Below are 72,089 nucleotides of genomic sequence, written 5' to 3' on the forward strand. Positions count from 1 at the left end.
GCTGTCTTTCTCATTTCTCTAACTCTTCCTCTCTGATATAACCGCCATCAACTTTTTGGTATGAATCTTTCCAGATGTTTTTCTATGCATTTTATAAACATATTTCTGTATTTAAAAATTTCATATAATTGGAAATTACATATAGTTCTGCAGTATTTTCTCTTTGGATATTTCATATAATTCCATGCCAATACATATAGAGGCATCCTATGCTCTTTTAACAGCTACATATTACTTCATAAAATGGCAGTACCATAATTTGAACATTCTATTAACAATAAGCATTGCAATTGATTCTAATTTTCCCTTTCCCAAATAATGATTCTATGAAGTTTTTTTCATATATCATTTTGCACATATGGGTATTTCTATAGAAAAAAATTCTAGAGCTTAATGCCATTTTCAGCCAATTATACCTTAATATTTAATATGCCATATGCAAAGAATTGTACACTAGTACTTGTGCACCATAAGCAAGTGCTCATCCGATACTGAGCTCTTTCAGGACCCTCCTTCCCCTGTTGGGGGCATTTTGCAGATCATTCATGACAGCCTGTAAACTGCCTTAGTTGTATTTGTTTGTCCTCAGGTGACGTGCATTGTGTTGTTATCGGCTGTTGGATTTGTTGATCTTCCACTTCATATAACATGGATGATTCTCTAGAAGCTATACCCACCGTCCTGAAAGACCCCATTAACTGCAGGTGCTTGCTGCTTAAGCAACAAATCAGGGAATTTCTTCAATGGAAACTTTTGTCTAATTAGAGAGTAAATCATGATATGTACTTTGGGTACACTTTGAAGTGGACTTGGTCGCTGTTTCAGTTTAGACTGTTAATAATGGTTCTTATCAAAAGAGACTCGAAAGCTGCTGTCTAATAGAGGTTCCCCTGGCTGGAAGGAAAAACTGGAGGAAGAGATAAAGAAAAAAAATATGAGGAGAGAGAGAGATGGGTAGGGAGGGGATTAGCATGTATTACATGCTTCTAACAGGTTAGGGATTTATTCTTTGATTCAGAGTTATTGAAAACCATTCACTTGTCATATACAATGCTAATCATGGGGAAGTTAGAAATAAAAGAAGCAGTCTCTGCCCTCAAGTGGCCTATGGTGCATTGAGGGAGACACCTATGGAAGCTGACAATCACTATGAAAGAATATATGTAACAACAGAAGCACATAGAAAGGGTGCAAATCCTTCTTCTGTAGATTCTGGGTGGACATCCAAGGGCAATTGGTTCACATGCTGAGTTGAAGTGGGAGTCCCTGAGCTCCCTTCCCATTGAATATATTCTTCCTGGAATATATGGTTACTCTGTCTCATGACACCAAGCATAAATTATAAATGTACATTTCAATGAGTTTTTATGAATTGAATATGCTTGTGTAACTGTACCCTACATCAAGACATAGAGCACTGTCAGCACCCTAGAGGCACCCCCTACCACCCTAAGGTTAATCATTATTCTAACTCCTGTCAACATAGATAGTTTTGCCTGTTTTTAAACTTTATATAAATGTAATCACATGGGATGTTTTCATTTATATCTGACTTCTTAGGCTCAATATTCTATTTGTGAGCCTTATCTACATTGTTGTGTGTAGCAGTTCAGTCGTTTTCATTGCTGTTAGTATTCCATTGTATAATTATACTGCAATTTATTTGTGCACTTCAATGTTGAAGAAAATTTGGGTTGTTTCTAGTTTTGGGCTATAATAAATTGTGGTACTACTCTCTTTAACAATATATGTGTGTGTGTATTACACATGAATAAAACAAATGTATTTATTTATTTATTTATTTAGTTAGTTAGTTAGTTTTTTGAGATGGAGCCTTGCTCTGTTCCCCAGATCTTGGCATGATCTTGGCTCACTGCAACTTCTGCCTTCCGGATTCCAGTTTCTCCTGCCTCAGCCTCCCGAGTAGCTGGGATTACAGGCACCTGCCACCATGCCCAGCTAATTTTTGTATTTTTAGTAGAGACAAAGTTTTATCATGTTGGCCAGGCTGGTCTTGAACTCCTGACCGCAAGTGATCTGCCTGCCTTTGCTTCCCAAAGTGCGATATTTACTTTTATTGGTTATGTATCTAGTGAGATTGCTGGGTTATGTGGTATATTTATGTTCAGCTTTAGTAGATCCTATCAAACCATTGTTCATGGTGATTGTGCTAGTTATCCTCAGTGGCAGCATAGCATGGGGACAGCCATCCCTTCTACCCCAGTGCAAGGCTTGCTTTTCTTCTTTTCCACTCTTTTTTATGTCTTACATTGCAACCAGCCTAATATGCATATGAAAGCTCTGTCCATGCCACCCTTCTTTGGCCACCCCATGGACTAAGATTTACACATTCCAGCAACGTGGTCTGCCTTTAAAAAATAGGCCTAGGGAAGAGGCCCAATTAGACAGGACATTCTGGAGTCCTGGTTTTAGACTATAGCCCAGGGAAGGAGGAGCATGGGTTCTTAGTTGCCATGTTCGTTTGGCTCCATGGGCTCCTTACTTTATGAGGTGAGGTAGGACCAGGTCTAGAATGAACCCTCTTCTCAGGTCTCAGGATGGTATTGTACTCATTTGCAGTGTAGAGGAATCTCAATTGTTCCCCTTTTCCACCAAGACTTAGTCATATTCATTTAGCTATTCTGCTGAGTATGTAGTGGCATTTCATTGTGTTTTGAACTGATGATCGATTATGTGAGTATTTTTCTTTACTTTTTGTGCCATTTGAATATATTCTCTTTTGAAGTGTCTGTTCAACTGCTTCCCACAATTTTCAATTATGTTGCTGGTCACTATTATTATCTCCATTTTACAATGGGATATCTGAAGCACAGAGAAGATAAATAATGTGTCCAAGGTGCCATAACTAGAAAGTAGAAATAGAACTAGGATTTGAATCCAGAATGTCTGACTTCACGTTCTGTTCTCTTAGAAACCCAGATGGTCAGACAAGAAACCCAAATTGGATTTTTACTTCTATTATGATTCACTGATACAGAGCTTGGGCTTCTCCTAGCAGACGGAAAAAAAAAAAAAGAGTTGTACTCAAGTTGCCTAAGAGGAGACTACCACTTAGGGGAGGTAGATTCAGGGGAGGGGCTGTGTTGCAGAGACCACAGTCACAGCAAAGACACTCTCAACTGAAAGTATAATAGTAACCATTCACTTGATTTATGATTATAATAACAGGTTTTTATTGAGCATTTAATTTGTGTTGAGAAGGATACTCAGTTTCTATACATTATCTCTAATCTTCACGGCAACCCAATGAAGAAAGTATTATCTCCAGTTTACAGGTTAGAAAAATAACCTTTGAAGAAGCTAAGGATCCATATCAGCAAGAGGTGGAGCCAGGTTCCAAAATCTTGTCTCTCCCTGGCTCCAGAGCCAGTGCTTTTTTCTGTTCCACTACACCTTCTTCACAGAAAACTAAGGTGAGCTGGGCTGATAATTCCAGATGGGTTTCCATGAACCATAGTTGAATGTGGAAGAAGAGCTGCTCAGGCCAATGGGATATGAGACATGGAACCAGTAGAACCCTAAAGACAATATGCCAAAGTCAAGCCAGGGAAGGAAACCTTCAAACTAAGTGAATTGTCGATTAGAAGGAGCCAAGCATAGAGATGAAAGGAAGGGGCGAGTCAATGGGACAGATACCAAGGTCACCAGAAAAAAATTTAGGAGAGTAGATGGTTGTGGATCCAGGAAATCCATCAAGCATTTTTCTTATGCTTGATGTAGAGAAGAGAGGTTTCTTTTGGGGCAGTGATGGGGTGCTGCAGATTATTCTGTATCTCAGAAGAGTACCCTTTGGGGTGGGGAGCCAGTTTGGACTCTTCTCTGTAAGTCTTTGGTCTTTGCAGCATCCTGCCTACCAGTAGGCCCATGTTCAGCACTGTTTCCTCTTTTCTACATCCAGCAAGCTGTGGCTCCGGGGCCTGGTCCCTAATATGAGGTTCCTATGGTTGCTGTAGCCAATCATCACAAACATGATGACTTAAAACATCACACTTTGTTCTCTTACAGTTCTTGGGGGTGGGGGGGTATAAATACAACATAGGTTTTAAGAGGGTAAAACAAAGGTGTTGGCAGGACCATGCACCCCCATCCACCCCATCACCAGCAGAGGCTCTAGGAAGAATCCCTTTTCTTACATTTTTTCTACCTTCTAGAATAGCATTTCTTGGCTCATGGCCCCTTACTTCATTGTCAAGGCCAGAATCTTCAAATCTCTCTTGACTTCTTCTTCACATCACCATCTCCTCCATGGTCAAATCTACCTCTTTTTCCTTCTTACAAGTACACTTGTGGTTGCATTTAGGGTCCACTTGGATGATCCAGGACACTCTTCCCATCTCAACAGCTTTAATTTAATCACATCTTCAAATGTGCTTTCTCTATATAAGGTAATATTCACAAGTTCCAGGTTTAGATCTTGGATATCTTTGGGGGTCATGATTAGCCTGCCCTCTGCCATTTTGATTCAATATTCAAGGTGTTTGTCACATCTTTTTCTCTGCAAAGGCTTCTTCTTGGAAATAAATTGGCTCATTGCCGGATTCACTTATGCTGAATATCAGTCAAACCATTTGAAAGGTTTCTGTTGAGAAATTTTTGTCTTTGTGGTTCCTATGAACCACTTACTTCCTTAGCCTCTCTTAAAATGTTCTAGACAAGCACAAAGAATGATTCACATTTATGTTTTATCTCAGATATAAATCCTTTTAATGATTCATGGGGTTTCTTACTGTGAAATCACCTTCTCAGAAGCTTCCTTTTCTAGGAACCTGATATGCTTTCAAATTTTCTATTGAAAAAATGCCTTCCTGCGCCACTTCTGTTATGTACATCTAGTGAATCCCTGTCGGCAGTGACAGGAAGTTCGCTTCCGGGCGAGGGCTGGCTGGCCCCGGGACACCTGTTGTGCTCGTGGTGAATATGAGATGTCAGGCCTGTGCTGCCCCTTCCTCCAGGCGGCCAGGTGGGAGGCCCAGCTGCTCCTCAGACCCAGGATCTTCGTGGCTTTCTGCAGAGGCATGGGGTTCCTCTCATCTCACTTTTCATCTTCCACATGATTCACATTGTACGAGGCTTCAACTCTGGGTCCCTTAGAGAACATTTTTATTCTGTGGCCTTTTGTTAGTTCATTCAACATGTGTCTGTCGAGTACCTACTATGTATCTGACATTTTGCTGCATGTTGGGGATTTAAGGAGAAGTGAAGTACAGATCTTGCCCTCAGGATATCAAGTTGCTTAGTCAAGATAGGGTAATCCTGCATATTAATCATTCTTTAGTGGCAAGTGACAGAAACCAAATTCCATCTGGCTTAAATTTAAACTTAAACCATACTGACTTAAACATTAGCTATGTAATGAAAAAGACCCTTGATAATATTGTGCATCAGCTGGGGTCCAATCAGAGAAAGGCTCAATCCATCAAAGGTGGATTGAACACACCACACACCACACACACACACCACACACACACAAAGAGATTTATTACAAGAATTAGATCTATGCAATCACACACACACACACACACACACACACACACTAAGAGATTTATTACAAGAATTAGATCTATGCAATTTTGAAAGCTGGTTAGTTAATGAGTTTTCATATAGCTGTTGTCTTCATTTCTGATGCTGGAGCATGAAGACTTCAGAGCTAGCTGTCTAGTAGGAAAGTGGGATATATATATATATATATATATATAAAACCTCTGAGGATGGACTGGAACCTGTTCTGTCTCTTACCATCTGCAGACCACGTCAACTCCTTCCTGCAGAAGGAAAGATGGCACCCTTTGTCATGAAGCTAAACATGCACTTGGCCCAGGAACCGGTGAAAGTGTAAGAGAATCTGAAGGAGGGTGGAGTAGATGTAAATCTGGCTGTTGCCTCACAACAACAAAGGAAAGTGAGTAGAAAACTGACAAAGCACATGCACTGCAGCAGAAGCTGGTTCCCCTGCCCAGCCCTTTCAGACATAAAAACAATGTGGTTGCCTTCACCTCCACCTTCTGAATCCCATGCAAAATGTCTTTTGTGTTCCACTCTAATCAGACACTTATAGCAAAGGGGATTCTGAGTGATATAGTGTAGCTTAGCCAAGTCAACACATGACAAAGCTTCCCCATACTGGCATATGAAATGACTGGCTGGAAGTGTTCAAACCTCAGATTTCCTCAGAAATCTCTGAACTCTGTGTTTCTCTCTTTTGACTTCTTTCTGAGTCTCTTTTCTCGGTTCAGCTTCATAGCCCAGTGGAAACAAAGCTTTTCTTTCTCCGGTCCTGGGCTGACGCTCATTGTCTCTGATTCACTCAGGGGACATAGCACTCCCATTGGGCAGCCCTGTGTCACTTACCTTTTTCTGAAGTCAGGGTATGGAGCTGGCCCTGTTTTAATTACAGCACTGAGAATATGTAAGAGGTAGTTTCCCAAGAGAAAATCAAGGCATTGGTGAAAAAAAAAGTTGATTCAACAGTGATAGTTCACTAATAAACATAGAAAACTCAGGGAAAGATGTTGCTGTAAGACATGATTGTGCTAAATATGAAAGCATCTGGATGCAGACAGTAATTACTAGGCTGGCATCTGGAGGCCTGTGGTGTCTGCCTGGAAAGCTTGTCTGTTATTCAGTTATGTGGCCTTGGGCAAGTTGCTCAACCTCTCTGGAGCTAAATTACCTCCTTTGACAAGGGAAAATGTTAGCCTAGAACCATTCATTTGTCAGAAAGCAATTATGAACAAGAAGCCCGTAAAGAGCTTATCATTTAACGAGGGAGACAAACAAGTAAAGTCAGCATAATGGATGCTGTACAGGAAGAGAAAGGAGTGCCTCTTGGAGCAAAGCAGGGTTATTAGGAAAGGGCGGCTGAAGAGAGCCTTTTAAAGAACAAGCAGGAGTTTATTGGCAGATAAGTTGCGGGGAGCTAATTTAGTTGGTAAGGATAGTAGATGAGCAGGTGCAGAGCTGTAAAGGGGCATGTCATATTTGAAGCAAACTTCCAAGAGTTCAGAATGGCCAAGTTCAGGGTACTTATGCACAACCAGCAAAATATAAGTTTTTTTTTGAGGATCTAAGCAATGAAAGTTTTATTGAAAGTAATGGCAAAAACTGCAATTACTTTTACACCAACCTAATATTTTACTCCATGCTAAGGTGTATGGTCTTCGTCCTATAGGGAGTGAGATGCAAAAGAACAATTTCGAGCACAGGAGTCTCATAAGTGACATTTAAGAAACTAGGTGTCAACGGGGAGGAGAGAAATGAGAGCAGAGCAGGAGATTAGCTAAGAAATCATTTCCGGTATCCACGTGACAGAGGTTGCATGTATAGACTTAGGTGGTGGTATTCTGACTGAAGTCAAGGGATATTTAAGGAGTGACTGTCAAGATGTAGAAATTTGCTGATTGTGAGGAGGGAGGGGGAAAAGTAACCAGGCTCACAACCAGGGTGAAGAGGTGGGAGGCAGGGCTGCTGCCATTCAGAATGGAAAACCTAGAGGAAGAGTAGGTTGGAGAAGGGTAGAAGGGGATGTTGAGTTCAGTTTGGGGAATGTTGAATTAAGATCACTTTTAGGATGCCCAAGTGAAGACCCGTGAGAGCTGACACTTCTATCTAATTCTGAGAGTCCTTGATTTTATGTTGAGTGCATTTCAGTTATGCAGGTTTACTTATGACATTTTCTGGTTACTCAATAGTATATAAGAATACATATTTAATATATATCATGAGGATAGAAGGACTTTAGAAGTGGTTGGTAGATATCATCAGTGTGTCTATTTTAATAACCTATTTTCAATGTTTAATGGGAAGAAAAAGCATTAGCTGGATTTCATGATCTATATACTCAAAGAACTAAAATATTCCATATATTCCTAATCTCCCTTTAATTTATATCACAAAGGAAAATCATAGAGTAATAAATAATAAATGTTTAGTTCTTTGTAAAATGTTTTATCTGCTTTTTATTATCCAAAATGACAGTGTCTATGAATAATTATTTTGGGCAAAGAAATATGTATTTCTTCAAAATTGCTTTTGATAAGATAGTATTAGCAGTCTTCATTATGAGAATACAAAAATACCCCAAATAATCAGAACTTACATCATAGTAAAACACAGTCTACAGTCCCATTGCTAATTAGTCATTTTCTTTTTTAAAAAGAGGCTTTTACTTATAGAATGTTGTATTTATCTCAAGAGAGTAGGTTTGTGCTGAGCCACAGAAGTTCCTTCTAGAGTTATGTCAAGTAGTACTGTATTTTTAAATGATTGTGGAAAATGTATTTTCCTAGCATTTCAGGAGCTCCCCGTTCAAGTTGGGGGCTCTCTGTTCCCGTTAACTTTGAATTGATAGAGACCATACAAATGGAACAGACTTGAACATGATTGCAACTTCTCTTGGAAAGGTTCACTGAAGTTAAAACTCACTTTTTCTTGTGTCTGTAATTATCAGAAGCCCAGAAGACTAAATCCTTCACATTCATGTAAGTTTTCCTTTTGGACTCAAGAAGGCAAAGGGACCACTACAGATTCATCCATGATAATGAAGGGAACATCTTGTTTTCCCCGTATCTCTTTCTTTGGTTGGATTTATTAGCTTGATTGGAGCCAGTATGTAGTGACTTTTGACAGATTGAAAATGTGGATTCTGTTTGTCTATGAGGAGGAACATAAAGCTGTCATGAAATTGACATGATGCCCTGAAACAATGTGCTTACATATTCATATATGCCAGGAGCTGTGTTTAAATGCAACTTTCTCATTATTGTTGAAAACTGAACAAATTCTTTCAACAATTATGTCAAGCTGGTATACTATTTGTATTTTACAAACGAGAAAACTAAGATTCAAGGACATTAACTAACTTGTTATAAGTCACTACTAAGTCAAGTTTGTTTTTATTTAAACAATATGTTCTTTCCTTTAAATATCCTGCATGTGTTAAATCTAGGCATACACACCATATTTTATAGGTGGCTGTGCAGATCAGAAAGAGCCCTAGATTGCAAGTTAAATGTAAGGAATTCTTGTCCTGGTTTCAGTACTGATCACTTAATTCCTCTACAATTTTGCATCCATAAAATAAAAACAATGGCATCTGTATCTGTTTCTTCTGCCTAAACTGTTGGTATGAGGATCACATGAAATAATGCTACAGACAGAGTTGGTGCTATGGAAAAAAGATTGAAAGAGTCAAAAGACAAGAATCGACATTCTATCCCAACCACTCTCTTATCAATTCTGCAACTTTGAGCAAGACACTTTACAGTCTAAAGCTCAGTTTCCTCATCTATTAAATGGGAATATTCACCCATACCCTGCCTATCTTACATGATAAACACTATGTAAATGAAACATGTAATTGTTAGTAAAATTTTAAAAGGTATTTATACACAGAGTTTGCAAGGTATTAGTCCTCTGGGCAGAATTTGTATTGGAGAGCAGACCATAAGTAAAAATATATATATATTCAATATATGTGTTAGTTTTCTATTGTGTATACAACTCATTACCACAAATTAGTGATTAAGCAATATAAATTTATCATCTTACAGTGTCAGTAGGTCAGGAGTCCAACACAGGTCTCACTGGGCTAAAATCAAGGCAGCAGTGAGCATCAGTGGGACCGTGTTGCTCAATGATGTCTAGTGGGAAAGCTGCTTCTTTGTCTTTTCCAACTTCTAGAAAACACCCATATTTCTTGACTCATGTCCCTTTCCTTCATCTTCAAAGCTAGCACTGTTGCATCTCTCTGACCTTTCTTCAGTTATTCAATCTCTGTCTGAACACAGCTGGGAAAGACTCTTCCACTTAAATGATTTTTATGATTAGATTGGGCCTGTGTGCATAATCTGGGGTACTTTCCCCATATCAAGGTCTATAAACTTAATCACATATGCAAGTCCCCTTTGCCATCTGAGATAGCATATTCACAACTTCTGGGAATTAGGTGTGGACATTTGGGGTGGGTGGGATCATTATTGTGCCTACCACAATGTGTAACATAATGAAAGTGCTAGTTACAGAGTTACTAAAAAGGGTGATTTTTTTCTTTTATGTTAAATTACCCCTCATTTGGTTCCTGATTGAAATTTGATCCAACATTGAGCCCTCATCACATTTAACCTGCCACAGAAATTGTATGAGACTATTAGCTTATTAACCCATCATCTCACTAATTTACTGTCTTTCAAAAGATATTCTCTGATGCAGGAAAGAGATTCTCGTAAGTGCTGCCAGAGGCATCAACTATTGGAAAGAAGAAACAATACACGAAAATTTGAACTGGAAACTTCTGAATAATATTAGAATAATCTTATTTTTTCAGGGTCTCGGGCTATAAGACCTGAAAGGAATGTTAGAGATCAGCAGATCCTAAGAAACTGTATTTCTGATTGCTTTTGAAGTATATCTGCCACACTCCTTGTCAACCAGACTCCACAGTTAAAAAAAAAAAAAAAAGTCTAGTTTTAAAATAGATGTACATCGTATTTATTTATTTTTTTAAACTTTCTATTTTATTTTAAGTTCTGGGATACATCTGGAGGACATGCAGGTTTGTTACATAGGTAAACGTGTGCCATGGTGGTTTGCTGCACCTATCAACCCATCACCTAGGTATTAAGCCCCACATGCGTTAGCGATTTATCCTAATGCTCTCTCTCCTCCCACCCCACTACAGGTCCCTGTGTATGTTGTTCCCCTCCTTGTGTCCATGTGTTCTCATTGTTCAGATCACACTTACAGTTGAGAACATGCAGTGTTTAGTTTTCTGTTCCTGTGTTAGTTTGCTGAGGATAATGGCTTCCAGCTCCATCCATGTTCCTGAAAAGGACATGATCTAGTTCTTTTTTATGGCTTCATCATAGTCTATAGTGTATATGTACCACATTTTCTTTATTCAGTCTACCGTTGATGGGCCTTTTGGTTGATTCCATGTCTTTGCTACTGTGAATAGTGCTGCAATGAACATATACATGCATGTATCTTTATAATAGAATTATTTATATGTATATAATAATATATATAATGGGATATATGTAATGGGATTGCTGGGTCAAGTGGTATTTCTTTTTCTAGATCTTTGAGGAATCACTACACTGTCTCCCACAATGGTTGAACTAATTTATATTCCCACCAACAATGTAAAAGCATTCCTTTTTCTTCACAGCCTCACCAGCATCTGTTGTTTCTTGACTTTTTAACAATTGCCATTCTGACTGGCATATGATGTTATCTCACTGTGGTTTTGATTTGCATTTCTCTAATGATCAGTGATACTGAGCTTTTCTCTTATGTTTGTTGGCTTTATTTCTAATTAAGACATTAGGTTTGTCAGACTTCTTATTTGTCATTGCTAGAACTTTGTAAGAATTGACACCAAAGTTAAAATGAACTTATCCAAATTTAATTCAGTGCTTGGTTGTGTCTTTTCCCAGTACCAATTACAGTAAGATTCTTGCTTCCCTTTATCTAGACAGTAGGTTCCTGTTGATATAAACTAATGCTATATCTGATTCTGTCTACTCAGCCTGGGGGATTAGGGAGACTATAGTTGGGGTTTCACCTAGATGGTGGAGTTTTAGGGGATCCATGACTCTACCAAGCTAAGGGACTGATAGGAATGAAAGAATCATCTAAAATCAAAGGTTGTATGTGTGTGTACATGTCTTTACCTTTGAGCGTGCATGTTTTTATGTGTTTTGGAAGTAGGGTGGGGTTTAAGGCCAGAGAGTAGTGTTCAAACTATCTCCATAAAGGGAAAAGCTTGGGAGGGACATTTCATAAGCTAGAACACAAGCCAAGGAACTGAAGGCCATCCACAGTGGTATAGCTACAGGTGATAGATCATGATAGTCAGGAGAAGGCAGAGGATTCTTTTACATTAACACACTGTATGCAACAGAAATGATAGCTAATCTCCATTTAAGACCAATCCTGTGGTTTGGGCAGGTGGCAAAAAATTCTAGGAAATGGTGATAAAAGCTGAAGTCATGTGGGTCACAGTATCTTCCTTCTGTGCAGTTAGTCCTTTAGGACCATGACTCCCTGCTAGGGCTTATAAACAGAATTCAGACCCTTAGAGAGGGTTATGCAAAGGCTAGTCAGCGAGCCAGTTTCCAAGACAGGAGGTTATAGGATTCAGGGCATGTTCTTCTACCCGTGAGTAAATATCAATGCCAATCCAAAAGTCAAAGCTGAACCCTAGTAACAGTGTGGGAGCTAAAAGGATGGGAGGTGGAGAGAAGGCCACAACTCAGTGCAAACGTGCTGCTGGAATACTGGATACTTGGACGAATCCCACAACCAATGCCAAAATCCTTTCCAGAAAGTCTCAATGTGCTTGTTTCCTGGGTGAGATGGCTCACCAGAGGAGCTGGACTGAATGAGTCTGGGTGAAGGACCACAGTACTTGCAGCCCCATGAATGAGGAAGGCAGGATGAGAGCATGCAGTGTTTAGTTTTCTGTTCCTGTGTTAGTTTGCTGAGGATAATGGCTTCCAGCTCCATCCATGTTCCTGAAAAGGACATGATCTAGTTCTTTTTTATGGCTTCATCATAGTCTATAGTGTATATGTACCACATTTTCTTTATTCAGTCTACCGTTGATGGGCCTTTTGGCAGAGCCCATAGATCTATGTCCACAGCTGTCTTTTTATTCCATGGAACCAGAATAGTCTCACCCTCTTCAGCTTCTTGTAAGGGAGTATCTCCTTCCAGCACTTCACTGAAATTGCTTCTTTGAGGATCACAAGAGCTTCCCAATAGGTAAATCCAGGAGATTTTTCTCAACTCCCATTTTCTTTTTGCCTCAATCAACTTGATTGGCCAAGCCTTCATTACTTGACATTTTTCTTCCAATTCTTTTTTTTTTCTTTGAGATGAGGTCTCACTCTGTTGCCCAGGCTGGAGTGCAGTGGCACAATCTTGGCTCACTGCAACCCCATCCCCCCAAGCTCAAGTTATCCTCCCTCCTCTGTCTCCTAAGTAGCTGGGATCACAGATGCATGCTACCATGCCCAGCTAATTTTTTTTTTTTTGTATTTCTGGCAGAGATGAGGTTTCACCATGTTGCCCAGACTAGCCTTGAACCCCTGAGTTCAAGTGATCCACTCACCTCAGCCTCCCAAAGGGATGGAATTACAGGCGTGAGCCACTGTGCCCAGCTCCAATTCTTTCTTGTTCTCTACATCTTTGGTTAATTACTCTCTCATCTAGGAGAGCACCTCTTTCTCCTTCTCCTGCAAGAACATTTGGGGGTTCTTACGACTTTGCCCTTGAAGACTTGCTCTTCTCCGCTTTTACTCTCTTTTCCAAGATTTCCGTTATTATCATGGCTTCAATTATTTATTCTGCATGGATGATTGCAAAGTGTGTACCATCAGGCTTGACTTTTCTCTGTTCTTTTCAGTCCCATGTAGGAACTTTGTTTGGGAGCAAAATAATGATATATACAATATATAATGAAATTAGTATGTTTGAATTTAAATTAAGAAGATCCAATATCTGAGAGAAGCTGTGCTGCTATACCCCCAAATAGACAAAAACAGTGAAATTTACAAAGAAATTAATTCAACACAAATGGGTTTCTTTAAGGTAGAGTGGATGGTTTTTTTTTTTTTCATTTTTCAATAAATTTGACCACAGAAACTGAATATGTATCTCTTTCACACAAGGAAGTTCCCAAGTTCAGTTTAGTATCACCTTTATCAGGATGCAAGATTTTCCCATTAGGCTTCCCCTGCTTTGATCTTGTCTATTAAGGGGTGAGGGCCCTTCTACATATCCAGGATTGTTATGTGGCAGGAGGTCCACAAGAAATGAGTGTGAGTCATGCTCCAAGACAGTCATTCTCTTCATTCTTTGTATAATACAGCATCAGGTTCTTGTTTCTCACCCATCTAAGCCCTCCTCTCTGTATAGTTCTTTTAAAATTGCTCCTCCGCTTTCTCTCTCTTCCCTCTCTTGGATCATCCTAGAGGTAAAAGCCCTGGAAAAATGCCTCTTAGAAGAGAAACTGCAGCTGGCACTGAGGTTGGCAGCTCACATTAATAAACTTTTGGCAGTTTCAGTGTTGGCTAGGGGGTATTGGTGCATGAGAAAATACACAGAACAAGGTTAATATTTTTAGCTGTAAACCTTCTAGATATGTTTTATGCATGCTTGGTAGAAAATCAATTACTATTAGAGTTATCACCAGGGAAGGACAGCAAGGGCACCAAATAAGGTAGTTTAGACCATCAGACCACCCCAGCAACAAATGACAAGGTCTTGGAAATGTGGGGAGGTGGAGGTATATGCCTAATTTGGGCAGGAATGTAGGTAAATTGATAAGCTTGCCAAGGGGATGAGACTGGGTAGGAATTTACGAGGATACAAAACAAGAAATGCAGACTAGAATGGTTCTTGGGTTTTATACAAATATATAACAAAACCAGCACTGAGCACATAATGTCAAGCACTCTTCTGAATATACTCTATGTATTATCCAATTCTCACAGCAGTTCTCTAAGTGACAAAGTATATCCATTTTACAAAAGAGATATTGAGGCACAGAGTAAGTAGCAGAACTGGATCTTTGAACTAGATCTCATAATCTTAATTCTTACACTACAATCCCTGTAAATCAAAGACTGAGAGTTGGATAACTTCTGGGGTTCTTTCATCATTAATAAATGATGTGACTGTCTTAGCTTGGGCTGCTATAGCAAAATACCCTAGACTGGATGGCTTAAACAACAGACATTGATTTCTCACAGTCCGGAGGCTGGAAGGCCCAAATCAAGATACTGGCTGATTCAATTTCTGAGGAAGCCTCTTCCTGGCTTACAGACAGCTGTCCTCCTGATGTGTCCTCACATGGTGAGAGAGAAAGCTCTGATGTCTCTTCTCCCTATGGGGCATTAATTCCTTATGACCTCAACTAAACCTAATTACCTCCCAAAGATCCTATTTTTTGCTACCGTCGCACTGGAGGTGAGGACTTCAACATATGAACTAGGGAAGAGGAGGTGGAGACACAAACACTCCGTCCATAACAGTGACTGTGTTTTCTCGTGGTATTACCTGCTTTGCATGGTTAACAGCAGGGCCTGGAGGACACTGTAGAAGAGCAGAGACTCAGGCTTGATTGCCTGGTGCCATGCGTAAGCCAGCCCAGGAATGGAGCAATCTGAGCAGCCCACTGCCTGGATTTCCCTCCTTGCCCTTCATGTCATCCTGGAGACTTGAGCCCTCCTCCGGGAGGGAGAAAAACAAAGGTTAGGGTTAGCACTGCTCACCTGAAACTTCATGCAAGTAACTGCTAAATTGAACACATATGAGTCATGACAAAATCAAAATGCAACATTTTTATCTTCTGCCATTCTTTTATATATTACTCAGTGGGGGCTTGCCTCCAGAGAAAGACTCCAGAATGTTGCATGGTTTCTGCCCATTCTTATTTAATGGGCTAATGGGATAACACTCAATTTAAGTTGCAAACAGTATAATTTTAGTATTTAGAATGCCAAGCTCCATATAACAGATACTACTTCAGTGAGTCCTTATGACCCAAAAGAGAACATCTCATATTTTCTTCACAGAAGTCTGTCTAACAGCAAAAGAGAGAAATAGGTGTATTCCTATGGAGAGGGTCTAGTGTGGGTTCTGGGAATGTAGTCCTTGTGTAGATGCAGCATGTAAAAGTTTTCTTTGATAGTTTATATTTTAACTTAAAAGTTTGTATCAGTCTTTTACTTATCTCCATTATGTATCAGTATTTAAGAATGATACAATGTTAAAAACGATTAACTGGGGAAATTATTATACATTTCTCTTCCCTCCCTCCCAATCTCTGAGTGTAGTTCAGAGTCTAAGAAAACACTTCATGCTGGCCTCGTGGTGTTGTGTTATCCCTTCAAACTACTGCCTGCTTCCAGCCTAAAATGTGCAGCCCGGGCACAGATGACAAATTTTAACATTTATTTAAAGTCTGTGATAGACACATAGCTTTCTGTTGTGTAACTTTATTCTAAATAATAAAAAAAAATTATGGGTACATAGTAGGTGTATGTATTTATGGGGTACATGAGATGTTTTGATACAGTCATGCAATGCGTAACAATCGCATCATGGAAACGGGGTGTTCATCCGCTCAAGCATTTATCCTCTGAGTTACAAACAATCCAATTATACCCTTGTAACTTAAAATGTACTATTAAGTTATTATTGGCTATACTCATCCTGTCATATTATCAATACTATACTTTCTGGATTTCTTTATAAGCTTAAAATATTTCATATTCATAAAACATGAATAAAATAAAAATTAAAGCAAAATTCTCCCAAAGTACTATCTATGAATCCAAATTTATCTCCTTATACTTCTCTTATAGTTTCTTGAATAGAGTGTGCAAATTTATGATATCAAAGTTTTACTTATTGTATTCCCTGGCATGGAATTTTATCTTTCTTTTTTTCTGCTTGTCTGAGTCTCACCCTTTTTGTGAGACTTAATTTAAATTTCAGCTTCAACAGAAAACCATGCTAGATGTCCTTAATCCTCATTAGTCACTTTCTATTCTTCTTTTTTATATTTTTTGTGACTTAGAATGCCAAGTATTTTATTTTTAAGCTTATAAAATTTGAAAACAAGATTTCCTAGGTTAAATAATATAGTATCCAAAGCTGAATGTGCTCATTTAGAGCTTTTTCTCTGTTTGAAAATACAGAAACAACTTCCTAAAACTCCCAGGTGAGAATACCTCTGTTTGGATGATCTGTGATTAGATGAACTGTTGATAACATTCCTTTTTTCCTTAGTAAGAGTTTCAGAAATTCTAGAATAGATGCATTTTTCTAACGTTACACAGACTATTTTATTCCAAATGTCTCCTGAGAGGCATACATCACATACAGGAATCCATCTCCATCCTTCTTAGATTCATATGCTTCAAAAATCAGTGAGAAAATGCCCACCATACTTTCTCTGTTCACCAACAGGAAGAAGATTGGATTAGCATTGAGTTGTAAGTGCCTTCTAATTGTCTTAATGAGTTATGTTAAAGAAAAAAAATCAACGATACTTGTTAAAGTATGGGAAGGAAACCTCTATCAGGACCATTGAAATAGGTACAGGGACCACTGCAAAGATGTCTTGCACACGAAGAGAAAGATCGGGTTCTATTCTGAACACAGCATGGGCAAGTGGGAACTTACAGCCATAGAGCAGGGTATGGGGTAATGGATGGACAGTTACTAGGGGAAACATCAGGGTGCGGGGGACTCTGACTAAACCGACCTAACAGGATTCTTCCTGAAGACAGGCCAGGGTGATCAAACATCACCTGAGGGATGGTGGAGGATGGGGAACCTGATCAGCTATCAAAGGTGATCAGATATTGAGGGTGGGGAGAGTCTTGCTAAGCTGACTTAAGAGGGCTCTTTGCTAACACTGTATTTTACAAGGAAGTGCACAGATGGGCCTAGGAGAAGGTTCAAAGTTCTGATTAAAGTTTGGTCAAGCAAAGAACCTTTGTCAGTTTACTCATGCAGATGTGATCAGGTATCAAGAACTTGGTTTTATCTAGCACAGGAAGCTGCTTCTCACTCTTGTGCAGTCTATTATTACGGGAATTGTGGTAGGATGTTGCCCTCAGATAAACCAAACACTGACTCTTTGTTATGAAGCTGCTTGAAGGGCTTCTCCCCTGCCATGGGACGGGAGGCTGAGCTGAGGAACAGAGGAGTGAATGGTCCCAGCTGCTCAAGGGGTCAACAGTGGTGAGTCTTACTTGGGCCAATCAATTCCTTTGCTAATACTTGGGTCAGTTAATTCCTTTGCTAAACAGCTGAACTATGTACTACCTGATCTATTCTTGCATCCCAGTCTGCCTATCATGGTTATCTTTTTCTTGTTCTCCCTTTCCCTCCCCAGTTAGCTGATAAGTGCCAGAGTAGATACTTTAAAAGTGTTAGAACAAGTACATGAATTATATGAGAAAGAGCGTTAGTCAAACATTATATCAATTGCTTTCATGAAGATGGGTGGGAGATGGTTCATATTAATGTATATTACTTGCCAGGTGAGTCTTTGCAGGAAATCATTGAGTGTCTCTTCTTTGCACTTGAGATTTAGCAATGTGCAAAACAGGTGGTGGTGGTGGTGGTGGTGATGATGATGACGAAACCATATCTCGTCCATTTGGATGTGGTAATAAGTACTTCTCATCAGCCATGTCTTACCTGAGGTACTCAGTGAATCTCCGCATATTGAAGTGTTTCCAGTAGTAGAATTCAAAGCAATTAGCTCATTGAGCACTATGATTAGATATATTAAGGCTGTTGCTTGGCTATCAGAAATAAGTGCTATCTCTAGGGCCGGGCATGGTGGCTTATGCCTGTAATCCCAGCACTTTGGGAGGCTGAGGTGGGCAGATCACCTGAAGTCAGGAGTTCAAGGCCAGCCTGGCCAAAATAGTGAAACCCTGTCTCTACTAAAAATACAAAAATTAGCTGGGCATGGTGGCACGTGCCTATAATCCCAGCTACTCGAGAGGCTGAGGCAGGAAAATCGCTTGAACCCGGGAGACGGAGGTTGCAGTGAGCGGAGATCGGGCTACTGCACTCCAGCCTGGGCGACAGAGCAAGACTCGAGACTCCGTCCCCCCACCCCCAACCCCCCCCAAAAAAAAGAAAGAAAGAAAGAAAAAGAAAAAGAAGTAAGTGCTATCTCTTAATCTCCTCCTCTTATGAGATTGTCTGGTTAGGCTTTTGCTGAGAATGGGTACTATTGAATGTAGGGCACAGATTTGTATTCTGGAGCAGACCACAGTAAAACTGTGCCAAAATTCTAAAAAGAGGAACTCCATAATAACGAAAAAGCAAAATATAAGAACCATACCAAGAGATACAATAACAGAGTAAGAGCAAGAGGTAACGGTGTTGCATCTCCAGTAACAGAATAATCCAGTGTGAAACCGTTCCTTTTAATGCAGAAGTTGTGATTTCAAGTTTTTAAAAATCGTGTTTTTCTTGTTTATAAAGTAATACATCCTATTAGAAATATTAGAAAGTTACTAAAAGAGAATTAATGTAGGGGCTGCTTCTGGATATAAATGGATTCTGGATATAAAAGTGAAAATAGCTTGCTTGTTTCTCTCCCTTAATGAAGGGGCTGATTCTGGACATAAATTCCAATTAGAAACAGATAGTAAGTGGTCCTTCCTAATTTCTCCTGGAAACTTTCCCTATTAGGTAAAGATTCATATTATTTTTCTATGTATAAGGTACTTTATGCTTTGTTTTACCAGCCTTGAGAAAAAAATGCAAAATCTGTTATTCTTTATTTTAAAATGCTATAAAGCATGTATTTTTCTTTAATTCTTTAATATATTTTTGTAGAAAGGTTGAAAAACACAAAAATGAATAAAGTTAACATTATTGTTAATCCCACTATTGCTAACATGCTAGTATTTTGATGCATTTATATATAGATTATGTATATGCATATGCATATATGTCATGTACATTCCAACATACACACGAAGAATTATAACTGCATGGAAAATGTTTATAATGAAATGCAAACGGAAAGAAAGCAGGATAAAAAACCTTTTACATGGCTTGATCTCTTTAAAATTCTTCAGCATCATGTACTTAATAACTTCATGATAGTTTCCCATTTGGATGTGAACTGATAACCTTTTCAGAAAGGATGGAACCACTCTTAATAAATTCAGGAAACTCTATTATGAAATGAGGGGAACTTGTCTACTCATTGTTTCTCCTCCTCTTGGTAATTCCATCTCTTTTTGTAGCACTTTCAAACATCCAGAGCATGTAATAGAAAATTTATTGCCTGTAGAGGTTTTAGAATTGGATACCAATATCAATATTTTAATAGTCAATATTCATAATATTAACATCAATATTCTGAAGGTAAAATTAGAAAATGGGGAGAGTCACAGACTTCCTTCATATAGTTAGAACTTCAAAAATTAAAACATAGCTAGGAGTGGTGGTTCATGCCTGTAATCCTAGCACTTTGGGAGCCTGAGGCAGGAGGATTTCTTGAAGTCAGGAGTTTGAGACCAGCCTAGGCAATATAGTGAGACTTCGTTTTTCTGAAGAAATTAAAAAAAAATAGCTGGGTGTGGTGGCACATGACTTTAGTCCCAGCTACTTATGAGGCTGAGGTGGGAGGATCACTTGAGCTTGGGAGATCGAGGCCGCAGTGAGCTGTGATCACACCACTGCACTCCAATCTGGATGACACAGTGAGATCCTGTCTCAGAAGAAAAAATAAGAAAAGTAAAAACAGCTTGCTTGTTTCTCTCCCGGTACCTGATAAAATAGGAGATACATTTCTCTTGACAATGACATCTTAGAGTCATGATCAAATACCTTCTTAGTCCTACAACACAAAGAAATGGAAAATATTCCATGCTCATGAATTGGAAGAATCAATATCCTTAAAATGGCCATAGTGCTCAAAGCAATTACTGGGAATAAATCCAAAGGAAAATAAATTATTCTATCAAAAAGACACCTGCATTTGTATGTTTATCACAGTGCTATTCACAATAGCAAAGACATGGAATCCACATACGTGCCTATCAAAGGTGGACTGGATAAAGAAAATGTGGATGTGTACACCATGGAATACTATGTGGCCATAAAAAAGACTGAAGTCAGGTCATTGGCAGCAACCCGGATGCAGCTGGAGGCCATTATCCTAAGCGAACTAATGCAGGAACATAAAACCAAATACCACATGTTCTCGTTGATAAGTGAAGTTAAACACTGAATACACGTAGATATAAAGATAAGAAAAATACACACTAGGGACTACTAGAAGGGGGAGGGGTAGAGCAGGGCATGGACTGAAAAACTACTTATTGGGTACTAAGCTCATTACCAAGATGATGGGACAATTCATGTTGCAAACCTCAGCATCATGCAGTATACCCATGTAACAAACCTGCATATGTATCCCTTGAATAATATGTGTGTGTGTATATATATATATAAATAAAATTATTATTTAGAGTCCTAAACTCTGTGATTACCCAAAGCCAGTGCATAGATCAAAGTAGCTCTAGACTGACACTTGAGGGAGGCTTTTAAAAAGGACCAATTTCTGGACCCTGGTTCCGTATGTCTAGAGTAGGACTGGAAGTCTATATTTTATGAAGTTTCCCAAGTGATTCTGATGAATAATCCAGTTTGAGAACCACTGCCCTGGGAGCTGTAGTGTAATCCAATTATTTCCTGGCAACTGGAAGGGAAGAGGTGAAGATGGAGCTTGATTTATTGTATGAAACATAGGTTCCCCAGAGAGGGTCTCCCTGGAAGACATTTAAAAAAATCTATTTCAAGATAGTTATTAATATTTCCTTGATTGTCATTCTAAAGCCATAGCAAAGCTTGATGAACTTTGCAGGTTACTTCCAACCATTCAATTTTATAAAATTGTGCATAGTTCTATAAATGTTGCAATGATCTTTAGAAAAAATTTTCCCTCTAGTTAAGAGTGCATTTACTTCCCACCCATTAAGCTAAGCAATCATGACATGTTCACACCCCTGAGCACATTTAGTTCTCGATAGAAAATGAGACATTTAGTTTATTGTGGGAACTTAAAGTCACTGGAGATTTTATGATGACTTTCATTTCTCAAAAAAATCTATATTAAACATAAAACTAATATTTATTTCCTTCATTTTTATATAATTTGCTTTGTAAATATATAACCTTTTGTCTAATTTTACACAATAAATGACTTGTTTTGAACAGATGCCTCACTTTAATAGGATCTTATGTTCTCTCTTTGAATATTTTCATACTTTTTTTAAATTAAAAAATCACCTTAACCAAAGATGTAATGTATTCTACAATATACAAAGTGCTGTGTCCCAAATTTTCAGTCATTGTAACATTCTAGCTAGAGAAATTACTAGTGAAGTGGAAAATTGAGTTTCAGCTCTGCACCACTTCTGCCTGCTGTGGGGATCTGTTCTTGTCCAAAACAAGTGGCCCTGGTGAGTCTGTCAATTAGTGTATCTACTGCTTTGTTCTCAGGGGTGAGCATGTGAGCTCAGGTGGACCAATTATAACAGCCTATCGTTCTTGGAGCAGTAATTGGCTGAGAAATGAGCATTAAAAAGATCAATCTGAATTGGCTGAGCTGGAAGAACGTGACTCTAGGTCAATTAGAAGTAGTTTTTTCCCACCAAATGATGAGAGTTTTTTTGAATAAAAATGTAAGTATTTGGAGAGAGGCAGAAAATAGAGATGGGGAAAGAGACTTATGACGTTCTAGATCTAATTGCATTGACTACTGAACTTCCAGCAATGTGAAGTTCCTGAATTTGTTTTTTAAGTGATCTTGAATTGAATTGACAAACAAATTGAATTGAATTACACACAAAAAAAATCTTGACTAATGCAATTATTTTTTTCATTTTCCAGATGAGTAAATTGAAGCCCAGAAAGGCCAAGAAACTTGAACCATTTAGTAAGTCAGACTTAAACTCATGTCCTAACACTCTAAATCCTGTGTTCTTTATATCATGCTTTCATTCCTCAGCGTCTACTAAAGAAGTCTGGTATTCAGGAAAAACGTGACTTAAGAAATAAATATAGCTGAGAATGATATTATACAAAAAACAAAGTTAGCTGAATTGCTTTTGATCCAAATGTATGCGGGTCTTTGCAAAATTACAAGGGTCTAAGGTGTCAAACATTAAAGAACAATAGGCTAAGTACTTAAAATGAGAATTTAAATTTTATGTTATCCAAAGACAAGCACATTTTGTTCAGTAGTCCTTCAGAATTTTGGGTAAGTTTTGTTAAATTACGGGCAGCAGACACAAACCAATAATGCACAAATCCACCCACGCTCTACTCTGTAGGCTAGCAGAGATATCCTGTTGCAAGTTAAAATTTTACAAATAGCAGGATCTCATAACCTACCCTTAAATTGGTGGGCTAGTTTGAATGACTAAAACATATGTATGTGTAATTTTTCAATCAAAGTTATGTAAAAAGAAAATGAAGTTCCCTTTACTATCTGAAGTTCACCTTTACCATAGTGACAGATTAAAGCTTGTTTCTTCAGGGCCCTATTGTACCTGGAAGTGTTCTTTGATTTTCCTTTTTTTTTCTCCGAATCTATCCCTGTTCTTCTTTGACAGAATACCTGTGAGAAAGAATCTGAAGAGCATGATGTTTAACCCTTGTACATTTAAGGAAGTATTAAAGGAAATAAATACAGGAGAAAAGTGAACTGCTAAACATGCCTGAATACATCCTGTCATTAATGTCTGGATTTTATTTTTTACTTTTAATACATATGTTAACATTTTTAATGTAATAACTAATGTATAAAAATCACAATAACATTTATATAAGTTATATAAGGCATATATGTGACTCCATCACTGATCTTAACTCAGTCAGCCCTTGTAGGAATGTGATTGTCCCCAAGCCCAGCCTGTGCCTCCGTTTTAAGAGGTAACTAACTCCTCTCCTAAATTTTATGCTTGTCATTCTCTTACATTTTTAGAAGTAGTTTAGTTCTTTTTTTAGTTAATGTTTCCCCAACAATAACATTGTATACTTTTGCTTGATTTTGAACATTCTATTTGTATCATGCTATATGTCATCTTCTGTGACTTATTTCATTTCACATTATGTTTCTGAAATGTCTTTCTATGCTTGTGAGTAGCTTTAGTTCATTCATTTTTAGGCTGTGTAATATTCCACTGTATAATTATTCTATAATATAATTCATTTAGTCACTCTCCTGTTGTTGGAAATTGGAAGGTTTTTTCTTTTTTTCTTTTCAATTTTTACCGATACAAAGGATACTGTGATACATGTTTTATTCCTTTCTCTTGGTATACATGCCCAACAATTCTTCTAGTTTCTAGGGTACCTAAGAGTGGAATTGCTTGGTCTTTGCATGTAAACTATTTAACTTGATATGAAGGTGTCAAACTGTTTTCCAAAGCGATTAAATTGATTTGTGTTCCCCCATCAGAAGTATATGAATATCCACTGATTCAAATCTTTACCAATGTCTGGCAATGTCAGACTTCTGTATTTTTGTACATTTAGTCTTTCACAGGTGCACTCTCTTCCTGATGTCTATTCTGTTCTGGTCAATAAATTTGACTCTATGTCTATACCACACAGTATTAATTATTCTACTTTTGACTTTTTTTTTTTTTTTTTTTTTGACAGAGTCTTGCTCTGTGGCCCAGGCTAGAGTGCAGTGGTGTAATCTCGGCTCACTGCAACCTCCGCCTCCCGGATTCAAGTGATTCTCATGCCTCAGCCTCCCAAGTAGCTGGGACTACAGGCCCGCACCACCATGCCAGGCTAATTTTTTTGCATTTTAGTAGAGATAGGGTTACACCATGTTGTCTACACTGGTCTTGAACTCCTGAGCTCAGGCAATCCATCCACTCAGCCTCCCAAAGTGCTAGGATTACAGGCATGAGCCACCGTGCCTGGCCGACTTTTTGTGCAAGTTATCTTGACAACAAATTATCAATTTTCTCAAAATATGCTGTTGGGATTTTGCTTTTCAAAAGAGGCCAATGCTGCCTCAGTCATAGCTTTCAAACCTCCTAGCTCAAGGTTCAATGTCCTTTTCCTAGAGTCAAACAGTTGGCCCTGCCAGATTGCTGTGCACTGTCTCAGAGTATGATAGGACAATATTGGAGGTCCCAGATGTCTGCTCCTTCTGTCTCCAAGAGGCATCCTGGTTAACACCGTGTTGGCAGGTCAAAATATGTGGTGCTTGGCCATTTGCCCTTTTATGCATGATCCTGTAAATATCTGTAAGCCACCACTTACTTATCTACTCTCCCAATTATGAGCACCCAGGTTACCTCCAGTTACTGGACACTACAAACCACACTGTCATCTTTGTGCATATATGCTTACAAACCTGTGTGAGGATTTATTTGAGATATATGCCCAGGAATGAAATGGCTGGGTCATAGGTTATGTAGATACTTTATCTGCTGAAATAAGAACAGCAGCACCAATGTACACTTTCACATTACTCAACATCTTTACCTATGTTTCTCTGCATGCACAGGTATAAAGTCTGGAAAATTACAGTTTTGGCCTTACTCACACAACCTCCTGAAAATAATTTCTCAACCCTAGTCCCCATACACCATGAAAAGGGCCTTTCCTTATGGCAATGTGGACTTGGGCTTCTTTGTCCCACCAGGTCCCTATCTATCTTTCTGCCTTCTCCCTATGCATGAAGTACCTCATCCTCAAATCTGGGGAGATCTTGTCCAATTTAGAAATTCTACTACTCAATCATACTAAAATAGAAAGTATGATTGATTTTGATGAGTATGACCGTCTATCTGGGGTGGGAAGAAGAGATGAACATGGTTTTTTTTTAGATGGTAAAAACAACTAAATAGAACACTAAGAGATGTGAGCAAGCACTAGAGTGGTGCTAAAATTGTTCTTCGCTCTGATCCCTCCATTTAACAGAACTATAAAGCCGTTCCCAGTCTCTCTTCAGATGCCAGGGCTACGGGGTTCCATTGGCTGTAGCACCTCATCGCCTGCTGTAGGCTCCGTGACTCGTCTCCAGTCTGCCATCTTGTGGTCCTTCCTGTTGCTGCATTCATAATGGTTTACCGAGAGGGCAATAGTGGGTTTAGTAGACTTCACGTAGCTTGCGTCACTGCTCCTGTCTCTGTGTAACTCAAAATGAAGAGATTTTGGCATCAACTGTGAGCTTAGGGGTAGAAGAAGGGTATATGTTAGGAGGTGGGAGCGGAATCAGTTCTTCAAATCTTAATGATGTAAGTCATAAAGATGTTTCCTCGAGCCACTGTTGATTCATTGTTAATGATTCATTACTGCGTTTTCTGCAACACTAAGAAACCATTGTTTCTACTAAGTTTATAAAAAACATATAAGATAAAGAACAAGTGAAAATCCAGATTTTTTTAATGAGGTATGTGTACCTTCTTGGAAAATGTGAAGACAGAGACAGTGTTTTACTATTTTCATTTTTGCACCTACAGTTTCTAGCATAGGCTTGGCATCTTGTAAATATTTAATAAATGTTTGTTGAATGAGTGAGTTAATTGATTCTCCTACCAGTCTGAGCTATCAGTTATGTCTCTGTGGCTAGATGGACACCATGTCTTCCATCTCTGCCAAGAGTTCAACTGAATTCAAGTTTATAAATGGAAATGTGTGTGTACGAAAGAATTAAAACAATTCAGAAAACATAAAGTTTTAAAAACTACCTTTCCTAGACATAATCATTGTTAATAATTGGGTATTTATCTTTCTAGATCTTTTCAATATTTCTATGTATTTACATATATAAATATACAAATATATGCACACATATAGATTTATTAAAACATAAAAGGGGTTTATTTGGGAAGTAGTTCTGGAATTTGCTTATTTTTCTTACAGTTAATATGTGTAGGAGATCATTCCATGTCCATATGTAGAAGTCTATAGCATTCTGTTTAGCAGACGCATAGCATTACATAGTATAAATGTCTCATAATGTTAAAATCATTTCCCCTTTAGTGGAAATCTTTGTTCTTACAATGTTTTCCTGTACAATTCTTGGCCATGAAACTTGGTACACAAATGTGTCTTTCTATAGGTCAGTGTCCAGGAAGTGGGGTTGTTGGTCAAAATATATATTGTGTTTAAAATTTTTCACGAATACTCCTAAATTTATTATGAATTGATACAAAGGCCTTGTCTCATGAATTAAGATTAATAAGAAATACTGAAATCAGTGTTACTTTTTAATTTTTAGGGATGTGTTTGACATGATCCTAAATAATGTGGCTGACTGAACTTCCTGCTTCCTAATCATTTGTATATCTTCTAGATACTTCTATATATGCTGGCTTGAAAAACTGGCACAGAGAAGCATAACTGGGCTTGGTTTTTCTTTTTCTCTTTTCTCCTATGGAGAATTCTAAGCAGCAGGTAGCGCCCTGGAGCACTGTGTTTGAGCTCTGAGAGCGGTCCTTCTATGGATTCAATTGGTTCACAAAAGAAAACTTCTGCAGTATCAATATTTGACATATGTTTGACTTCATATTATTACATGACATTTCTTTTTGTCATGAAAAATGAATACTTATTTATTATAGAAAATATTAAAAATGCAGAAAAGTATTAAAAATATAGAAATAAACTATAGTCTCATAAACCAGTGATAACTAACCTTAACATTTTGGTTTATATCCTACCAGATGTATACTGTTTTTAAACAAAATTGGGATGACACTGTATTACCATTTTACAATCTGTTTTTTTCTCTCTACCTAAAAATATATTACAAGCTTTCTGCCATATTAATATGGCATCACTTCAATGATTGGTTTAGAGGAAGCATAACCATATAACACTTTCAGCTTACTCAGAATTTACAACTAGAACTCTGATGCTTCAAACTCATTCAAACACAGATGATCTAAGGCAGAGTAATCCTACCTGTATGTTTGTATGTTCTCTGTCACTAATTAGAATAACTATATCTTTCTGAGTAGTTACTACATACTAAATGTTTTGCAAAGCATGTGACATTATTTCTAATTGTCAAAACTACCTTCAGAAGTAGGTATTATTGTCAAAATTTTGCAGAAGAGGAAACTGAGATTCAAAGAGATTCAGCAAATTACTCAAGGACGCACAGTGAGCAAATGGTAGGGTTTAAATTAGAATCCAGGTCTATCTGCTTGTAAAACTGTTGCTTTTTAAAACTCTATCTGCTGTTTTGATCCGCATAATATTTTCAAGTGTGACTTCTGTTCTAAAAGTCGCTGTCTAATATTAACTTCATAATTGAGTTGAAAGTAATTTCTGAAAGGAATTAAGACGCATTATTTATTTTTTCTAGCTACGTAAAAAAGTTAAAGCACAGTGTTTATTCTCTTTTCATTGGTGAAAACCACCCTTTGCTTTTGGATGGGCAGAGAACTTCTGTAACAATTGGAACTAGAGCGCCATCTGTTGACTGTAGAGTTCTAGGCATTTAATACAAGAAAATTACAAATCTGATCATCACTATTACTTTCCTTAACAAAGAAAATGCCCTCAGCTGCTGGGCGTGGTGGTTCACTCCTGTAATCTCAGCACCTTGGGAGGCTGAGCGGATGGATCACTTGTGGTCAGGAGTTCAATACCAGGCTGGCCAACATGGCGAAATTCCATCTCTACTAAAAATACAAAAATTAGCCGGGCACTGTGCCGCACACCTGGAATCCCAGCTGCTAGGGAGCCTGAGGCAGGAGAATCGCCTGAACCCCGGAGGCGGAGGTTGCAGTGAGCCGAGATCGCTCCCGCACTCCAGCGTGGGCGACAGAGCAAGACTCCCTCTCGAAAAGAAAAAACAGAAGAGCCCTCAGCAGCAATCTTGGATGAAAGGTCATTAGTTCTGACTTTAAAAGATCAATTTATAATTGATTTAAATTTCATTGAGATGAAATTTATAAAACATAAAATCAATCATTTTAAGGTGGACAACTCAGTGTAACCATCACCTACTTCTATCTAGTTCCAAAACATTTCCATCACCCCAAAGTAAAGTCCATTACCCATCAAACATTTTTTCTTGTTACCCCCTCCTCCACAGCCCTGACCACTGTCAATCTGCATTCTGTTTCTATAGATTTATCAATTCTGGATACAGCATTTCACATACATGGAATCATACAATACGTGATGTTTTGTGTTTCGCTTCTTTCATTCAACATGTTTTGTAGATATAGCCATATCATAGCATGTTATCAGTACTTCATTTCTTCTTATGGCTGAATATTATTCTGTTTTGTAGATATATACACAATAGATTATATATATGTCCCACAGTCGGTTTATCTATTCATCTGTTGATGAACATTAAGGCTGTTTCTGCCTTTTGGCAATTGTGAATTGTGCTGCTGTGAGCATGAGTTACATGTATTTATTTGAGTATCTGTTTTCAATTCTTCGAGTAAATATCTAGGAATGGAATGCATTGGCCCTGATTTTAAAATAAAAATGTGGATGAGAAATACCTGACAATAGACTCAAAGATGTTTGATGCAAAGTAAAATAATTATTTCAACAGCAGGAAAAAAAATCAGTAATGAATCTAAGGACGAACATTTTCTTATGCTTATCCACCACAGTGAGTAAGAAATATTGAAAAGTCAGCCTGGTTTGAAAAAGTCACTTAACCTCAGCAGCCCTCAAATAACTTATCTTTACAATGAGGCCAATGCAACTTACCTCATAGATTTGTCCTGAGGATTAAATTAGAAAACACAGTGCTTTGCACAGTGCCAACAAATGTCAATTTCGTTGTCCTTTGTTTCTGCCATGACAGCTGATTCCATTTACCTGGAATTTCAGAATCGTGTGCACTTTCACAGCCAAAACAGTCTCTCAGTAATGAGAGGAGAGTTGCAGGGAGTGTTGATCCACTCAGTTGCTTAGCATGATAGCGATATTATTTATCTTCCCCTCTGTGGCTGTCTGCGTCAATGTACATGAAATTTAGTTATTCTCTTCTAGAGACAACTTACTATATTTCTGTCTTAAGAGGAGTTCATCACTCTGAAAATGATCTCAGAAGGACTTGTGAGATGTTTAACAGAAACTATATTTTAAAAACATTTTGTATTTTACCTAGCAAACATGCTGATTCTTGTTTTTCAAAATGTAATGCTCATGCAAAGGAAATGCAAAAGTATATCCAAGTTGTGATTAACTTTCAGGTATTCCTCTGAAGCTTGCTGAGTTGCAAAATCTGTGTGCCCAAGAGAAACCGTATCTTTACAACCTTGCAAATATAGTCTGAATCTTAGTTTTGAGGAAATTTTAATTGTAAATGATCGAGGGAAATGCTTATCTGTGACTGGCTTGACTTGGTGAACACATTTATTTCCAAAATAAAATTAACTTCAGGGTTTCAAAAAATCTCTCTCTCTCTCTACCTGTCTCTTTCTCTCTGTCTCTTTGTGGGTGTTTATGTTTTAAAGATCAAGGCCTTTATACGAGGCAAATGAGAAAAGCTAAGCCAATCTTAGAAAGAAAGAAATATCTATAATAGGATGTACAACATACAAAATAAATGCAATTTGATGCATTTTTTTTCAGAAGGGCAGGACAAGAGACAAGTAACTGCCCCCAGGGACTCACTCAGCCATGACCTATGCTTGAACACATAGATTTCACCTTGAACACTAGCTGTTGCACATTTAGTTAATGCTAGATGCTATATTCTTTATCTTCTTCTGCCAGGACACCATCTTGTCTAGTGAATAATATTATTCCCAATCTATGGACAAGAAGACCTGGACTTAAGAGAGATAACTAACATGTTCAAAGTTTACAATTCTATGGCGGAAGAGCTAGGATTTTATCTAGGTCATTGTAACTTAACCCCTATGGTTTTTTTTTTCCTCTCTCCCTCTCTTTTTGTCCTAGGGTGAAGAAGAGTGCTCACCAGATTCCCTTCTGGTCTGGGAAAAGAAATCCCTTCTTTTGTGGATGTCATCTCTACCATCTCTCGGTGAAAAATATTTCAAGAGAATCCTAAGATGGAGAGAGCATTGGAAGTCATCCGGCCCAATTCCCTTGTGCAATTCAAAGCTTCTTTGTAAGGTAGGGCACCATTTACTTTTATAAGGCCAACTTTGCGGAATTTACTACTTTATAAAGCAACCTATCGAATATTTACAGCTACAATTGTGAAGAAATACTTGATACAACTCTTTGAATGACCAGTTTTGCCTAGTAAAACCTTAAAATTACTTTTTAGTTATCTCATTTATTAAATTGTTCCTTTGTTCATTCACTCAAAAATATTAATTAAGCCAGGCTTGGTCTTATTTAGCTTTGAAATTACAGTGCTAGATGGTTGTGAATGCATACTTTATTCTACAAACCCTGTTGCTTCTAGTTCATATGGAATTTGCAGGTAACTAAAACTCTTTGTCTTTTTTCCCCAAGAACTGTTGCTTAGATCTGTTCTATTTAACCTGCAGTTAAACGTTTCCTTTAAACTGAAGCATTGAATTGTTCAGTTTTGACCCTTCTGCCAGTTTTTTGAATGCTGGTTAATACCTGAGAAGGTACTCTAGTTTTCTGGTGTCTGCAAGATTGGTACACATGCTGTCTGTGTCTTCATTTATATGTTCATTAAACATACTGGATAGAAGGGAGTCAAGTTCAGAAAGCTGAGGTTCTGTAGTACAGATCTCTCCAACGTTTTGATACCTAATATATTACTTAATATTTTGCTGAGCGGATGTATTCAAAGAAATTAATCCAACAGCCTACATGCCTTAATTTTGCCTAAAACTATTCATGAGAAGTGGTTAAAAGCCTTGCTAAATTCCCATGAAAGAAGCTTGACCTCCTGGTGTAATTGTCTCAAGCCTGCCTTGTTTGGCTAAGGACCCAATCTTTAGGCATAATCCCAGAAGATAGGGTCAAGTTCAGAGGCTTAAAGGCACAATATCAGGAGAGATACAAGCAACTGTCATAAAAGTAGAAATGAAGTCCATCTTGTATGACTTTATTTTTGGTTAATCTTTACTGCCTGTAATTATCTACCATCTCATGTTTGGGATAGCCACAGCATATTTTAAGTATAATCTTCTAGAATTGTTCTTGGAATAAATTACTTTCCTTAGGGCAAGTTGTGCCATTACCCTCTGTGCAGCTCCATGATCTTCAATTGTCACTTAGGTTAATGCAGTCACTCATAAAATGTCAGGCTCCTAGAGGCTAATTCCTCTATGTCAGAAACTTGGGCTATGTTTTGAAATACTCACTGCTTCCTATTATCTTAGTTAAATAATCAATTTAGAACTTACTCTTTTTAAGTTTCAGTAAGTATGATTTGCACTTATTTATGGGAGTCAAGCAATACTGTTTAATCTCTATCATTTTTTTTGCAAGTAAGATGAACTCTTTTATTTTTTAGAAAAATGCCCCTAGAAGTTTGTTTGCATCATGAAGATCAGGTCTTGAGAGATCCAATCTGGCTCTTCCCTGTACAAAACATTCCTCACAAACAGAATATGGACAATTGCTAAATGTCAAAGGTAAAGTTATTGTGGGAACTCCTTCAAAAAGTTCAAGGGAGAGCTCATTCCATGAGTGACCATTTACACCTAATTTTTTTCTGTGCTATGTTACTTATTCTGAAGTGGTTGATCCAACTCCTAAAAGGGAATATTTCATTACCTTTTATTTCCTATAGCATCCATTCTGACCCCTTTATCGGTTTAATTATTCCCTGATTCCAGTCTTCATTCACTCATTTATTTGAGAAATATTTATTGACCAACAACTATGCCAGGTCCTATTCCATGTGTAGGGACTATAAAGTTGAACAAGACAGAGGAGGTACTGGCCTTAGAATTTACATTCTAGTAGAAGATGAGAAAGTAAAAATAAACACATGGAAACATGACTGAACCAGATATTATAGACTGTGATAGGTGTAGTTTGGGTAAAGCACAGAGTGCAGTAGTAAAGATAAACTGGAGTCAAAGTGGGGCTATTTTAGATGTAATGGAGATCTCTGAGGAAATGAAATTTGAGCTGAGACCTAAAAGGTCACCCAAGAACTCATGGGAAAACTCGGTTGTTTCTATCAAAATTTAGCTTCATGAACTCGAGGCCCTTGCAAATGATGGTTACCAGGTGAGAAATGTCTCACTGGCAACAGAGGTTGGCAGATCCAGCTCCAGTTCCATCCCAGCCAACATACCAATGTCATTAAAATAAGGTCATTCATCAAGGTGGAGACTATTACTAGAAACAAGCATTCTAAAGTGCCATTTGAGTGCCAGGCTCTCAACACTGGGCATAACACTGCTCCATGAGGCTTTTGAGAGCATGTACTGAGGCATGACCAAAAAAATTAAGTTCCATGTAAGTGATGCAACTGCTCCCCAATTACTGTGGAAGTATCTGCAGACTAACTATTGTGCGTGTGTGTTTGTTTGCTTTAATGAATAAATTCAGTCAACCAACCATCTAGCTATTGACTAAATCCATTGTTTTTCTTCCAAAATAACTGTCTATTGGCTGAAGTTTACTGGTTTTTATTTCTATTTGCATACATAATTTTCTAAACCCCATTCTTATGGAACCTTCTCTAAGTTCCTCTCTATGGCCCTGTTCCATATTCATATGGATATACACAAAGACACAAATACACCAGACTAAGTTTAAAGCAGTCTGGTGCCTGCCTAAGACTTCGGCCTCATCTCCTGCTTCTACCCTCTTTAGTTTAGGAAAAACAGGTAACGTTACTGAGTGCCAAGTATTGTGCTAGTAGCTCTGCATGCATTTTTTCATTTTATCTTCACAAGTTTCTTCTATCACCATGATCTGTATGTTTGATCATGGTGTTTCCTCCACCTGAAATTCCCTTGGTGCTCTGCCTGGGGAACTGTTACTCATTCTTCAAATCTCAACGGAATGATCTCCTCCTCTGGAAAGCTCTCCCTACTTCCCTAGGAAGAAGTAATCCCTTCCTCAGTTCTGCTTTGATTATAACTTTATAAGCACCTATCACTCTGCATGGTATTAGTCCACTGTCATGTCCATTTCCTCCACTGGGATGTAAATTGCTTACAGGTAATAATTAGGCTTTGAATCATTTTATGATCTGGCCTAAGACAGTGCTTGGTACATACTATAGGCTCATCAGATGATGGCTGAGTAGAATTAAATTGAATCAAGTTGAAGTTATCATTTTGATGCTTATCCATTAACATGTGTAATGTGTTAAATGGTGGTCACTAAAAACATATGTCTGCACCCTAATTCCTGGAACCTGTGAATATAACCTTACGTGTTAAGAAGAAATATGACCTTAAATGGATATGGAGACAAGGAGCTTATCCTGGATTGTCTGAGAGGGGCCTAGATGCAATTGCATGTATTCTGATAAGTGGAGAGAAACAGAAGGGGAGGATGCAATGTGACCATGTAGGCAGAAGTTTGAATGGTGCAGCCACAAGCCAAGGAGCCCCTGGGGCCATCAGAAGCTGGAAGAAACAAGGAATGGATTCCTTCCTAGTGTTTGGAAGGAGTATGCACTTGCCAACACCTTAGTTTGAGACTTCTGGCCTCCGGAACTGTGACAGAATAAATATGTGTTGTTTTGAGCCACCCAATTGTTGCTAATTTGTTAAAGCAACCCTAGAAAATTAATATAGCATCCACAATAAAATTTCTCAAAATATATGTTCCTGTGAAATGGAAGAGTTCTAGGGATCTAATAGCATATAAGGAACCCAGATAAGTTGTACAAGTTTTTCCCTGAAAGTCTTTTCAGATTCTTTAGTGGGCTAAGGTGCATTGTGAATCCCAAAAACTTTAGTGTTTTCCAGCATCTATTATCACAGCATCCTTTCCCCACCCATGGAATTATATACTAACCTATTTTTGTAGATGTTGATGTTCTGTAGAACAGAGTTTTGGGGTCTATATGACTTAAGATCCTTCTACAATGGAACACAGTGAGGAGGGTATTCAGAGGAGGTATAGAGGGCGTTGATCTTGCAATATATACTCAGGAAATTACCATGGGCAGAATAAAATGCTTTTGAAACTATTTAGTGTTTGCTTGGCACTGTTTCTCTTGGGTTTAGCTTTGCAAAATTTTCCTCAGGTATAATTTTTCTTGTTGCCATGGAGCCAATTCACTTCCCAAGGCAAGTTGGTGATTGGCCTAAGGGAAACTATTGAGAAAAAATGGACAGCTCAAGATGTGGTTTGAAACATTGATGTTCTTTTTTGGTGCACTTAACTCCTCTCTCTGCTGTTATTTTTCTTCTTCACTCTCCTGGAATCTCCCTCTTTCCCAGTGTAAGTGAGAGTCTAATAGCTCATGATGCAGCTTGGTTTGTTGTGTATTGAAGTAACAGTAGGTGCATTTGTTTTGGCAAACTCATCATCATTTGTCTGAGGCATAACAGTGGCCTCTTTATTGATTGTTTAATCCAGTTCCTGAGGCTGGATTAAATAAATGAGACAATTGAACCTCAGATAGGTAAGTGACTTGGCCTTAGTCACCTAGCAAGGCACTGCTAGCCAGACAAACAATCTCACTTAGTAATTTCTGTCCAGTGCCTCCTACTAGACAGGCCAAGGCCCAGGGCACTGCACTCTGTATGGGGTGGAAGTAGGGTGTAGCATTGGAATGGAGGTAGTGGTAGAATGCAGTACTTAAAGCCAAGGAGAGAACACTCAAGAATCCATAGCCCCAGGAGAAGTAAAGTCAAAGGGAACCAAAATCCAAAGGCAGTAATCACCGAGAGGGACTCAGGAGTGAGAGAGAGTTCATGGACAAGTGGCAGGTCAGAAGCCAGGGAATTCAGGGCTGCCAGAAATTTGCAAGCAGCAGGCAAGACCCCTAGTCTTTATACAACCCTTGTCTTTCTGTAAAAGGCTGGAAAAAACCAGCTTTTTCAAACATGCTATATTCAAATGTGCCATAATTGTTCTGTTTTGAGAAACCAGAATGATCTGGCTTTTGTACAGAAATAGGGAGAATATCATCCTTTGCTGCTCAATGATAAATGTATTGCCTGAACCTGAGCCTGGAAGACACTGCCCTACATGTGCCCAATGTCTCACAATGCTTCCTTTGGGCAGTTTTGTTTGGTATGTGACCTCTGACCTCAAAGTACCTGAATAGAAAACATAACCACACTAGTTCATGCTACCTATTCCTCTTTCCTCCAAGCAAGTACACTGAAAATGCTAAGTCCAAACTGAGAAAGATCTGAGATATTACCCTATTTGCAAGCTAAAAAGTTAGCCTGCCACAATATGTATATATGTTTGTGTATATATATATATATATTTATGTGTGTGTGTGCATGCACACATGTGTGAGGTGTGTAATATATATATAACTTTATATCTGACCAGGTTTTGCATGCCACGTTCTCACAAAGCAACACAATGAGGGCTTGATGTCACTGCATGTGCAGTGGCATTGGCTCCACAGGAGAAGAGGAACCCTGAAGTTATAAAGTTTGGAAGTTTATGGGACATCCATCCATGTTTTCTTCTGGAAAGAGGAAGAAGAAATACTTTACTCTCGAATGGAAAAAAAAAATTATTTTGTGGAGAAGATGGGAGGGTTTTTATTTTACCACCCTAGACTGTAAACAAATGGTTTCAGGGACAGAAAAATCCTGAGTTCTCTATCTTTAGGTTTCATACTATGGTCCAAAAATGTGTGTAACCTCAAAATTCATGTGCTGAAATCCTAATCCTAAAGTGACAGTATTAGAAAGTGGGGCCTTTGGGAGGTGATTAGAGGATGAAGGTGGAGGCCTCGTGAATGGGATTAGAGTCTTTATAAAAGGACCTGAAGGAGCTTTTTTACCCTGCCACCATGTGAGGACACAGGGAGAAGGCACCATCTATGAACCAGAAAGCAGATGCCCTAACCAGACACTGAATATGCTGGCACCTTGATCTTGGACTTCTCAGCCCACAGAACTGTGAGAAATAAATTTCTATTGTTTATAAGCTACCCAGTCTATGGTACTTTCTTATAGCAGCCCAAATGGACTAACACATTTGATATTCAGTCAAATGTTCTTTGTTCAGTGTTGTTTGTTCATAAAGCTCTGACCATGAGGAAACATGAAAATATTTGTGGAGCACTGTCTCCCAACACCAAAACTCATCTTTTCTCTCTTAAAAATAAAGGTATTTTCCAGAACATCAATAGATGCTGGGGTAAGTAAAGGAAGGAGAGAAAAAGAATGAAAAAGGAATGAAGCTATTGCACATAAGAGCAGTGCCTGGGTTCTAGTTCAATGAGCCTAAAATGCCTGTTGCTATCATGATAAGTTACACACATGTTAATGTGAACTCTCACTAACCAAAGAGAAAACTGAGATAACTCTTATTCTCCTCTCTCCCCTCCACTCCCCTCCCCTCTCTCCCTCCCTCCCTCCCTTTTCTCTTTGTTCCTTCTTTCTTTTGTCTTTCTTTCTTTCTTTTTCTTTCTTTCTTTCTCTTCTTTCTTTTCTTTTTCTTTCTCTCTTTCTTCCTTTCTTTCTTATTTATGCATCAGATGGTTAACAAAATAGACACAGTCTTGGAGCAAGTCTAGAGTGGCACAGAGGCCATCTGTAAGCAAAGCATCATAAAAAATTATTACTTATAATTTTATTAACAATTATGAAAGAGGAGCCCATGGTACTCTTAAGAGTGTATAACAAGAAGAAAAGATCTCATTTGAAAGTGTTTTAGAGTTGCCAGACTTAGCAAATAAAAACACAGGACACCAATTTATTAGAATCTCAGATAAACGATGAACCATTTAGTGTAATTATGCTTCATGCAGTATTTGGGACACACATAAAAAAGCTTATTCATTGTTTATCCAAAATTCAAATTCAACTGGGCTCCTATATCTTATCTGGCAACGCTATGTGTGGGGTAGAGGAGAGGGTAGCTAAAAAAACTTACTCCTAGGAAGTGATATCTGAAATGAGACCTAAAGAATAAGTTGGTGTTATCCCAATTCAAAGGTTTGGGGGTGGAAACAGAGGGTAAGGATAGGTAGACCAGGCAATCATTATGGTCAGACTGTAAAAAATAAACGGGAAAATGGCATTCAGAAAAGCCAGAAAGATTAGGGCCTGATAGGCCAGGTTAAGGATGTCAGATGTTAAAGAGACTGGGGATGGATGTTAGAACATAGGCTCTGGGCCAGGGGCTACAATGAGGGAGGTGCTCACTGAATTTAGGCAAGTCAATTCACTTCTCTGGGTCTCAATTTTGTCAGGGGTCAAGTGGATGCTCAAGTGCTGGAAAATGAGATAATGAAACATAAATTCTGAAGGGTTCACTGGGAAGAACACTCAAAGTTATGTAATATGAAATCCTCAAGATACAAATGAAACTGAGACTTAGGCAAGGCATTGGCCCCAAATGACGAAAAGTGGAGAAGACTTTGGAGTCAGACAGTCTTGAGTTTAAAGCCTGGCTCCGTCACTTGCCTGCTGGGTGGCCTTAGGTAAGCGAGTCAACCTCTCTTTGAGCCTTTATGCTTCTCCAGTGTAGAATGAGATAATATCTTCCTTCCTGAGTTGTTGTTAGGGTTTGTGACAAAATGAAGAGAATTATGACAATAAGCCTTGGTGCTTATCCAACGACTTGCTCATGCAGATTGGTTCTCTGTTCATTATTTTAAAGAATTCTGGAAACCTTTCTGAGAGACTAGAAGGTGAAGAGGAAGAGAAGCAAACTGTAGCTCTGGACACACGTTATGTCTGTCAAACTGACCACCAATGGCTGTCCCTCCTCCCTGCCTTTAGAAATAGTTGATCTGTCAGTTCTGGGGACTCAGGGAAGAAATGAATTCAAACAACAGCTGCCATGAGACTCTCAGGCTCTGAGGAGTCAAGAGCTCAAAAGCTGCAGTGGGAGAAAGAAACACTGTGAGCCTTCAGGAGTCTCTCGCTCCGCAGATAACACTTTAACAAGGTCTTCTAGAAATAATCGGATACAAATACATTCTATTAATTAATTAGGCAAACACTCATGAATACCTTTCATGCAGCTATCAAGCAGCTTCTAATCTACTTAGGGAAATACAGAAACGCAAACAAATTCAACAAATACATCTTTATTGACGGTCTCAGGAGAGTCAACTTTATTGGTGGGACTTTCACACCGGGTAAGTGAGAAGATGGCTCTGGTGGGACCTTGGAGCATTCCTCAAAATACTCCATGAGGTTGTTTTGGATCTCAAACAATGGCACTGGCTAGCCCCATTTCCTTAATCCCGCCCAGCATGTACAGCTGGTTGGGCAGTAGAGCTGTTTGTGATATTACTTGTCAATTCTCTCAAATTCACTGAGAATCGATGGTAGATATTTGCTGTGGCAGGTTAGTTTTTGATAAATGTTGGTTTATTTGAATTGTTTACCTAATGGCTTCATGCCAGGTAGATGGCAAAATATTTAATAGAATCTGTCATATGTTAAAAGAGCACAAGAAGTATGTGCTCATTGAGCTGTTAGTTTTTTCAGCAAAGATGGATGTGTATGAATCCATCCATAGCTGAGTCTACTCTTGCTTTTGCAAAGCAACTGGCCATATTAGGAGATAAGTTGATGGCTGAGAACAGACAGCCTAATCCTTTATGCCTAACGTCTGTGACTCTAATTTCTGTATAGGGTCTAAATATAGGATCTAAATAGGGTCTGAATAGGGTCTAAAAATAGGAGCCAAGAATGAGTATATTATAAACATTTACAATTTGGGGTCCTATGAAATGTTTAGTTAGAATTGTTTATGGCTTACTGCCCCTAGACCGTTTGTTTTTTTATACTCCTCTTTTGGAAGAAAGGGCAAATTTAAGAAAAACCTATTACTAAAGGATTAAGTTTAAGAAGGCCAACCTCCCACACTTTCCACAGTTACGGTTTGGGGCAAAGAAAACTTGTTTCTGAGGGTGTCCCTGAGGCACCAAACTTCACAATCATTAAAGAAGGATTCATTTGTTTACAGAAAGGTGGCTTTTCCTCACAGGAAGGGAGCAGTATGTTTTAGAATTATTACCAACTACACGGGTTGAAATGGAAGTATCAGCAACTCCTAGTTAGAATATTCAATTGACTCTTAACCCTCTAGTGGTCACGAATTTCACAGCTAGATGCTCTAGGGAAGTTGAGGAAACCCTGCTTTCCAGGAGTTTCCACTTTTAGGAAAAAGAAAAGACAAGCAGTGATGAATATGTCTAAAACTCAAATAGTGTGAAGCTCAAGTAGTGTGAAGTTCAAATAGTGTGAAGTTGTGCATTCCTCCCACGTGCTGATTTTATTTTTTCTGATTTAACCACTCCACTGGTTCTTGTGGGGTATCTTTTTTTTCCAATCTGTGTTGGCAACTTCTGTATGAATATGTTAGACCTACAGAGATGCTCATCACAAAGCCTGTTTTCTGGCCAGTTTCAAAAGTGAATTGAACTCTGACCTGCTTCCTCTGGTTTATAACAAGCCTTCAAGCCTTCGTAACTATAAAAGCCACTTACTTGATAAAAAGCCCATGACCCACTATTAGAAACATTATCAGCAACACCATAGAGATGATTTTTGAAACAATAGATGTTGAAGTTTTGAATCATTTCTTTTTAAAATTTAAGTTCATTGTAAAATGGATTCATAATGGATATAATTGCCGGTAGTGCAAAAACCACATCTAGGAAATTAACAAATTTGAGAGTTGGAATTGGAAGAGAAATACCCTAATACTCTATTTTACTATTGAGGAAAAAATATCTATTATTCTTTTTTTCTCCAGTGTACTAAGACTATATAATGGTTTGGGAAAGGTTAAAGTTAAGGCTATAGATATTTTAAGTATTGTTTATATGTTTGTCTCCTCCAAATAAGTAAATTTTAAAGGCAGTAATTTTTTAAAATTTATTTCAGATCTACAGTGTCTAATACGGCGTTTGGTACAGAAAAACTGGTAAGTAAATGTATTTACATTGTTGGAGGTGGTGCTGTATACATTGTGCTTTTTATGGAAAGGTATTGTTTTTAACCCCTAGAAATGTTTGTGAGATGGTCAAAGTGAGAGGCACGTGTGAGTAGGGAGTGAAGGGAGAGGGTTCCGCCTATGGGCCAGAGATGCTAAACGTCCTACAAATATGGAAGACAGTCCTTAGTGTCCTCATCTGTTAATGTAAAGTCTCCAATATACTCTGGCTTTCTGATGTTGCTGACAGTTCTATTCTGGCTCATTTAAAATGTCTGGAAACTATTGTCAATGCCTATGGGATTAAAAATAGATTCAGTTATATTAGAAAGCTACTTTTTTCAATACCTGCTAAAATCCGTAAGCAATAAAATCACTTTGATCTAGTCATTCCATATCTAAAAATTTATCCTAAAAAAACAGTTAGAGTAATTTTGGTGAAATACATATATTAGTGGTGAAAGAATAGGGTAGTCAACTCGTCCTGACTACTGTGGACTTTCTCCTTTGAGCACTGTAATTCCTGCAGTGCTGGGCAAGTCCAGACCAATGTGCTGTTGACCATACAGCAAAATCCTCCCTTTTGATGAGTGAATATTTTGAGATGCTGCTTGGAAACGTGAAAATAGTCCTCAAATCAGCTTCTAAGTGTTTACGTAACTTCAAGACTTTGCTTTTCAGAATAGATAATATAAGTTAGGGACAGAGACAAATTCTTTGGGGAATTAGCGGTTAGGGGAAGCTAAATGAGGGAAGAATTTAAAGAAAGAAGTAGATCCAGAGGTTATGGGTTACAGTCAAGGAAGAAACTTGATTGATATGAAGTTTCTTTCTCTTTCTTTCTTTCTTTCTTTCTTTCTTTCTTTCTTTCTTTCTTTCTTTTCTCTTTCTTTCTTCTTTCTTTTTCTTTCTCTTTCTTTCTTTTCTTTCTCTTTCTTTCTTTCTTTCTTTCTTTCTTTCTTTCTTTCTTTCTTTCTTTCTTTCTTTCTTTCCCTCCCTCCCTCCCTCCCTCCCTCCCTTTCTTCCTTCCTTCCTTCCTTCCTACCTACCTTCCTTCCCTCTCCTCTCCTCTCCTCTCCTCTCCTCGCTTTTCTTTTCTTTTCTTTTCTTTTCTTTTCTTTTCTTTTTTCTTTCTTTCTCTCTCTTTCTTTCTTTCTTTTCTTTCTTTTAGATGGAGTCACTCTGTCGCCCAGGCTGGAGTGCAGTGGCATAATCTCTGCTCACTGCAACCTCTGCCTCCTCAGATCAAGTGATTCTCCTGCCTCAGCCTCCTGAGTAGCTGGGATTACAGGCATGCACCACCACACCTGGCTAATTTTTGTATTTTTAATAGGGATGGGGTTTCACCATCTTGGTCAGGCTGGTTTCAAACTCCTGATCTCAAGTAATCTGCTCATCTCGGCCTCCCAGACTGCTGGGATTACAGGCGTGAGCCACCATGCCTGGCCTTGAAGTTTCTTTTTCTTCTTCCCATAATATCTTCTGGCTGATATTTAAAAATTGATGGATTAAACAGATGTTTAGATACAGGAAAAGAGTGAATGAGTCAACAGGAAAATAAATCTCAGCTCCACCTTACCACCCTCCTCTGCCAAATTCTAAAATAGAGTATAGGGGAGAAAAACAGAAAATACAAAAAAGAGAGATTTGCAACACATATTATGATATTAGATTTGCATTCAGAATTTAAAAAAAAAGAAAAAGGCCCACTATAAATTGGTAAGAAGTCAAACAAAATGATGCAAATACAAACAAAAAAAATGAAAGGGGAAATCATATGATAAGAAATGTTGATAAGTAAACACAGAAGAAATTCAACTTTACCTGGAAAATGGAAATACAGATTAAAGCCATTTTTATATTGAGTTACCATTTCATCCCCAGGAGACTTTTTTTTTTTTTTTAAATTCATACAACATCAAGTGTTGGCAAGGATAGAGATCAATGGAAACTTATATTCTAATGGTGGAAGTATTGGTTCGTTCAACCACTGTGGAGAGCAATTTAACAGTATTTACCATATGATATACTATGACCCAGCAAATCCTCTTCTAGGTATATTTCCAAGGATACTCTTGCATATTGCATAAGGAGATAGGTGTAAGGATTTGTATTGCAACATTGTTTTTAATAGTGGAAAAATTGGGAAGCAATATCTTGTTTATGGTTAAGTTAAAACCCTTTTGATGATGTTTTGCTCCATTAGAAGGACATTGACTCGTGCAACTTCTCATGTTTTCTTCTCCAGAGGAAGAAGAGTAAATTATTTGTGAGTTTGACATAAGGAAAGGAACCTGCATGGCTTGACTTCTTTCTCACTTTTTCTTAGGAGAGTGCCTCTGTGCCTGAAGTGCATGCAATGCTCTGCTTCTTTCCAGAAGGATTATACGGGCTAGTCCTGCCCTGTTGGTGTGGGGAGGACTGCCCTAGGTGACCTCAGCCTATGTCTTAGGTTCTAGGGTTCAGAATTAGGAAGCCCATTTGCCCACACATGTAAGTTATATTTTTCAGTTCAGTTTCACCAGTAAAAAGATGATATTTTGATGTCTGTCTGCCATCTTTCTTTGTCTCATTTCTTAAATGGGTTCGTATAGATGTATGCTATTTATTGGGCCTCTTGAATCCCAAGATTGAGAAATAAGAAATATAATTTGTGAAAGTAAAGAAAATGTAGAATAAAGAGGCTTTCAGTGTGGGCAGGGTGGATAGGTCTATGCTTTGATGATATTACGCTAGGCTGTGGCCGGGTGGGGGTGGATTTTTACCTTAGTGGGTTTCTTAATGTAGCTTTGCCTCATGAGTGTGACTGATTTTAAAAAGGCAGGACTGCACAGAACATCTTAAACATACGTCATCTCGTCCTGCCCTCCCTTCTTTTAGCAAAAGCAACTGCTCAGCAGGTTTCAGCAAAGGCATTGGCCAAGGTGACATCTTAATCAAATCATGGGGCCTTGAAAATGCACATTGCTGCATCTTGACCTCATCCTACATCTGGACCAAGTATTGGAGGTCAGGCTGAGGCAGGATTAAATCTTTAAGCCATTATTGATAGAACATCACTGGTTGATTTTAAGCTGTAAGGCATTACCGAGTTCCACATAAATTATTGAACACTAGCAGAGGTTCTAGTTTTAAACTTTTAGAAGTAGGCCTACATATGTAGCTCTATATTGCTGTCTCAAATTCCATTTTGCTTTCAAGCAAAATGAATACAATGTAGAGAACTTGAGGGAAACTTATCTTGGGTATCTTGGCTCTATGGCTTGTCACGGGTGAAAGGGCCACCCAGTTGTGTGCTAAGGCCAGCTTGCATCAGCTCATGCAAGCAGATAGTTAAATCCTCAGCAACGTTGTGAGGTGATTGATGACATATCGGTAGCCTGAAATTGGCAACACAGAGAATTTTTACACGACTGAAATCAGTAAACCCTACAAATCAGGGTTCTTCTCCCTGCCAGACAGTTGTTAAACATTTTTCATCATGTTTTTATATTGGCTTTGGGCTTGAAAATAACATAAGTTCAGACCAGAATTGAAACCCAATCTGTGGTAGATGTAATTACTTTTAAACAAAAGAAGGATCAGGCACCAAGAAAGAGAGGCCATTTTGAGGGACTCTAAGTAAAGAACTCAAGGAAATTATTGCTGACTAAATAGGAAGACAACTGCAGAATTTCATGCTGAGAGTAGATTATTAGTTTGGTTTGATTAGGAATTCAAGGGTAAATTGGAGAGGCTTGAGACACATGGCATAGTAAAACATACACACAAACACACACACACAGACACACACACACACATAAACTGAAAGATAGGCTAACTTAGCTAGAAGAGGAGAAATTCCTTTAGGGAAACAGTGGAGACCCTAGGAAATAGTCTTGCTTTTATAAAATGGACAATGAAAATTTTAAGGATAGGGCATATAAAAATATTAAGGAAAATGGAGATGAATTCCAAACCAAGTGCTCATGGAAGGCATTAGAAGAAAAGGACAGCACTGCCTTGTCAGAAGCTTTGATTGGGGCCCAAAAAAGGAAGGCAAAATTTTAGAAAGCAAACTGGAATGATTGCCTCAGGGAAGGCCAGGTTTGGGATACTGTTGAGATGCAGCTTTTTAATATTATATAGGAAAAGCAACTGGCTACAGTCTTGTCTATTATACTGAGGCAACTGAGATGTTGCCCTGGGTAGTTTAAAAATTGGATCCCCTTAAAGATTGTAACAGCTCTCCATCTAGAGTGGTGGCAGGAAAATCTGGACAAATTTCAAATGAGCAAATAAAGATCAACATCATACTAAAAGAATGACTAGGAGAGTCTGAAGGTACAGTATTCTACACGTGGAGAATATACGAATTGCTTATTCTGAGAGTAAACATTCTTGAGAAAAATCAGGGATCTAAAATGCTAAAGGCAGAACAAAGAGGAAATGTTAAAGGTTTAATAGGCAGTGCAGTGAGTTGAGGCCAGCCTTGGTTAAAGGTTAAAGTTTAGCTAAAGGAGGTCAGATTCATCAACCAAGGAAGGTGAAGATGAGGAAGGTTTGTTTGAGTAATTGGTACTTAAACTCAAAGTTTGATTTCTGGCCCAGACATTCTGTTTTCAAACATATTCCCCCAGGTTTTGTTTTGCATTTCTTTAAAAATAAGAGATATGAAACCAGTTTGTTCTTAATTGTCAAAAAGACTTGGCGAGCAAAATCATAGTACTTCATGAGGTAGAGAAGGAAAGGGAGAAAATTAAGCAGGAGAGATGGTTAGAACCTTCCTAAAAGACATACAAGAATAATAGAATGAAATCAAACATTAAAAGATTAATTCACTTGTGCAGTGCACACACGCAGGCACACACACACACACACACACACACACACACAGAGTCCCCTGAGGAGCATTTGAGTTATTGGACTTTATTATGGCCCTAGGGGCACAACTTCAGAAAACAACTATAGCTTCATTTCAGGAATCTGCTGAGGGCAAATTCTCTGGATGAGTGAATTTAAAGAGTTGGGGAAAATCCTCCCTAGTAGGCCAATATTACAGGCTTACACAATTCTACAGCAAGCAACATTAGAAAACCTATGAAGGCACTGGGATGGATGTGTCTGCTCACAAGAGTGAGCAGTTGGATATTCTGGGCAGGAAAGAAGGCATCTCAAATTGGATTCATAGGCTGCCACCATTAAAATTTCCAAACATTGCAAGAAGGATGCAATATCTTAAATACCACAGTCTGAGTGACAACAATAAGCATAAATGAATTTTCCCGACCAAGCCTCCCACCCCTAGATACTCAAAAATGGCAAATGCATAGACCTACATTAACCATTTGCTAGGACATCTTTCCCACTTGATTTTAAATTCACAGTTTGTAGGAACTAAACATCTGGCATAGATTTGTTAGCATTCTGATGAAGTTGAAACCAAGTTTTTCTCTCTATTTTTTTTAACTCAGGTATCACTGGGGTTTGCTATGATATGGGATACTAAAAATAGTCAGTTTGAGGAACATAATTTTGCCTGAGATAAATAACTTACTAGATATTATTTTTTCTTATATCTTTTAGGTTTGAAATAGGTGCTGGGATAATATTACATGTCCTATTAATCTTGTAGGCCATTTAATAAGTGAGACATGTTATTGAAATTATACGCATTTTGAGACCTTGAAAGCACTAAATTAGTTCTAAGAGTGCAGCCCAAGATGTAACTTGTGAAAGACTAAATTATTCTGTGCCGCTAAGAACCACTTTAGCTGGTAGACTGAGTAGAATAAGAAATTCGAGAGGCTGCCCTTTGAACTCTCCTTTCTCATTTATTTCAACTTCAACTCACAATGGCAAAATAATTAGATTTTTGACAGTTATATCTTTAATCTTTGAATATTAATTTCTCATGAGCCATATTGGACAATGATGCTAGACAAAATTTTAAATGGGAAATAGATAGTGAATTTCAGCATTGATACGGAGTGGGCTTGGAGCTAACATAACGAATTCACCACTCTGACATGTTCAGACGTGTTCTTTAAGAGTTTACTCTACACTTGACTTTGGAGGGTGCTCTCTACATTAGCAGTGGTTCCAAGAAGAACCCAAAGGAGTAACGGTTGGTGTTAGGAAAGAGGCCTTGTAAACGTAGGAACGGGGCTACCCTAATACAATGATCTTCTCCTTGTCTGATTATACATTTAATGGTTAAACCCAGTAGATTAAGATAAAAACTGGAAATTGTCAGGAAGGACATGTTTTTTTTTCTGCTCCAGATGCTTCATTTCCATCCACCCTCACTCACTCCTCCCTATAAAGAGAGAATAACCTGCCTATTGATTTGGGGTCTGGAACTGGGCGAGCAAATCTGGGAACTGGCACTGCTCCCAATTGCTCTCAAGATTATGGGCTGTATTAATCTTAGTCATGAAAATCTTTTCCCCATGAGTGAAGCTTGTATCAGTCCAGTACTGACTGTGAGTAAGTCAGCCTGATTCCGGAGTTCAACATTATGAAACCCACTTCTCTGCCAGATGTAAGCTACATTCCCTGATACCAGCCTTGTAGGTTATAACGGTAATGTTTTCGTTCTTCATCTCTGAATTCTAGTTTCATTTGAGAGGGAAATATTCCATACTGCTGATGTTGTCTTTTAAGTGGAACTATCTGCATTTGTATAACCTTCCTGACCTGTCTATATCCCCTCACTTAGCACTTGGAGAGGTGAAGTGATTTACCACATGGGTGATTTTGAAAAAAGAAACCAGGCATGTCTTCATCTCTTCTTCTACTTTGGAAGAGGCCTGACAATTACTCTTGACCATGTCATGAAGTTAGTAGTAAAGGCTTTCCCCTCTTATAGGAAAGGTCTGCCCCAACTTACACTATGTATTTTTATATTATTTTAGAATATTCAATTCTGTTGTAGAAGATAGGAAATACAAATGGGATTTATGAAACTCATTTAATATGTTTAATTATATATAAGTTAGTAACCTGTAAGATGACAGACATGGATAATGTAATTAGAGCATATGAATGCTAAACACAGATAAAAAGGAAAGAAGAATGAAGAGGATCTAAATATTTATAATTCATTAAATAGATATGAGGCACTGAAGCACCTAATATTGATGACATGCATGAAGCAGCAGTAAGTAGTCATGAGGTCTTAAATCGGCCATCCATTCTGGCCCTACAAGTTCTCTGCCCAGGAAAAGCAATTAAAAATTTATAGTTGCTTTTCAGGTTAATTGCCCCTGGGTCTCTTCAATAGAGCAAGAATATATGTTGGCTCAGCCACCTTTTATCTGGAGACCCCCTTGCCTCAAAATTCAACTCTGGTCCTCACAACCCCATCATGAGGAGGGAAGACTGGTGCCACAGAGACACAGGATTCAGCTAGCATGGTCCCTTTATCTTGCTTGCATCCTATCCTAACTGTATTAACTTATGTCATATCTTTCCCTTTCTTCTTACTATGTTTTATATTGATTTAGTAAGCCATGTGATTTGAGCATCTTAACTTGACCAGTAAACCTCTCTATTCTATGACCTCTGGAATAGCTTGCCTCGTGGTGTACTTGGAAGCCATAATTTTTAAGTGTAATTTCCCACATGCTTAGACTGATTTTGTATTGGTTCAACACTACAAGAGAAGATGGGTTTACTAGAATTTTATATCTAATCCACCAGTAGATGAACAGATAAAGTATGATTTATCCCTAGAATGAGTGCAATACAATTATTAAAACGACTAAAATTTATTTAATGTAACAGGAACAAATGTAAAAAATGCAATATCAAATGTAAAAAAATTAATTACTGAAAGATACACACAATGCAGTCAATTTATATAAATGTTAAAAACCTACGAGTTACTAATTGTGGCTTAGAATCCAGTCTACCCTTCTCTCTTCCGATGAGAGAAGAGCCCATTTCCCAAGATTCAGCAGTGTATATGGTCATACTGGCAGATATTCTCCAGCCTCCCTTGAAGCTAGGTACAGCCATGAGTCAAATTCTGCCCCATATGATGTGAATAGAATTATGTGTACAACTTCAGTGTTATATCCATAAATGTGAAAGGGGACCGCACATCCACCCTCCCTCTCTTTTCCCTTTCCAATGGCTAGAATGCAAGATTGCCAGCTTCAACTATGAAGACACCCGAGGTCATGATGCAGCAACAAGAGAGGGAACCTAGATCTTGGCTAATCTTGTGGGTAAAGACATCTGCCCTGAATTGCTAACTATCACTGGACTCCATGAGCCATGGAATTTTTGAACCATTATATTTTGGAATTTCTTTGTTATAGAAGCTTAATATGCATCCTAATTAATATAACACAAAATGATAAATTTATTTTAGATTAATACGCAATAAAATAAATATTTATGGGATGATGCACACCAGTTAGAGGATCATGGTTCACTCTGTGGAAGGAGAGAGTAAAAGGCATGGGGTAGTGCAAAGGTAGGTGATCTCTAACAGGTAAGATGAATGCACAAAGCCATAAAAATCCAGACTCATTCTTTTTTCCTTGCTCACGCACTCCGTGTCACTTCCTTCCTCAAGGTCACAAGATGTTTGCTGGAATCCAGCCATCACATTCATATTCCAAGGAGAAAGCAATAAAATGGAGGAGAGAAAAAAAAAAAAACTCATGCCAAATTAAGGTCACTTAAAGAGATTTTATGTAAATCCCACCCAAAAACATCTGCTTACATTTCTCTGTAGTCATGCCCTCTCTATTTTATGCTCCATGTTATAGTTAAAGCGACCCAATGTTTTATGCATCAATAACTCCTCAAGCTTCAGAATTCAGTTCAGACCTTAAACTGGCAAATGAAGTCCTTCATGATCCAGCTATTATCCCTCCAGCTCCATCTTCTATACCTCCCTGCTTGCAGGCAATGCTCCAGACAGATCAAATGCTTTCAGTTCTTGAAAATTGCTACAATCTCTCTTGTTCTTTTGCTTTGGCAACTACATCTCCTTCTGTTTGAAACGTTCTTTCTTCACTTAACTAACTCCTTTTTTTCATTTAAGACTACCTGCCATATGCCATTTGGACACTGAAAAGTATTTCTGATGCCTGGTCTGAAACAGATATGCTACAAATAAACTTTGAAGGCCTTCTACATATATCTATAATATATAACATTTATCACATGCATTAAAATTGTTTATTTGTTTTCCTCTACTAGATATTTAACTCCTCAAATGCAGAAATTTTCTTTTATTTCTGGTGCTTGACATGCATGAGTTGTTTAATAAATAGGGTGAGTATACAATTTTCCATCTAAACCAGGATGCTATTAATCATTCTGTTGGCACAACAGGTGTAAGATGGGCAAACTGGGACATATTACTTTCTTATCAATAAATGTTTGGATAATATATTATCGACGTACATACACCATTGTACTGGAATTTAAGAAATCTGGCTCTGTTATTAGACTTTTACTTTCTTAGTGACTTCAGCACCAAGCATGGCTCATGGCACACCATAAGTGCTTCACCAGTGTTGAATAAGACAGTAAGTACATACTACTACCACTTACCACCTGTACAACTTCATGTGGGACACAGAATTCACCCTTTATGTACTCGAGATAATTTGTAGAGATTGAGACTGATTATTCAAATAAGAAAAAGACCACTTTCCATTGAGAGTACAAGAAAATACTTTCGTAGAAGAGGTAGTCTGAACCATTAACTTTTACTCACATATGATTGTTTTTCCTGAGGAGGTTCTTTGCCTCTTGTCTGCTTAAAACTTGTGAAATTCTGCAATCTTCAAAGTTCATCATAAATAATTCATCCCCCAAAACTTCTTCATGTATTGGTCTTATCAGAAGATATGGTTATTGTGAGCAGTATTGAGACATTGTGTACACCAGAAAATGTGAAATTTGGAACATCTTTGAGTAGGAGGTCAGAAATACCAGAATTACTTCATTCCTGCACGTTGCTTGGCTACAAATTCAGCTCAGTCAGTTCACTTTCAAGAGAATATTTCTTAGTTCTCCTTCCTTTAATGTCCTGGTGTTTTTGTTATACTAGCCATGTTTGGGAAGAGTTTTTTTTCCCTCTTGTGTAGGAGTCTTCTGCCCACAGGCCCATTTTGTGTTAAAATTAAGAAACACTGATGGAGTGATGAAAAGCAAATGCTTAGATGATTCTCAGAGATCTTTGCTTAAGCGCTGAATTTAAAACAATCACTTCCAGGCACACTCATTATCTACTAGCTATTTCAAGTCTAAAGCACAATTAAATTTAGTTAAAATTATGTACTTGTTGGTACATATTTATTTCTAGACACATAATCAGGCAAGAGTGTTAACATTTAGTCATGGTCTAAGGAATGCAGGGCTTTGGCAACTGGGTTTTTGAGATGTTTAGGTATGTGGATAGAAGGATGGTGAGCTTACTCTTGGTACAGCATTCCAAGTTTCCATCTACTTGCTCAACAATAACTCAGTAGGAGAAGTTTCAATGCACACTTATCAACCAAAATAAATTTGTAACACCTACTTCTTTTCAGGTGGCTTCAAAACCAGTCAGAAACTGGCCAGGCGTGGTGGCTCACACCTGTAATCCCAGAATTTTGGGAGGCCGAGGTGGGCAGATCATCTGAGGTCAGGAGTTTGAGACCAGCCTGACCAACATGGTAAAACCCCGTCTCTACTAAAATACAAAAAATTAGCCAGGCGTGGTGGCGGATGCCTGTAATCCCAGCTACGTGGGAGGCTGAAGCCGAGGCAAGAGAATCCCTTGAACCTGGGAGGCAGAGGTTGCAGTGAGCCGAGATTGCACCACTGCACTCCAGCCTGGGCAAAAAAGCAAAACTTCATCTCAAAAACAAAAACAAAAACAAAAACCCCAAAAAACCAAAACAGTCAGAAACTAAGACAAACCCCTACTAAAATTCTCTATGAAGACTGAATCATAAGATTCCCAGTTTTCGAGCATAGTGGTTGCAGTTTGTGTTTGCACAAAGAACCAAATTCTTCCGGACAACACCAAAGGAATCTGAGCTAATTATTTCCCACTGCATATTCACAACCAAAGACAATTAGACCTAAGAGGGGCTATATGTTAGAAAGAGACTTACATCTACCACTAAACAGGGAAACTTGAGTAATTAATTTACTTCTTTTCATGGCCTTGTTCTCCTCAGTAACAAACGTAAAGTAAGTTATCTACAATTTTAATTGCAAAAATATGATTCTATGGATTCAAGGCATGAAAATCAAGAGACAAGTACATCTTTTGACCACTAGTCGTCCTTCTTGTGTAGAAAATGAGGGTACTTCTTGCTATTCTTAAGCAGAAAATGAGGATGTTTGAGGTGCTGTTAGTTTAGTTGGTCATATGTGAAAAATAGAAGACATTATGCCTTCAAAATGCTTGGTCTTTGTTTTCCTGTTATCATCATATTTATTCTGGGCGTTCTTTGTATAGAGAGCCAGAGGTCTGTATTATAAAGGTGATATTTTTGGATAAGCTATTGACGGAGTTGTAATATACGAAGCCATTAACTATTTTCCTCAGAGGAGGGAGCTTTCATTTGGATCCACCTGAATGGGTATGGATCCTAGGTAGGCAGCTGACATGTGGGAGTCTATAGTTTTCAAAGAGAAGAGTTTGAAAAATGCTGCATTTACTTGAGGATGCAAGTGTCCACCTTTCTGGGCATAAGGGCAGGAGGAAACTACAAAAAGAAAGGGCTAGGCATCTACTTGTATGTTTAGCTGCCTATAGGGGTAAGGGCTCACTCTTGCATTTATGGCGTTACAAATGTTAACACCCTAAATTGACTTCTGGAACAAATGAATGACAGACACATTAAATAAGGGGCTTTATCCCAATGTGTATTTTCAGATACAAAGGATTCCTCAACTCCTAGCAGCAAAAATGACTTGTGTTTTTCCGAAGCAGTTTGAAATCAAAAGCAATTCAAATTCACATAAAAGCACAACTTAAATATACCACATGTATGCTTGGATTAAAATAATGTCATTGGATGGGAATGTGTGTTCTCTAAAATTTATAGTTGAAACATTAAAAGTATGTGGAGGTTCATTATTATCGCTTTAATTCTCAGACCATCCAAGTTATAATAGAGTCAAATTGGGAGGTAGCCTTTTTTATGTCACATTAGCTTATAGTAATGGTTACGTTACTGTAGTTACAGTAATATGTGTAGTATATATAGCATTAGATAGATATAGATAGATAGATAGATAGATAGATAGATAGATAGATAAATAGATAGATGGAGTCTCACTCTGTCGCCCAGGCTGGAGTGCAGTGGTGTGATCTCAGCTCACTGCAACCTCTGTCTCCTGGGTTCAAGTGATTCTTCTGTCTCAGCCTCCCCAGTAGCTGGGACTACAGGCGTGCACCACCATGTCCGGCTAATTTTCGTATTTTTAGTAGAGTCGGGGTTTCACCATGTTGGTCAGGCTGGTCTCAAACTCCTGACCTTGTGATCCACCCACCTCGGCCTCCCAAAGTGCTGGGATTACAGGCGTGAGCCACCATGCCTGGCCAATATATATTTTTATATATAGTACATATATGGTGTTAGTTATGTATATAGTATATAAAACTACATTTATAATATATGTAATTCTATAAATACTATAATATATAGTATGTATAATAATATACTATAGTATATAGTATATAATATACTATATTTGTTATATTAATAGTATGTATTATACACATAACTATTAATACATAGTACTATATATCTCTATAACATTAATCTATACCATTTATCTATATAATATAAATATTGCTAGTATATATACATTTGTTAGTGTATATTATATAATACATATATGTCATTATATATTACATATTATATTACTATAATATTGTAATAGTTATAGTAACAGTAGTGTCAGGCATTTATTGGGTTTACTTTGCACTGGGCACCATGATTAGTGTTTTACTAAGTTGATCTATTTAATACTCATGTGAGTCTATAAGGTATAATTATTATTTCCATTTTGCCCATCATGAACCCAGGGATGAGAGAGGAGCCCCAAAACACATAACTGCTATGGAGTAGAGCTAGTATTTGAATTCATACCCAAACTCCAATCATTGCACTCCACTGCTAAAGGCTTATCAATGACTCTAAAGATGGAAGACAAATTTTAAATGAATTGATATTATTTATTGTTAGCTTTTCATTAACTAGATATTTGTCTTGTATTGACTACAGATTTTAGTTTAAAAATCATATTTGCTGAGATTGGATTCTTGTTAGAAAATATCATTTGTGAAAATTGGGCTAAATTGTGAAATTCAAATACACTATTTTTCGGAGAATGCACTTAAGGCAACTTTTACACATGCAAGCTAACAATTACTCGTAGTAGTTCAGAAGCACTGGTGTCAGGAATGATGAGAAATCTGGTTTTATGGTCTAATCTTTTAGAGATCTCGGTTGGGTGGTGGAAGGAGAGGACAGAGAATCTTGTTTGTTAGCCTTTTCTGTTTGGTTGATTATCTATTTGTGAACTCCAATTATATGAGAAAATGTTTTAGTTCCTCTGGGAAGGAGAAGAACTTACGATACCTGGACAAGTGTTTTTCTGTGTTCTGTTTTTTTCTTTAGATCCATGGCTGAGGTTGTATAATGAAAGCTGTAAGCTATCTGTGTGTCTATGTGACTATATTTGAGAAAAGTTTTTACCTCTTTTGACAGATTCTATTTTTCAAAAAAATGACTACCACCATATCTTCCATCCAACATGTTATTACAGCATGACTTTGACACTCTTCACATTAAGAGGAAAGATCTATGTTCTATACTCTTAAATTGGAGCAGTTTTTGCACTCAGGTATAAGTGGCACTGTGGAATTTCTGAAGGTAGGTCATAAAAGACAATACAGTTGTTCTTATGCTTGGAACCACCACTATGCTGTGGGGAAGCCCAAGCCACTCATATAGACAGACCCACATGGAGAAGAACCAAGGCCCCAGCTCTCAGCCTTCATTGAGGTCACAGCCAACAGCCAGCAACCAACGCTGACTTCTCAGCCATGTGACTGAGGTCTCTTAGAAGTGGATCCTCCATATTCTAGTTAAGCCACCCCAAATGACAATGCATGGAGCCTTCCCTGCCAAATTCTGCCCAAACCATAGATTAGTAATACAAATAAATGATAGTTGACGTCTCTAGCTACTAAGACTCGAACCAATTTCATCATGTGAATGTGAAATATTTTTTATTGCTAGATGATAGTAATACATTAAGCCATAGAGTTTCTCAATATAGGAATTCTGTTCTGATTGGTTGATATTCACGAATACATATATATATAGTTATATATATATATATATGACATAACTGAAGTCTCCATGTTTTATATACTTATATTTTACATTTTAATTAATAGTCTAAGTTCAAATAATTAAAGTGGGTATTTGGACCGAAGCTGCTTTAATAATTAAAAAAAATAGCTATGTGTCTTTTTCCTGACTTTATTAACACAGAGCATAATACTTACATTGTATTCTATATAACATTTGGGGATTTTTTGTTTGTTTGAGTGAACCTTATCAATGATTTTATGTATGGCTTTTGAGGGTTTTTTTTAAAGTTCTGGGGTACATTTGCAGGTTTGTTACATAGGTAAACATGTGCCATGGTGATTTGCTGCACCTATCAAACCATCACCTAGGCATTAAGCCCAGCATGCATTAGCTATTTTTCCTGATGCTCTCGCTCCCCCCACACCTCCCCCAACAGGACACAGTGTGTATTATTTCCTTCCCTGTGTCTAACATTGGGGTTTTAAAAATTTAGTTAATCTGAACTCTTTAATATTCTTAAACTATTTTACCAATCAGATAAGCCAACATTACTTCTACACAATGTTTAAAATTAAGTAAAATGTAAAATTATGTGTTCAACTAAAACATTGAATTATATTTTGACAAATGTTTTTACATAAATAATAATTGGGTTCTGCAGTGCATCAGCTTAAACATAATTTCCAAAATGTATAATTAATTTTAAATTATTAAACTGAAATTAGATCGAATTAATTAATCTTGAAAAACTTATAGAATACTAAAACATTGGTCACCAAACATTGTTTACATGTATTATACATATATATATACACATACATATAAAATTTTGCCCCTTATCTATATATTTTATAGAGTTGCTGTATTTTTGAATAATATTAACAAATATATTTATTTTTGCCACTTTAAGAGAGTGTGAAAGGAATGGTCACTGTTGGGAGTGGTACTATACTATCTCAACAGAGATTCTTACTCTTCTCTATTCATGAGCTCTGTTAGTATACTAACATGCTTGTGTATGACACACAGTTACCAATTCTTTCCTGTCTTCTAGTTCTCTGTGTGAAAAAGTAGTCTGTCAATCTAGTTAGAAAGTATAATTAATGTGGGCAATTGAGATTATGTTAGGAAAAATAATGACAAAGAAGTTTGACTGAATACCATAGTAATGGATGTGCCTTTGTTTATCAAGGGTAAAAGAGTGCAGTTTTGACCAAAGGAAAAGTGTCAGGTTGTTTGAAATATGAAAGAGAAAAGCAAGAGACAAAATTTGTATGGATATAGGAAGTTGTAGAAGGCTTGTTATTGTATCTGAAAATAATGAATCTGAAAGAGAAGTCACAAAATATGTCAAATTTATTTAGTTTTGAGGGACCTACTAAAAAGATAATTGAAAAAGAAGACACTTCAGGATCCTTTACTGCTAAGTATTATATTTGAGTAACACTAGATTTGGTTTTCTCTTTTTCAAAATGATGAGTGTGTCTTGTCATATTCTGCTCTTTACAAACATAAGTTTATCCTTTATCTTTTGTCCATTCCACTCAGAGAACAGATTTCCTATGTAAAACTATTATTTAAATAAAACAAAAAAGCTCCTTACAAGAATTGATTACTTACAATTGTATATTTAACAAAATATATTGTTTTTCTGATTAATAAATAGCCAAATTTCCATGATTTGTTCTCTTTAGATATCCATGATCTTATTTTAATAAAATGACCACATCTATTTTGAGAACTTTTTTGTTTTTGGCTTCCAAGATCAAACTCTAAACTCAGCAGAAAGAAAAAGCAATGTATCTCTTATACTTAAAATGATTGTAGAGATTTCCTGAAGAATCCGAGAGGAATCACAAAATTTATTATAGATACTAGAAATGATTAGGTATGTTTAATATGTTTGATATTTCTTAGGTAGCTCAACATCACAGTAAAAGCTGTCTTACTGGGATGATTACCATAATGGTCCTACAGGGAAAAAATAATCAAAACATAAGAGAAGCCCTGCCTTCCCTAGGTCACTTTCTGGCAGTTCAGGAATGTCAACAGATTATGGAGATATTGAAAAGAAACAAATTTGACCACAGTGATGGGTACTGCAGGTGAAACTCATGGAGGTAATTTTTTTGGGGTTGGTTTTGTAGGCTCAGGATGAAAGAGCAAAAACATAGAGGTTTTTGAAAGTGGAGCCCTAGATTCCTTATACAAATTTTCACATGAAAGATAATTATCTGGCATTAGTAGTTTTTAACACTGTATGGCTCTATGCATTCAAGCAAGTGAACACTTGGTGTTGTATATATGTAAATGAAAGGACCAGAAAACAATACATAATCATTTTGATTCATGAGGAATTAAAAAAAATGATCTTTGGAGATTATTTATGATCATAAGCGTGTCTATTAAGAAAACATTACTGCAAACTTGGGAGGCCAGCACGTGTTTTCAATGTTTTGTGTTGTGTGGAAACACTGGTTAATAGGCATAGCCAAGGGAATGTAGCTTTGTTGGATTTGGTTTTTACTCTTGATTATAGGTCTAAATTTTGTTAACTTACATGTTCACTTAATAAATTAGAACAAAACATACAATTTGTCTTCTAAACCAAGATACTATTAAACATTATACTTGGATAATAGTGTCAGTGTAGATACAAATGATTTCTCAGCCACAGAATAGAAAAATATCACAAAGATTATTGCACTGGAAGATATTAATCAGTTTTGTGTCTACTAGCAAATGTATTCAAATACACGTAGATACCCAGTTCTTCAAATGCTGTTTGAACCAGTTTTACCATCTGCTGGTTCCCAAATTAATGAGTTGAATGCATGAACACTATGCTTTTCACTTTTTGAAAATTGCACTTTGACAAATGTTTTTGCAAAGTGTATTTTGGAGTATAGAAGTCCCAAGAGATGTTTTATGGAGAAAACGATTTCATGTTCATGTTCAAGTAAGTTTGGAAAAATGTGACCTTTTTTATTTTTATTTTTCACCAAAATAACCACTCCCCTTACCACTGGTCTTGGTAGATATTTCTCTCTCTCTCTCTCTCTCTCTCTCTCACACACACACACACACACACACACACACACACACACATACATTTACTTTAATTTAACACTGCGTTACTTAAGGAACTTGAACATAGCAACAGCTCTGCTGATACAACCCTAGTTTGAGCCATTATGATCTGCTGCCTCTCGTCTACACTTAGCAATAGTCTGAAACATGGGTCCCTTACCTCTGTCCTGCTGCTCTCCAATCCATTCTTCGCACAGTGGCCTAAGTGATCACCTAGAAATGTAAATTATACCAAGTTTCTCCCTTTGTAGCTTTCCAGTGGCTTTGAACTGCACTCTAACTAAATCCAAGCCCCTTCCCTGTGGGGCCCACATGAAATGCCTGCTGTCCACCCCTCTCTCTTCAGCTCAGTTGCACCTGCTGTCTCTTCATTCACCATATTCTATCCTCACCTGCTTTCTCCTTTTCCCAGAAGAATTCATACTTCTTCCACCTTAGGGTTCTGCTTCCTGGAATGGTCTTCTTGCAGGTCGTCCCTTGCTAGTTTTTCCATATCCTTCAGTCTCAGATTAAATGTCACTTCCTCCGAGAGGCCTTTGTGAGCACAGTTTAAAATAGATTGTCCACCCTTGAAAACATGTAATTTTCCCCACACCACTCTATTTTATTTTATTCACAGGACTTATAACTTTCGGAAATTGTTTTACTGATTTACTTTTTTATTAATATCCCTACTCCACTCTTGTGTATGGTACTTTCTGCTCTATCTTCAGCACCTAAAACAGTGCTTAGTATTCAGTAAACACTCAAAACAAACAAACAAGCGGATCAATTAATTATATGGAATAAACCATGCAAAAGAGTTGTGAATAATGAATACTGAACAAAGCTTGAAAATGGTCTTTCCCTTAAGTAAAAAAAAAAAAAAAAGAAAAAAATAGGATCTGGGAGAATCTGGGTTTTTTTTTTTTATAAAATCAGGTCATCTGAGGTCTCCCTAACCCTTAGCCAAGAGTGCCTAACAATGCAGAGCCACGTTATCTTGCTAGGCATAAAATACAAATAGGCAGAGTTTAAAAATATGTCTACATGACCCGATTTAAGGGTGCTGAAAATGTGCTGTGCTCTAAAAGTCTCATATTCTTTACTTTAGAATTGCTTGAAAATCTACTATTCAGAGGCTTTTTAAGGATATCTTTGTCCTCTTTTAAAATGCATGAATTCCTCGAAGGATTAAGGCAAAGATGGAAGGGGAAAAAATTGTTGGCCCAGGGCAGATAAGGTTTTGTGCGGCCCAAACAAGTGTTTTAGTATTTCCGTTATTTGCCAACATTTAACAACTAAGAGGTTTTCCAGTAAATTTCTCTTTTTTGTGTTGAAACCACATCCCCTTTCTTTCTTGGTGACAATCTTGTGAAAGGACAGGCATCCTTTAGGGATCTCCAGTTCCTGCCTAATGCTGGACACTTGAAGTTACCTGCCTGGACTTTGCAACCTCTCATTTTAGGATACTGTTATCTCCTACCTAACAATGAATTAGCTAAAACAGTTTTTTTATTTTTTCCCCAGCAGAAACTTAGGCAAGACTTCTGAGTTTTGTTATAGTAGGAGATGATGGTGATTTTTTTAAAGTGAGGCTATGGTAATCTTCATGGTAATCATAGATATGTAATTTGATTCTTAGAAAGGAATTTAGAGATTATCTAAGTAACCTCCCACTCAGTGAAAGAATTGTCTTACCTAATCTTTCAGAAATCTCTTTTTTTTTTGACAGATCTTTTTCTCTCTGTTGCCAAGGTTAGAGTGCAGTGATGCAGTTATGGCTCACTGTAGCCTCGACCTCCTGTGCTTCAGTGGTCCTCCCACCTCAGCCTCCTGGATACCTGGGACTACAGGCACCCTTCACCACGCCTGGCTAATTTTTGTATTTATTCAAGGGACAAAGCTTTGCCATGTTGCCCAGGCTGGTCTCGAACTCCTGAGCTCAAGCAATCAGCTCACTTCAGTCTCCCAAAGTTCTTGGATTGCAGGTGAGAGCCATCATGCCTGGCCCTTTGCAGCAGTCTTTTGAAGAAGGCATTATTCTCCCCCTCACGTTTTCTCATCTTTGGGGATGAGAAAATGGGTCCTCAAAGAATTCACACAGCTAGCCTCAGGGTCTAGGCTCTATCTGACTTGTATTTGTTTTCAAGTACAGAGTTATTTCCACCATACTCCACTGCTTCGCCATAAGGAGGTAGGATTTGTGCATAACTGGTATGAGAAATTTGCCACGGTCAATGTGTATGTCTACTCAGTTCTCTGGAATCTGCTTTTCTGTCCTTGACTGGGACTCCAGACACAGTTCTAGATGCCCTGTGCCACTGGCATAATAACCATGTAATTTCCTTAATATGTCTAACCTTGATTTTGACTGTGGTCTCTTGGTTCATGTTCCTTTCTCGCTGCTGTTATGCTGTTATTGCTCAGTTCGCTCACTCTTTGTCTTGCTGATCCACAAGTTTTGGTGGTGATTTTCCTGAGTTTTCTGGATTGCAACCTCACTCTCTTTAGAGCCCTGCTACTGAAGCAGGGTTGGAGGACTGCAAGCATGGCATCATTTGGGAACTTGTTAGAAATGAAACATTTTAGATCTCTTCTCAGAGCCATCGAATCAGAATCTGCCTCTGAACAAGACCTCTGGCATGATTCATATGCCCATTAATACTTGCAAAGCTCCACCCTTCTTATGACTTCTTTCTCAGGCATCCTGGGGTATGTCTCCTTATTGCTGTAGCTATCCTGCTTTCCCATTGGATCAATTGAAGTCAATCAGAAATCTTGACAGTTCCTTGCACCTTTGACATCACCTGATTCTAGAGACTGTGGCTGCCTTACTTATCCCTAGACTCTACTTGGCTGCCATATTTATTTGGATGACATTGACAATAGTGTGTGTATATGTGTGCATGCATGTGTAGAAGAAAGTATCTTGTTGAAGAGTGTATTTCCATCAAGATGGCAGGTATATGAACTGAATGTTAGAAGTTACAAAGGATTTTAAAAAGATGGAGTTTGAGAACAGAAAATCAAGAAAAAAGTATCTTATAATAATCACCAACGAAATTAGGCATTTCTTGGTGACAACAAATGTGGTAATGTTTCACATAAATTTCTCTCATCTAATCCTCACAAAGCTCTACAAATTAGGTTTATTATTATCCCCCTTTTACAAATAAGGAAACGGAAGTACAAAGATGTTAATTAACTTTGCCCAAGACCACAACCCAAGTAAATGGCAGAGCAGGCCTTTGATGCTAGGCAGTGTGGATAGCACACCTACGCTCTTAACCACATCGCTACCTGTGGAATCAACGTGAGAAAATAACTATAGGCATGAGAAAAAGGAGTCCAATTCACTGCACCATGAATAGTCCAGATTAGTTAGAACCTAATATATAAGAAGAAAGTAATGGAAAGAAGGGACAGATACATACAAAATTTCAATATAAAGAAGTGTCTAGGGAAGAAATCTGGTGAAGGGTTGCAAGAGTTTGCTAAAGGTTGTTAACTTGATGCTTCATTTACAAAATAAACACTCTGTTTATACTTAGTGTATTACACTTGAGGTGGATTTGTAGCGGTGGTAGGGGCAGGCAAGGGCCAATGAATAACGTGTAGGAAAACGTGCAAAGCTAGCTAGATCTTGTCATTGCCAAATCTGGAGAATTCAGCTGAAGAAGAGCATGCATGGTCTCAAATGTGGACCTGCATAAAGATAATATAGCTAATAAAAGATCTGTATGCAAAGGAGATTGGGGAAAGAATAGTGAAGGGTCATGAGATGCAGGGAGGGGAGTTGGGGAGTGAATTAATAGGTAATAGGACCTCAGCTAGAGCACAGGCCCCCAGTTTACAAAGGAAGAGATGGCAAAAACCTTTACCTCATTATTGGCATGGGCATAGAGGAGTGGGAATACTTAACCAATATTTTGAATCTCAGTGGCTAGAAGTTTGATAGAAGGACTGAATTAGACTAATAGAAATGAGAGATCTAGCCTCTATTTAATTGCTTGAGGGGAAGGAGATCTCTCTAGTTTGCCTGGCATTCTGTTCTAACATGGGATAATTAAAGTTATTATTGATGAAGGAACTAAAGTTGGCATTAGTGAAACAACTAATCTTGGGATACTGGGGTCATGTTGCTTCAGAAGTATTTTTCCATTATGACATATCCATTATTATAATAATGAAAATGTTGCTGTTATTACAATCAGAATAAATTTTTATCTTTTAAATAACTAAGAAATCTTTATTTAAACAAACAAAAACAATTTAGTGAAATGAGTGCTTATAATAATACGTAAAATTTTATATCAGAAACTTGAATGAAAAATAACAATTAGATGAGAGAAAAAAAGTTCTCGAGGCGGGGTGGAAGAGAGTAGCATGTGTGAACACCTTGGGATGATAGTGAACAGGTGGTGTATTTGAGGAAATGTGAGTAGTTTAGATCGGATAGAGTGGGGTGGATGGGGTGGGCAAGATTCTGCGAGACCTAGTGAGCCAGATCCTATTTTTTTCTTTTTTTTTTTTACTTAAGGGAAAGACCATTATTTACCACAGTTCATATTGCTACTTACAATCTGCTGGCCAGAACTCAACACTCCTCCCCCCAACTACAAGGGTTCTGGAGAGTGTAAGTCTTCCATGTGGCCAGGAAGAAGAGAACCAGACACTGGTGAGCATTAGTAATAGCTACTCCAGACTTCCACTGCTCTTAACTTCAAGTTATTGCAATCTGGCTGTTAGGCTCCCTTTACACACCTGCTACAGGTTGTCCCATCAAACATCTTAGTGGAAAGGGTTACACTTAAGTATCTTACTGATATTGAATAAATAATAGTATATTTAACAAATCTAATATTAATTTATATTAAATAGCATATAAAAATTATATATGCTATTTGTCTTAGATATAAATTATATATAATAGCATATATAAATTTATATATAAATATATAAAATATTATATATAAAATATATAAGACATTTAAAAAATATGTAAAATATATATAAAATATATAAAATATTTATATATAACTATATATTATAAATATATAAAAATATTTTATATAAATATATATTTATATAAAAATATATAAAATATTTATATAAAATATTATATATGTATAAATAGCATATATAAATTTATATATAAATTATATATATAAATAGCATATAAATTATATATGCTATTTGTCTTATCTATTTTAATATTATTTCTTATATTATTTATCATATATTTTATATCTTATCACCTTTTGTTTTTACTCTAATCCAAGAGTGGTAAAAAAAAACCACCTGTTTAACATAATATCCACAATGAAAGAAATCAGCAAAGTTACTATTTCAGGAAATCTACATCTATACGTTAGTTTATTATATGTTCTGAAAAGTCATGCAGTAAACTAAGTGTCTGCAATTTATTTGGCTACAGAATCTTTTTTTTTTTGAACATAACACCCTAATATCCAACTAAACTAGTGCTCCTTAGAAAACTCTTTGGAAAATAAAGATGTCCTAATCTTTCTCCTCTTCTCTTCCACAACTCTTGTTGCTCTCTTTAAAGTTCTCATTCTGTTGCTGAGAACCACCATAATAGACTCTTCATGGGTCTTCTGCTTTTATTCCTCCTGCCCAACCCAGTTTTATGTGTTCAAAATGGCTGTCCTTCTTGAACAAAATCTAATTATAAATCTGTCTTTTCAAAACCAACTTATGATGCTCCAGAATCAGGTGCAAACTCATTTGCTTGGCAAGAAAGATCCTCCTTCTGCTTTTTAGCCCTGGGTCCTGACATCTTCATGTAAAAGCTCTGCAGCAGCAGCATGAAATTTCCAGTGCTCCCTAAACATACCAAGTCCTTTCATTTTTCCCGTGGCTTTTTTTTTTCGCCTGAAAAACTCTCTTTTTTCTTTACTTGGAAATAAGATTATTAACCTTTAGGATTCTTCTTAAATATAACTATCTGAAATCTTTCTGTACTTCCTTGCCAGATTTTTCTCCCGAGTACACTTCATATTCTAATCTTCCAACCCTACTTTCCATTTTAACTTTATTAGGTTGAAACTTTCCAATCAATCTAGTAGACTATCCAAGCTGGCTTAGGACGCACAGCTGGGAAGGCATCAGCTGTGGACCTGTAGAAGCCAGATACTCTGCAGCCTGTGTTTGCTAAGACTGGTTACATCTCTATCTAAATTCAGAACAGGGACTTTTGTGTGTCCTTTACATTTTGTCAGTTGATCGGCTCCTAAGCAAGTTTAATTACTCCTTTCCCTACCCCCACATCACCCAGTGACAATTAAAGTGATCATAATTGTGCTTTGTGCCTGTCCTATATCCATTCACCCTTTTTCTGATCACAGTGTTCTGGCTTTTCCTTCTGGGGAATCCCTTTCCCTAACACTCACCTCTGGAGTTAGGAAGTGTTGACTCCATCCACACCTTCAAGAGTGGGTTCATGACCCAGAACTATTCAATCAGATTATTTTATTCTTTTGGCCATAGTGATTGGCTGAGGGGTTAGTATGTGAAGAAAGTTATACTAATGAGATTTAATTTTTTAACTTTTACAAGAACTATTGGGGAAGAGGATCTTTTTCCTCAGGAGTTGCTAAGTTGGTCAAGTGCATGTCTGTAGTTACAGGGCCCCAGTTCATGGAGAGCGCATTTGAGTAGGAAGACAACAGTGTGGACCAAAGGGACTAGAGATGGAGATCCGTTTCTGATGCCATTTGAATATCTTCACCCAACTTCATTTGGAACTTTTTTTTTTTTCTTTTTGAGACAGAGTTTCACTCGTTGCTCAGGCTGGAGTGCAATGGCACAATCTTGGCTCACTGCAACCTCTGCCTCCTGGGTTCAAGCAATTCTCCTGCCTCAGCCTCCTGAGTAGCTGGGATTACAGGCATGCACCACCACACCTGGCTAATTCTAAACCATGGGGTTTCTCCATGTTGGTCAGGCTGGTCTTGAACTCCCGACCTCAGGTGATCTGCCCGCCTCGGCCTCCCAAAGTGCTGAGATTACAGGTTTGAGCCACCATGTCCGGCTCATTTGGAAATTTTAATTGTGTGGTCCAATTATTTTTTTTCTTAAGCGCAATTGGTTCACTTAACATTTAAAAAGTCTTGATAATAAAAAAGTTATTTGTTTGCATATGACTGTCAAGTAATTGTTTTCTCATTTCTACGGCTATGGCATATTATACTAGGTACTCTTGTCTCCTTATGTGAATCACTTTTAGGGTCACTGAGCCTCTAGCCTAAAGCAAGCATGAACTTTTCCCAAAAATATTATTGGTTTCTAAGAATTCCATCAAGTTCTTTTTTTTTTTTTTTTCCTGGAGTCAGACAAATGGATTGTAAACTTCATTTGGAATAATATGCAAGTGAGAATAGCCAGGAAAACTCCAGAGAGGAAAGGGGGAGGGTGGCATCCCCAGCAGATGTTAAAATCTATAATAAAATTTCTATAATTAAAAGTGTCTTAAACGGCATGTGGAAAAGCAGACTGACTGATGCGATAGGATAGAAAATCAGAAGTAAATCCAAATTAATTCCTAAATGTAGTTTATAATAAAGATGATATGTTAGTTTCCTATTGCTGCCATAACAAATTACCACAAATATAGTGACTCAAAGCAGCACAGATTTACCAGTCTTACAGTGTTGCAGGTCAGAACTCTGCAACAGTCTTCAGTGGATTAAAATCAAGGTGTCTGGAGGGCTACGTTTTTTCTAGAAGTTCTAAGGGAGAATCCATTTTCTTGCTTTTCATAGTTTCTATAGGCCTCCTGCATCTTATGGCTCATGGTTCCTTCCTTCAAAGGTGCTTCAAAGACAGCAGCATCTGCAACTCTTCCTTGAACCCGGCCTCCTCCTCTGCCTCCCTCTTTAATTTCAAAGGCACCTATGATTACATTGAGCCCACCTGGATAATCCTTAATGTCAGCTGATTAACAAATTTTATTCCATTTGCACCTTTAATTTCCCCTTGCCATGTAAACATACTCATAGGTTCCGTAAATTAGGGCATAAACATCTTTGGAAGGCCATTATTTTGTATACCACAGATGACATCTCAAATGATAAAAGAAAGGTGAACTTGTAAGATAAGTGATGTCCAAATAACTAGTTAGTTTATAGAAAAAGATAAAATTGGATTAATTCCTCAAACCATATACAAAGATAACTTGTACAAGTATAAGAGATTTAAATGTAAAAATATAAAGCTATACAAAAATAAGAGGAAATATGGGTGAATTTCTCTATAAATAGAAGTGGGTAAGACTTTTGTAACTAAGACTCTAAATCCAAATGCAATAAAGGTAAATCATATATGTGTATATATGTGCATGTATATATATATGTGTGTGTATATATGTGCATATATATGCCTATGTGTGTGTCTCTGTGTGTATATAAATATATATATATATAAATATATACACACAGAGACACACATATATACATATACACACACATAAACACATAGATAAATTTTTTGCAAATCAAGACAAATGACAACTGAAGGAGACATTTGCAGTTAATCTCACAAACATTTCTGGTATTTAAATAATTAGAGAAAGAAAAGACCAATAAAAATGAGCTAGATAAATGGAAACTTCAAAAATATGCAATGTATATTGCATTTAAACCTATGGAATAAAGATCAAACTGGCTCATAGTAAGAGAAATGCAAATAAAAACTAACCAAGATACAATTTCTCACCTATTTAATGGGCAAAAATCCAAAAGTTTGCCAATAGGCTCTATTAGCATGGCTGTGGGAAAATAGGTACTGTCATACACTGCAAATGTGAATGCAAAATGGTACAACGCCTATGGCAGAAAGTTTGGAGATACAGTAATGTACCCCATAATGACCTTTTGATCAACAACAAACTGCCTGTATAACAGTGGTCCCATAAGATTACAATGGAACTGAAAAATTCCTATTCCCTGGTGACATCATAGCCGTCGTAATATTGTAGCTCGATTACTTAATATTTAAAAATAAATTTTGTGTACCCTAAGTGTACGATGTCTTTAGTCTACAGTAGTGTATACAGTAATGTCTTAGGCCTTTGCATTCACTCACCACTCACTTAGTGACTCACTCAGAGCAACTTTCAGTCCTGCAGGCTCCACTCTTGGTAAGTGCTCTATACAAGTGTACCACTTTTCAATCTTTTATACTGTATTTTTACTGTACCTGTCCTATGTTTACATACGTTTAGATACACAAATGCTTACCATTGTGTTACAATTGCCCACAGTATTTAGTATAGTAATATGATGTACAATTATAAGGCCAGGAGGAAAAGGCTATACTATATAGCCTATATAGGTAGTAGGCTATACCATCTAGGTTTGTATATGTGCACTCTGACATTCACGCAATGACAAAATCACCTAATGGCACATTTCTTAGAACATATCCCTGTCATTGCGATGCATGACTGTATCTAACAAATTACATATGCATTTTGCCCTTTGATCTGGCAATTTCACTTCCAGGAATCAATTCCAAAGTTACACTAGCATAAATTGAAAAAGTCATTTGCCCAAGATCTTTATTGAAGGAAGTTTTATTCTAGCAAAAGACTGGAACTGCTGTAAGTGTAAGTCAATAGGGAACTGGCTGAGTAGACCATGTCACAGCCATCTAGTGGGGGTTTTATGCAGCTATAAAAAATGAGGAAAATCTCCCTATACTACTATAAATTTATTTCCAGGATATATTGTGAAGTGAGAAAAGCAAGGTGAGGAAAATGCGCTACATTTATCTTAGTATGCTATGCAAAATAAAACAATAAACACCCATAACATTAGAAAAAAGGTTACTTCTAGAAAGTGGAAGGAATAGGGTAGAGGGAATAGGGATGCACGCTAGATTTCTTTAAATATGCTGGATTGAGAAATTTGATTTTAAAACCACATAAATATTTCACAAAATTAAAAACTCAATTCAATTGAAAAACCTCTATCAATTAAAAAAAACCACAAATGTATGTTCAGTTTGTGGTATAGCCACATGGTGAAGAAGTATTCTAAATGGTTTTAAAATCCAGTAACGTGACTGTAGTAATACTGTAGGTCACAGTGTAGGTGTTTTATTCTAACCCTATTGTGTGATAATCTGGAAACAGACAAATGAGTAGCTATGTGATGGCTTAATTCAGTTATCCCTGTGTCCTTGAGAGCCAGGATTGTCATCCTCATAATAGGAGAAAGGAGACACAGAAATAAGATAGAAGAGGTTAAGTAAAAAATCTGTAGTCTTGAATTTAAATTGGAAGATATAGTAGGGATTTTGCTGTGATTTATCTTAAAAATAATTCCTAGCTTAGTCTAATGAAAAGGCCTAGAAATCATGGTTAACCAAAGAGTAATAAGCCCTCTAACACTCAGATTTTTATTCTGAAATACTATTTCCCACTAAAGCAAACCACAATTCCTGGGACAGGAAATGTACAAGATGAGTTTGAAATATTTTACCAAGGAGGCTATTAAACACTATTAACGTAGTGTTAAGAAGATTCAGGAATCAATCTAAAGAAGATCCACTGGCAAAAGAGAAAACAATTCCAATTATACAAGAAAAACCATATATTCTAGAGTTGTTTGAGCAGTGTTTTATATATAAGACTATGTAAACTCTTAGTCATCATTTTTACAATTTCTTTTTATCTACTGATTTTTGTCTGATTATTATTTCAGTAACTGGACCTGTATCCACATATTACAATAAATGCAACTTTATAAAAAGATGAAGCAATCTGATTATCAATAAAGATGTAAGCTGCAATGACTTTAATACTAAATACATTTAAATCAATGGGTTCATAATAATACTTATCCAAAAAAAAAAAGCTTACCATCAACAAAATGTACTAGCTTCAGAATGCTGGAGAACCAATTTATTCTTTTTAAAATTTAAAAGTTCGGAGAAGGATTAAGCATTTACCCTATGTTTCCTATATTGTACCATTAAGTAACCAAACGGAAAGCAAGGGAAAGTTTCTCATTATAGAAATGTTCTAAGAAATAAGTGAAGAAATGATAGAATTGCAATATTTTTCTCATTCTTCCCCAGCCCCAATGATCCCCATTAGGGGTCAAGACCATGGCATCAATTGTAGCTTAGAAAATAAAAGAGAGACAATGTGCCTTCTGATGGAACAGTGCATCATCTCTAAGGTAGTCTTGCAAAAAAATACCAAATCTGAATCGGATTATACCTTAGATTTAACAGTTGAGAGAAAAAATAGAGAACATGGGAACCTCCAAATGACACCACAGGGATGCAATTAGAAAAATCCCGACTGAGGGAAAATTTAAAGATCTCAAAAGATCTAATGATTCAGTCTTTCTGACAAATAGGTATCAAGAGAATAAAATGAAGACGCCTATAAATTAAGATAGATTTATGGAACTTATCAATCACATTCGATGTGCTAAACTGGTAAATAAAGGGAAAGAATCAAGCATTTACCTTGTGTTTCCTATTCAAACTGGGATAATCAAAATAGAATTTCTTCTCCGAGTCCCTGAGAATGGGGCATGTATTTAATCAAATCACAAACTACGTTTATTAACCACGTAACTTATTCATCACACTTTGTTATTCTCTGGGATTTGTAGTTTCACAAACCAGTACCTGCCTTCTGATTCTCTTTTCCAGCCTGTATTTTGGACACTGAACCAACCGCATGGAGATTTATTTTTTAGCTGGTGAATCTTTCATTATATAAATGCTAATGTATTATTAATGATAATAATAATGCTAAAAATAATGTGACTAATTTCTTGAGTCTTCCTTATGTGCAAGGAACTGTGTATTGTGTCATTTACTCGCCCAGTGTTACTAATGTAGGCACTTTAGGATTCCCATCTTACAGATGAGGGAATCAAGCTTTAAAAATTTAGTAAATTGCTTGTGAGCCTACAGCCAATATCAAGCTAGAAACGTGCACCTGAGAACATGATTCCCTGTCCAGGGCTGTTACTTTCACCAAGTACTTAATCTGACATAAATCTAAAGGAAGAGATTGCCTTTTTGGTTAAATGTTCTCTGACGCTATAAATACAGTTAAAGGCTCTTAAGAGGCTCTATAGCTTCTAAGATGAATAACATGAATTGAAAATACAATGAAAAGTGTACCCCTTTTGTAGCTGGGGTATTCTTGCCTTTGCATCTGGACTGGAGTTCTGCTTTAAATGGGTTGCCATTTCAGGATTGCATTAGGGATCAATGATAGTAAAGAGGAATGTTTTAGTCTAATAATATTAACCTGAATATATAAAATGTGCTATCTAGGGACAAAATGTACTTTTGCATTAGAGAATAAGAAAGGAAAAAAAAATTAAAAACTAGAGCAGAGAGGTAGAAAGGTGAAGAGGAAAATAGGTTATGGAAATGAGGAGTCAGATTGGGAAATAAGCTTGATGAATAATTAGTGAGAGGGCAATGGGGTAGGTGTAAGGCTGGGCTCACTTTGCAACCTGCATGCTGCGTGGAACCTGGAAAACCACTACATACTGTATAAAGTTTTCTTTTTTTTGTCTTTAATGACAACAAGTTAAACACTACTAATGTCTCATAGAAGCCTGGGAGGCTACTGCATAGATGAGGTAATGACATTTATCTTACACCTGCTCAGCATACAACTTCTGGGTTTTGGCATTCAGTTAAGATTCACTTGGAACCATATGGATGATACTGGCAATTATCTCACACTCTATTCAGGATGCAGTAGAATTTAGCAATGTTGTATCAAGATCCTATCATGGACTGTGACTTACTATTCTCACAAAATGAGAATGGTTTGAAACCTTTGACCTCCAAGAGCCATTCTTGAATCTATGATCCAGCTAGCTCCAGGAAGATGACTGGAAAATAGATTCTTAGGTTGTGTTTCAAAATACCAAAGTGTACTTTGGGCATGATTTTTATTTTTCTTTTAATAAAATTAAATATTAAATATTATATTTAATGTATTAAATACATAATAATAATCTAATGATGAAAGTATTTTGAGCATGAAAAGTACCATCTCAGGTAGACTGTAAGGTATGAATAAGAATGCCCAAGAGTAGGCTGGGATGATTGATTCAAGACTCAAACAATTTTAATTTAAATCCTCCTTGTCACAGGTTCACATAAATCAATGTCCCTGGGTCCTACCACTCTGTCTTACATTCTAGTACTTTCTGGTATCTTTAGCTATTTATCTGACTTTGCTTAAAAATTCACAGCACAGAGATCAGAGGGTTACATTTCTCTCACCTCTGTATGCTACTCCTTTCCCAGTAATTCTGCATTCGTTAAAGGCTGATGTGCTTCTTAACACAAAGGGACTTGATTTATTCTGAGCCTTGAACTCTCCCTGAGGAAGAAAAGAATAATGAACAGCATTCTGAAATACTTTGATTAGTTGTGGATTAGATGCTGGTTTGTGTAACTCGTTTATGAAACTATAAATCCTAGAGGGCAAAAAAAGTGAGCTGAATTTGTTAGGAGCTTAATAGACGTAGTTTGTCAATGGGAACATCCGGACATAAAGATGGAAATAATGGACTGAGGACTCCAAAAGGGGGTCAGTGGGAAGGGGGTGAGGATTGCAAAATTACCTATTGGTCACCATGTTCAATATTTGGGTAATGGGTACACTAGAAGTCTAATCCCTACCAGTATGCAATACCATGTAACAAACATTCATATGTACCCCCGAATCTTAAATACAATAAAATTTTAAAAATGTAGTTTGTGATATGATGAAATATATTCTCTATTCTCAGACTTCCTCCTCTAAACACACAAAGTTCAACCCAGGCAGTCACTGTTTTTATTTTGGCTCTGAATTAAGCCTTGACTACTTTAACTGGCATGCTCTGCAGAATAACAGGGCCACACCCTGAGGTCCTGCAGCCCCTTACAGTATAGGATTTCCTCTCTGCAAGGCCAAAAAGTCACTGCATTTGCTATTGTGATGGCTTATTATATTAAGAACTCTCCACCCTGTAAACAAGGCAATCTAAAATATATTGACGCAAATTATAAACAAAAGTAATCCTGTATAAATGTTTCAGACAGTGTCTTAAAGAGATCTATGTTTATTTGTGAAGC

At 37.4% G+C, this 72,089-nt stretch overlaps 1 long non-coding RNA gene across 1 annotated transcript; it reads left to right on the top strand.

Moving 5' to 3' along the window:
• Positions 1 to 25,698: 25,698 nt before the first annotated feature.
• On the top strand, positions 25,699 to 34,199 carry LOC100588573. The gene is made up of 3 exons (XR_178811.3): positions 25,699 to 25,841; positions 30,493 to 30,669; positions 31,997 to 34,199. It is a non-coding gene; the product is annotated as an uncharacterized LOC100588573 (long non-coding RNA).
• The last annotated feature ends 37,890 nt before the right edge of the window (positions 34,200 to 72,089 follow it).

Source organism: Nomascus leucogenys, chromosome 10 (genome assembly GCF_006542625.1).
Source record: "Nomascus leucogenys isolate Asia chromosome 10, Asia_NLE_v1, whole genome shotgun sequence".
NCBI classification, from domain to species: domain Eukaryota; kingdom Metazoa; phylum Chordata; class Mammalia; order Primates; family Hylobatidae; genus Nomascus; species Nomascus leucogenys.